This window comes from Pteronotus mesoamericanus, unplaced genomic scaffold, assembly GCF_021234165.1.
Source record: "Pteronotus mesoamericanus isolate MK-2021 breed Mesoamerican mustached bat unplaced genomic scaffold, CSHL_Meso_final contig_94, whole genome shotgun sequence".
Classification (NCBI taxonomy): domain Eukaryota; kingdom Metazoa; phylum Chordata; class Mammalia; order Chiroptera; family Mormoopidae; genus Pteronotus; species Pteronotus mesoamericanus.
Genome location: NW_026555285.1, coordinates 36982 through 109070, shown reverse-complemented (window position 1 = coordinate 109070; position 72089 = coordinate 36982). Strand labels below are relative to the sequence as shown.

Sequence of the window (72089 nt, the reverse complement as noted above, 5' to 3'; positions counted from 1 at the left end):
ATGTAAGTCTTCTCACCTTCCTCCATCTTTTCTTGTCTCTGCCTATCCCTATGTGTGACCCACTCAGAAAACCACACCCTTGCCTGAGATTTTTCAAAACACTCTCTAGAACTGTCTAGAACTGCTTGGTCTTTCTGTGTCTTTATCATAATAGGATGGTTCTATTAAAATATCATATGATCTTTCTTTTTACTTTCTATTTGCCTATCTACACATGTACCCATACTAACACACATATGTGTACATATAAAAATAATATATAAACAATATTATATATTCAATATTAAATAATATATACCATATGTAATATATTATTTTTACATATAAATTGTTTCCCTTTGTTTTGCTCAATTACAAGCTTCTTGGGGTCAGGAAGTAGGTGTAATTTACCTATATTTTGACTAACGGTGGCATATAGTAGGTATTTAATAAATACTTATTAAGTAAGTATTAAATTGAAGCCTCAAATCTGTACTCATGAAAATCTTTAAATACCTTTGGGCATTTAAAATCAATCCAATGTTAACAAAGATATCAACCATCAACTGTTTATCCTTGCAATCTTTGCAGAAGGGTTTTGAGTCAGAGGAAAACACCATGACCACTGCTTATGCCCAGAAGCTAGCAATGTCCTCTCAGTGTGTGACAAAGGAAACTGAGGCATGGGACAATCAGTGATCTGCTGCTGAGTTATAATCACATGCTATAATTTTTCTTAGTTTGATGAATTTTGGGTCAGTGAGACATGGGACAGCACTTGGTCTTTGGTGTTTAGCCATTCCTGAAGCCAGTGGCACAGCTAATCACTTGGGAACCCTGAGCATGTAGCTTACAGAGCAGCTCCTTCACCTCAGCTAATTATAAAATGCCTTTCTCCTGAGTGTTTAAATCAGGGGAATTTCTCTGCCTCTGGAAAGAACAAGAAAGGCAAACTGAAAGCCTGGCCCCACATAATTTGTCCAGAGTATGTTGTTTGCCTTTTGTATTTGCTTCTCACACACCAGGATGCAGGGATTCTCCATAGACATACCTTTTACACATTTGAAGACATAGTTGTAAGGGTCAAGAACGATAAACGATACTCAAGTTCTCCAACATTCAGGAACTAGCACTGTTAACTTGTCCAGAAGGTAGGGACTAACATTGGCTGGTAGTACCCAGATCTTCTGGGGGCTACTTGAATAGTAGCTGGGACACCCCTGAAAAACATAGTGTTCAAAAGAAGCAATTTTTTTAAGTCCAAAAATGTTAAGGTTTACCTAAATCTTTCTGTTATAAAAATGACTTTGTACATTCCATACCCAGTTTTACTTACTATATCTGCCATCTGGCTGAGAGATGTTATACAGCTTCAGTGAATCCAGAATAGGGTGTGACTTAGAAGAAACAACTTGGGCTCTGGAGCTAGACAGATTTCTGTCTCTGTGCCTTATAGCTGTGTAGCTTTGGGTAAATTACCTAATCTCCCTGAGCCCAGCTGGCTCAATAGCTAAGCTGTAAATAATAGTGGTTATTATTTTGGAGGACAGTTGCTGGAGTTACTGAGTAGTGGTTCTGCATTCAGAGTACAGATTGATTGACAATCCCACATCTCACCAGCTGTTTGACCCTGGCCTTTCACCAAATCTCATTTATCTTCAGGTGTTTCATCTGGAAAGTGGGGATGAGAATAGTTCCTTCCTCACAAGATGCAATGAAATAATAGGTGTGAGGCACTTGGCACATAACAAATACTTAGGAAATAAATATTCTCAGGTAATATGCATTTTGAGCAAGAGTGACTCAACAAATGGATGCTGAGGGGAAGTCAGGACAGACGATGCTAAGAGCGGCTTACCATGTTGCTGCAGCAGCTGTCTTCAGGCCCAGGAAATCCTTGAGGAGCACTGAGCTCTGGAATGTCCTGTTGTTGTTGAAATCCTAGCATCTCCAGAAGCCTGTCTTGTAAAGGTTCAGGTGGTCCACAGGGACATCAGGAGCTTATTGCTGGGCTTAATGCAAGGAGTTAACTGTTGAGCCCTTCATTGCCAAGGGAATAAAAAATAAGGCTGCCCCATGGGTGAGTGTATGGGACCTGCTGCCAGGTCCCTTAGGAATATGCAGAGTTAATGCTAAACCCTGGGGGAAAGGGAGCTCAGTCTGAAACCTGATCTCCCTGGGGTGCCAACACAACAACAACAGCACCATTCTGCCAGCATGGAGCCCCCTGGGCCTGAAGTCCACAGAGGTCTGCAGAGCACTGGGGGAAGCAGCCCTCTCCAGTTTGCTGCCTCTTGTGGGAGAAGGCTTGGAGGATAAGCACATCCTGATCATGCTGGACCCTGTGGCTTATGATCACTTCCCTCTAAATCTTGCTGCAAATTCAGAAACTCTTTGCTTCCTCTTCCAAAAAATCCTACTTAGAGAGGCTGGAGTCTGAGGTTCCATGAGGCATTCTTTCCTAGACTGGCTTAAGGTGGGAGGCCAGGATTCTGGAAACCTGGTAGGCTTTTGCAAAGTCATTTATACTTTCTTTTGACATTTCATTGTTGGTAATCTACCTGTTTGATAGCACCATGATGAGCATGGGGGAGAGTAGAGGCTGAGGGTATCAGCTATGCTCCCAGGTGGCCAGTGTGGGGCTCCTCGCCCAGTACACTCCTAGAACCCTAAACTTGTCTTTGAGGATGCCTCTGCAATCCTGATGGAAGACTGCCTAGTAAATAAGATTGCCTACTGAGAGGTCTTTTTAGTTCTTTAATTACATTTCCTTGGATATGATCCAAGAATGGTCTGCCTTGACCAGAACTTTATATTGTGAAATTCCCTGTGCCTTAAAGCCTCACCTTTCTCCCTATCACAACTCCACTCCAGATGTAGGTAGGTTATTTGCTAGAGGTATATATCTGGAACAATGAGATCAGAAGCGAGAAACGCAGATGCCAGATCCAACAAATATTGCCTATAGCGATTCCAATAGATGTGCCAGCTTTAGTGTGACAACAAGAGTGAAAATAGAGGAAAAAGATGGCGGAGGAGTGAATGGGAGTCACGCTGACCTCCTCCCCCCAAGACCAAACTGAAATTGCAACTAAATAGTGGAGTAATCACCTGGAAAACAATGGAACGATAGTGGGAGAGGAGCCTTGGAGCCGCGGACAGACAGTGGATTCAACTCTCACACATCCCAACAAGTGAGAAGTGCGGTGGAGGCTCGAGAGGTGCCCATGAGCACTAGCACCAGAGGGACATTGAAATGGCCAGTTAGCTTCCCCCGAGAATAATGGGGTCTGAATCATAAACAGGGACGCCTAAACTACAGCAGCTAAAACCAAGAAAATACAAAACGCAACCCCGAAAAGCTTAGGGGCACTCTCTGCCAGAGACAGGTGGCTGGGGATGCAAAGAGACATTTAAAGGGCCAATGCAAAAATTGCAGTGGTAGCCACCCTCCTTGATCTCTGAGTAGAGGTGGCAGCAGGGTGGGCTGGTGAAAAGGCTGGTGAGGAAAACTTTGTGAAGAGAACTGACAGGGCGGCCGGTGGAGCCCAGGTGATGGCGCGCCTCCCACTCTGCAGATACCATCTCGCTCAGGCATAAGGGAATCAATCAACCTGCCTTTTGTGAGCTCCGCACACAGCTTGTACGCATGTGAGCTGTGGGGCTGAGTGCAGACTGGCTGGGAGAGCCTTGAGGAGAGACTGGAGATGGAGGAGTTGGGAAAAGAACTGGAGGAGGAACTGGGGTGTCCCGACTCCCTCCCCGTTCTGTAGTCTCCATTGTAGGCTGGAAAGGCACGCCCCCAAAGAGGCAGAAGCGGGGCATGCATGAACCAGACTGCTCGCAATTGAAACACAGTCCACACAGGGGGTGGATCCTTGGCCGAAAGGGTCACAGAACTGCCCAGAGACCCCTGAGGAGAGACTGGAAACAGAGGCATTGGGGAAAGAACGGGAGGAGGAACCGGGGAGTCCCGACTCCTTCTCCTTTCTGTAGTCTCTATTGTGTGGGAAGAGGCCACACCCCCAAAGAACCAAAAGCCAAAAAGCACACATAGACACCCCAAAACCACCCCGTGCAGGCGCACACACTTGTGCCCAGCGGCCAGCGAGGGTTGGCGAGTGTGTGTGTGGACAGCGTGGGATGGAGAGGGCTCACATGGGCTGGCAAGGCTTCCCACAGATTGGCACCGATATGGCCTATAAGGGAGTGTGCAGAGAGGCAAGGGCAGGTGTAAATTGACCCGCATGGCCCACGATTGTGGAGCGGCTCACAGAATTAGTAGATCACCAGCCAAAGGGGTCACGGAGCTGCCCAGAGTCCCTAGAGGAGAGACTGGAGACAGGATTAACCGGGGAGTCCTGGAGTTGACTTCCTCCCATTTCCGTAGTCTCCATTTGGCAAGGGCAAGCAATGCACCCAAAAAGCAAAAAGCAGGGAAAGCACACAATAGAAGACCATAAACTGACCAGTTCCCGGGTGTCCATCGGACAGGGGGGCCAGATAAGTATGCGAGGACACAATAAAGCCCCTGGTCTGGGGCAAGCATGTGCAAGCCCAGGCGGGCGGATGATCCTGCTGCGCAGGGGAGCACGCTCAAGGAGCCTGCGTGACAGTGCAGAGCGATCTAGAAAAATAGTCCATCTCTGACCAAAGGATTCACAGAGCTGCCTCAAGCAGGAGTCAGACACAGACAGTAGACTCCTGGAAGGCTCAAACAAGTGACCCAAGGCCATATAGGGTCAACAACTGACATCATCAGAGGCAGGCCCAGAAAGAAAAGTAAAGGGATAGATAAATAAATAAATAAATAAATAAATAAATAAATAAATAAATAAATAAAAAGACCCACCTACTACCATAAAAGTTTAATCCACAAAGTCAGGAAATCTAGACAGCCCACTTGAAGCAGAAGCAAAAATAAATAAGTAAATTACTTAACAGACTCTCACAAAAATGGGAAGAAAAAGAAGATCCCCCCAAATGAGTGGAAAAGGGGACTCCCCACAGAGAGAGCTAAATGAAATAGAGGGAAGAGAACTATTAGATATTGAATTCGAAACAATGGTTCTAAGGAAGCTTGATGAGCTCAGCCAGCTCAAAGATAACTATGAGAAACTGCATAGAAACTATGAGGATCTTACAACAAACTATAGAAACCTGGAAAAGGACATAGAAACTATCAAGAAGACACAAGAGGATATGAAGAATACCATTTCTGAATTGAAGAACACAGTAGAAGGAATCCAAAGCAGGCTGGATGAAGCCGAGGAACGAATAAGTGAGATGGAGTATAAGGCAGAAAAAAGCTCCCAGAAAGAACAAGAAATGGAAAAAAGACTCACAAAGAATGAAGAGGCATTAAGGGAAATGCAGGACAACCTGAAACGCAGTAATATCCGTATAATAGGGATACCAGAAGGAGAAGAAGAGGAGCAAGGGATAGAGAACATCCTCGAAAAAGTAATGATGGAAAATTTCCCTAATTTGAGGAGAGAAAGGGTCTCATAGATCCAGGAGGCACAGAGGACCCCACTCAAGAGGGACTCAAGGAAGTCCACTCCAAGACACATCATCATTAAAATGGCAACTATCAAAGACAAAGAGAGAATCCTCAAGGCAGCAAGGGAGAAGGAGAAAGTAACATACAAGGGGGCCCCGATATGCCTAGGAGCTGACTTCTCAACAGAAACACTACAAGCCAGAAGGCAATGGCAACAAGTATTCCAAGTAATGAAAAGCAAGGGCCTATAGCCAAGGTTGCTCTACCCAGCAAGGCTCTCAATTAAAATAGAAGGGGAAATACAGAGTTTCCCAGACAAGAGAAGTCTAAAAGAATACATCTCTACCAAACCAGCACTCCAAGATATGCTAAGGGGACTGGTTTAAGAAGATAAAGGAAAAGAATGAAGGAGAGAGGAACACAGGTACAAAGAGAAAAGATGAGTAAGTTTCTATCAGTAATATCTCTCAACATGAATGGACTAAATGCCCCAGTCAAAAGACACAGGGTAGCTGAATGGATAAGAAAACATGACCCACACAAATGCTGCCTACAAGAGAGCCACCTCAGAGCAAAAGACCTACACAGATTGAAAGTAAAGGGATGGAAAACAATATTCCAAGCAAATGGGCAAGAGAAAAAGGCTGGCATTTCCATACTTGTATCAGACAAAGTAGATTTCAAAACAAAGGCCATAAAAAGAGACCCAGAAGGGGCACTTTGTAATACTTAAAGGAAAAAGCTATCAAGAAGAAATAAACATTGTAAACTTATATGCTCCCAATATAGGAGCCCCCAAGTACATAAGGAAATTGTTGAATGACTTCAAAAAAGATATAGACAGCAACACACTGATAGTAGGGTATTTTAACACCCTAATGTCAAAAATGGACAGATCTTCCAAACAAAACATTAATAAACATATTGTGGCGCTGAATGACACACTGAATCAAAGAGACTTAACTGACATATAAAAAACCTTACATCCCAAAGAAGAAAAATACACATTCTTTTCAAATGCCCATGGAAGTTTTTCAAAGATAGACCACATGATAGGACACAAAGCAAGCCTCAGCAAATTCAGGAAAATTGAAATAATGCCAAACTTTTTCTCAGACCACAAGGGCTTGAAACTGGAAATCAGCCTCAAAAAGAAACTTCAAAAAACACGCAAACTCATGGAGACTGAACAGTAGACTATGAAACAATGAATGGGTCAATAATGAGATAGGAGAAGAAATAAAAACATTCCTGGAATCAAATGAAAATGAACAGACAACAGTCCAAAACCTATGGGACACAGCAAAGGTGGTCCTGAGAGGGAAGTTCATAGCAATACAGGCTTACCTAAAAGAGATAGAAACATTTCAAATAAAAGACCTAACACTACAACTTCAAGAACTGGAGAAACAACAACAAATAAATCCCAGAGCAAGGAGAAGGAAGGAAATAGTCAAGATTAGAGCAGAACTGAATGACATAGAGACGGAAAGAACAATTCAGAGGATCAACCAATCCAGAAGCTGGTTCTTTGAAAATATAATAAAATTGACAAGCCTTTAAACAGACTCATCAAGAAAAAAGGGAGAACACCCAAATTAATATTATGAGAAACAAAAGAGGAGTAATAACAACTGATACCACAGAAATACAAAGGATTGTCAGAAACTACTATGAACAATTATATGCCAAGAAATTTGAAAACCTTGATGAAATGGGCAAATTCCTAGAAAAGTATAATCTTCCAAAACTGAAGGAGGAAGAAACAGAAAGCTTGAACAGACTGATAACAGCTGGGGAAATTGAAGCAGTCATCAAGAAACTCCCGGCACACAAAAGCCCAGGGCTGGACGGTTTCACAGGAAATTTTACAAAACATTTCAGGAAGAGCTAACCCCTGTCCTTCTCAGACTATTTCAAAACATCCAAAAGGAGGGAAGACTCCCAGACTCTTTCTATGAGGCCAGCATCACCCTAATCCCCAAAACAGATAAAGACCCTACAAAGAAAGAAAACTACAGGCCAATTTCGCTGATGAACATAGATGCTAAAATCCTCAACAAAATATTGGCAAACCATATCCAGCAATATATTCAAAAGTTTATCCACCACGATCAAGTGGGATTCATCCTAGGCATGCAGGGATGGTTCAATATATGCAATTCAATAAACATGATACATCACATAAATAAAAGAAAAGACAAAAACCACATGATTATCTCGGTAGACGTAGAAAAAGCATTCGATAAGATACAGCCCCCATTTATGACCAAAACACTCAGCAAAATGGGAATAAATGGGACATTCCTCAATGTAATAAAGGCCATATGTGAAAAACCTACAGCCAACATCATACTCGACTGGCAAAAACTGAAAGCTTTCCTAGTAAGATTGGGAACACGACAAGGATGTTCTCTATCACTGCTTCTTTTCAATATCGGATTGGAAGTCCTAGCCACAGCGGTCAGACAAGAAAAACAAATAAAAGCATCCAAATAGGAAAGGAGGAAATAAAGCAATCATTGTTTGCAGATGACATGATAGTGTACAAAAAACCTGTAGACTCTACAAAAAAACTCCTCAACCTAATAAGTGAATTTGGCAAAACAGGAGGATACAAAGTAATATTCAGAAATCAAAGGCATTTTTGTACACCAGCAATGAAATAGAAGAAGAAATCAGGAAAAAAAATACCATTCGATATAGCAACAAGATAAATAAAGTACCTTGGAATAAATTTAACCAAAGAGGTAAAAGACCTGTATGCAGAAAACTATACAACATTGAAGAAAGAAATTAAGGAAGACAGAAATAAATGGAAGCATATACCATGCTCATGGATTGGAAGAATTAATATCATCAAAATGTCCATACTACCCAAAGCAATTTATAGATTCAATGCAATCCTTATTAAGATTTCACAGAAATGGAACAGACATTTCAAAACTTTATATGGAACCAGAAATGACATATTTCACAGAAATGGAACAGACATTTCAAAACTTTATATGGAACCAGAAACGACCCCGAATAGCTGCAGCAATTTTGAGAAAGAAACATAAAGTAGGAGGGATCGCAATACCGGACATCAAACTCTACTACAAAGCCACTATACTCAAAACAATCTGGTACTGGCACAAGAACAGACTCATAGACCAGTGGAACAGAATAGAAACCCCAGAAATAAGCCCAGGTCTCTATGGGAATCTAGTATTTGACAAAGGGGGCAGAAGCATAAAATGGAACAATAATAGCCTCTTCAACAGATGGTGTTGGGAGAGCTGGACGGCTACATGCAAAAAATTGAAATTGGATCATCAACTGACAGCATACACAAAAATAAACTCAGGATGGATAAAAGACTTAAATATAAGTTGCAACACCATAAAAGTCCTTGAGGAGAACATTGGCAGGAAACTCTCAGATATCCCACGCAGCAATTTTTTCACTGATATGTCTCCTAAAGCAAGGGACATAAAGGAAAGAATAAACAAGTGGGACCTCATCAAAATAAGAAGCTTCTGCACGGCTAAAGAAAACATCAGCAAAATGAAAAGGGAGCCAACCGTATAGGAAAATATATTTGCTAATGATCCATCAGATAGAGGTTTGATCTCCAAGATATATAAAGAACTCACTGACTCCACTCCAAGAAGACAAATGATCCAATCAGAAAATGGGCAAAGACCTGGGCAGACGCTTTTCCAAGGAGGAGATACAGAGAGCCCAGAGACATATGAAAGGATGCTCAGCATCACTAGCCATCACAGAATTGCAGAACAAAACCACCATGGGGTACCACCTCACACCAGTCAGAATGGCCATCATAAACAGATCAACAAACAACAGGTGCTGGTGAGGCTGTGGAGAAAAGGGAACTGGTGCAGCCATTGTGGAAAGCAGTGTGGAATTTCCTCAAAAAGCTGAAAATGGAACTGCCTTTTGATCTAGTGATTCTTCTGCTGGGACTATACCCTAAGAATCCCAAAACACCAATACAAAAGAACCTATGCCCCCCAATGTTCATAGCAGCACAATTTACAATAGCCAAGTGTTGGAAGCAACCTAAATGCCCATCAGTAGATGATTGGATCAAAAAGTTATGGTACATATACACAGTGGAATACTACGCAGCAGAAAGATAAAAAGAACTACTAAACTTCGCAACAGCATGGATGGAACTGGAGAGAATTATGCTAAGAGATATAAGCCAGGGAGGAAGAGGCAAATACCATATGATCTCACCTCTAAGTGTAACCTAACCAACAATACAAAGATGCAAGGAAAATAAGACCAGCAACACTGAAAGGAAAAGAAATCAACAGAGACAAGAGGGAAGGAGGGCGGGGCGGGGGGGGAAGGAAGCGAAGGGGAAAGTCAAGGAACATATAGCAAGGATTCATGGACAAAACCAAAGGGGAAGAGCTGAGGCAGGGAAAGAGGGAGGGGGCAAGGGAAAGTGGTGGGGGGTAGGCAGAGATAAGTGTATTTGAAAAAAAAAAGGCGAAAGGTTAAAGATAAAGAGAAGCTCATAAAAGTAAGAGAAAGGAAGTAACCAGAAGGTTGCCACATTGGGTTGGGGGGGGGGCAGGGGAGAATGGGTGAAGAGGTGGAGGGATTAAGAAGTACAAATAGGTAGTTACAGAAGAGCCGTGGGGATGTAAAGTACAGTATAGGAAATGGAGTAGCTAAAGAACTTTTATGCATGTCCATGGACATGAACAAAGGTGGGGTGATTGCCTGAGGCAGTAAGGGGCACTGTGTGGAGGGGGAAAAGGATGAGGGGAATCTGGACAACTGTAACAGTGTAATCAATAAAATATAATAAAAAAAGAACTTTCCAAGACTATGTAAAATAAATAAATAAATAACCAAAAAAAAAAAAAGTGAAGATAAATAACTACAATAAAATCAAGGAGTTGGGTAAGCCCTTTAGATTCAGTGCTCTGCAGAGATATTAGTCAACCCTATGGACGTAATTCATGGGCAAAGCAGCATCTCAGGAACCCAATAATGCCAAAGCCTGAGGCAGCCCCCCTGAAATTAATGCCATCCTTAAACTATAAAGCATCTTTACCTTTAAATCCCAACATATTCAGTGAAATTCCAAACAATTAGTTAAAAAACTTCTCCTTCCCCAATGGACACTCCTGCACTGCTACCCCCCTATTCAGATCCTTCTCCACACTTGCCTCCATCTCTTTCTGCATCCCCCACCCCTTAGAAAGCTCTCTTTGCCTCTCCCTCCATTAAGTTTTATTGGCTTTTTTGTCTGTTCCCTGCTGAATTACTTGCACCACCCTCTCCATTGAGACACTTAATAGTTGGAGAGGCTGGTTATGCCTGGAGTCTTCCTTTCTGAAATTAAGGATTTGCACATTCTCAAAAGTTGGCCTTTCTACATGCTGTTCCTATGTGGAAAGAACATGTCATCAGAAGGGGAAAAAAGGCTCTGGGATAGGTGATTTCCATAATCATGCTTCCCAACACTCTGCCACCATTCAGCTGACAGTCTTCTTTCTCCCCTGCCAAGTGGGCTTGTTTTGGCTCTTTAATATGAACCCCCATCCACTCAGATCCCAACCCTGCTATTTCAAACACATCATCACTCTCGCATTTCACAGTAAGTAAATGGTTAAAAAAAATCTCCATTTTCTTTCTCATGCAGCAGATGGCAGGTCTCAGGATCTTGGTGGAAATTAGGCTTTCTGATTTTCTAATAAACTTCAGCATCTCACACAAAAAGCACGAGCTTATTTTGATTCTGATGTAGTACCATAGGGGATATAACTTGTGGGCCATGGCAGTGTCATCCTCAGGGTAACAAGGAAGGGGGATAAAAATATTTTATATGGTAGTGGAGTAATTATCCTTCTTTTATGGTATACATTTATTTTTGCTGCCTGTTCCCTTAATTACAACTGCCACCCAAAGGACTACTTTTTGTAAGTACTCTGTAAACACTTTAAAAGACAGAGGCAGTGCATGCATGAATAAAAGTGTCCCTGGATATTAAAACTGCATAGAAAACTGGCTGATGTTTTATGTTTGTCAATTGCATAGACAGCCTAGTGAGGAATTTGCAGAGTATGGAAAAACCCTTCTCTCTTCCATGACACAAGGCCTTCCTTCCTACCTGGTATCACTGTTCTGAGGGGCATTTCAATTTTCAGTGCACAGTTCCATGCACTTTGACAAGTATCTACACCTGTATAACTCACACCCTAATAGAGAGGTAGAACATGTCCATCACCACAGAAAGTTTTCTGGTACCCTTTCTCAGTCAGCTCATCACCCTCAACCTCCACTTGTTGTCTCCTTAGATTACTTTTGCTTGCTCTTGAACTTCACATAAATTGAATCATTCAGTATGTTCTCATTTTTAACCAAAGTTTGGTGCAGAGTTCAAACATCATTCCCCAAATTAGGCACATTTCTGTAAACACACAATCTCATTCAATATATATCTTTATGATACCTAATGAGATCCGAAAGGCACCTCTCATCTACTGTCATCTAGGTCTGGTGTACAGTGAGAAAAACAAGCATTTTACTTTTCAGATGACAAGGGAACAGTGGGGAGATACCATAGGGAGGTTACTAGAGTAAGTCTCTGTGGTTTGAGGAGAGAAATGAGGGTGAGCGCAAGGAAAGAGTATCAGGGAAGAAAATTTTCTCTGATAAAATATAACCACCACATAATTTTTGTTTGTTTATTTTTACATCTTTATGACTATAGCTGCCTTACTCTTTGTGGGGACTTCTAGTCAATTTGTTGTTCCCAGTCTGCCTCAGGCTTTTTAGCTTCAGAGATGCTACTGACTTCCTACCAGGGCCTAAACCAGATGGACCTCAAGGTAGAATATAGCCAAATTGTTGGGCTCCCAGAGGCCCTTCTGATCAAAAATATCCTCCACCCTGGCCTGTCAGGTGTTTGAAATTCCCATTGATTTTGGTTACAACTTTGAAAACTTGTAATAAAATAAAAATACTATGCATTCTTCTGGCTAATGAGATTAGTATTCACCTGGCTTGCTAAGACGGACTGGGACCTAGAAGAGATAAACTTTGATTTGCATGCATGTGGGAGACTGAGAGAGATAAGTTGCAATATCAGTCCAAGGTGTAAAGTGTTTTCAGAGAGGCAAGTTATGCAAGAGACAACAGGGGCTGGGGATGGTGGGGGTGCCGGGAGGTCTTGAAGAGTGGTGAAAGGGGACGAAAGTGAGTTCAACATTATTCACATCACAGGAGGTACTGGTTGGCCTTGATTTTCTCCTTTGATGGGACTACTGTCTCATTGATAGATGGCTTGACATAGGGATGACTCGGCTCAAGGTAGACTATGATATAGAGCCAGACTTCTTTCAGGCGTATTTTTATACTTATTTTTATACTTATACTGTTAGAATTTTAGCACACTGAAACAAGAGTCACCTATTGTTAAGGATCTTCAGAAAAAAAAGTTTCAGAATGCAGTTTATTTTCTAAATGTTCATAGTAAATGCTTAGTGTATGCATGCTGTGATTAACAGCTCACTTCTACCGAGCCTCACTAATATACCAGGTACAAAGTTCTGCAGGATGAACAATATCAAACTGCCTCTCTTCTAGGTCAAAGACCATTAAATATTGGCAATTTCATTTGTTTCAACTTAACATTAATTGAACCTTACCATAATACTATATATTAGGTCCTATTTTCATTAATCCTCTCTAAAGATGACAACATTGACATCAGAGAAGTTAAGTTAAACTTCCTTAAGGCTCCAAAACTAGTTAGTGTCAGAGCTGGTATTCAAACATAGGCCCATGTGCTATATAACCTCCAATGAAAGAATGAAAATGGTGGGTAGCGACCCTTCTCTTTTTCTCTGGAAGAAGCTGAGGCTTCTCTTGGAGTCAAGTGGTATCTTCAGAAAAATCTTTTTCCATGAAGATCAAAACCCTACCTTAAGTGGGCCACGTTTCTTTCATCTGCCACACTGGAAGGTGATGTTTAACTTTATACATGGAGTTGCTACAATGCTGTGGGAAATGCCTGAAAATTGGTATCTGAATGTGGAAGTTTGGGTCCTTTGATTTCAAGCCTTACCCTTAAGGCTGCTGAAATCAGCAAGAGCTGAGGCTTTTCCTCAGTTGTGGAACTCAGCTTGCTTCCACTATCCCTCACAGCCCCTGGTACCTGTGTAATTCCAAGCAAGGGCACATCTCTGTCCTTTTCATTTAAATTTCAAACCTTCAGTGATACTAAGGAGAACCAGAGGAATATCTAGGCAAGAAGTGCCACTGTGTGGCCAAATCATCACATAGCAACAGGATAATTCTCCATGAGAAGGGAGGCCGGGTATGTGGCTTTGATCAGCTCACAAATTCTGACCAAGTGGATAACAGAGCACACGACACAGGCCTGAGTCTTCAGCCTCAGAACCGTACCTGAGGTCAGGATTAGTCATGACAAGTCATTTGTCTTCCCTGAGCGGTAGTTCCTCTTAGTGTAAAATGGGGTTGTGATCTTTAGGAGAGGTAGGGCAGCAGTCCAGAAGCTGCAAAATGAATACACATTTGCCTCTACAATGTTACATACAAAACTGAGGAGTCAAACAGTGGCTGTGGCACTACTGTAGGACCCAATTAAGACCTCATTCAGCAACCTTTAAATCTAACCTAACCTATACACCCATTTAATTTTTGGAAAAGCTGCAAATGAATCATGTGATCTGAGGACAATGTACAAGAGGCATGATGATAAAAGATTGTCACATAGTAATCATATGATCATAACTCATTCTTCTGGAATCCATAATAATATTGATTTCAATATGTACTATGTGCTTGATGTGTGCCAGACACTGTGCTGAGTACAATCATCATCATATTAGGTGCTCACAACACCCATAAAATAGACACTGATGCTGTGCCATTTTACAGTTGGGACACTATAGCTGAGCCTGGTTAACTATCATGTCCAAGGCCATTCGGTAGTGGTTGGAGAAGTTGAATTTTGAGCCAAACCCCCAATAGCGGAGCCTACTCTTACTTAACCTTATATCGGTTCAGTGTTAACTTCTTCCAAACAGTTTTTTTTCAGGAGGAGATACATTTTCCAGTTATATCTAAAACATTTCAGGATTTCTTTTTTATAGCTTTTTTTTTATTTTTCCAAGTAGTGGCAAATCATCATCCTTTCATATTACAATGGTTAACACAACGGACCAAGCACTTAAACAGGTATAAATCATTTAACCCTCACCTGAATAACACTGTGAGTTAGGAATTATTATTATCATGCCTAATTCTTATTTGAGAAACATGTGGCATAGATAGCCTCAGTCACCTGCCCAGGGTATGCACAGGGCCACTAGGTGAAATTGAGTTGTTTGCTCATTGGATGAGGAGGCATGAGGAATCTAAACACCTCTCCCACCCCACCACCACTTGGTATAGGCCAGAGGTCACTCAGGGTGCTTAATTTCCTGTGGCTTCCAGCAGGGTCCCCCATGGTCTAGTCAGCTGTCTTTCAGCAAGGCTTGATGTTTAAAAACAGCCAAAAATGATCTGGAGCTGGGTCTTATGGGCAGGGTCAGTGAGCATTCTAGACATACACAATATCATTTTGAATCAAAATCAAGACTGTGTTTTTTAGCTGGCTTTGGTAAGAATGTCCTGTATGCCCTAAACCACCTCTTTCCACCACCTGTGTTCCGTCCCCCTAACCTCAGAGATGTTTATCACCTTTATTATCCTGCTGTTCCTCACACCACCCATGCTTCTTCTGTTCCTAGCCTCTGGATGTCAGGGTAGTTAGGCTTACCCTCCTTCTCACTGCCCTCTTAGGTCTGCACACAGTACTTAGTGACTGCTTCTTCCCATGGCTTCAGATTCCATCCCTACATTAGCAGTTCCCAGTTTTATAACTCTAGACCCAACCTCAGTTCTACATACAGGTGTCTCATTTGGAAGTCTACAGAAAAATATAAGTAAAATATCCAAAATAGAATTTTCAATGTTTCTCCTCACCACCATACCCTCAAAAAACCACCACCACCACCACCACCAACAACAACAACAAAAGCCCCCTGCTAACCAACCCCTCTCTTTCTTTAAAAAAAAAAAAAAATCCTTACCGAAGGATATGTTTATTGATTTTACAGAGAGAGGAAGAAAGAAATAGAGAGAGAAATATTGATGTGAAAGAGAAACATGGATCAGTTGTCTCCAATATGTGCCCCAACTGGAGACTGAAACTGCAGCCTAAGTATGTGCCCTTGCCAGGGATTGAACCTGGAACCTTTTGGTGTACCAAAAGAATACTCCAACCAACTGAGCCACCTGGCCAGGGTTAGGCAGTCCCATTCTTACTCACTTTATTAAACCATACCTCCAGTCACTAATTCCTCAGGCTAAAACCCCATCTCTCCATATCTAATTCACAGCAAACCTAAATACCTCAAGCAAGTTCCCCATGACACAACCAGCATCCCTCATAGCACTTAAATTACTTCTTTCTATTGGTATAATTTGATTAACATCTTTCTCTCCCACCAGACTGAAAACTCTGTGAGAGACTCTATATTATATCCCCAGACATAGGGTGGAACATAATACTGTAACACAGTGAAATGCTTGCAGCCTCTCTGACTCAATCTTGTTCAACCCTTCTTTGTTCCCAAGGCTTTCAGACTAATACCTTCTGCTTAGTCTTGTATATCGACATTTTAATCATTAGAGGGATTCTGTTTGCAGCATGAGTTTACAAAAACATCCCCTCACTAGAAGGTGCCTACCCTGAGGAGATAAAGGAAGTACATACAAAAAAATATGATCATTTATCAAAGATTTGCAGAAACCTCATCCAAAATCTTCCTTGGACCCCTGCTATCTCCCAGATATCTGCAGTCATCAGTCACTTCTTGCCCCTCCCATTTTCCCTTCCCTTGACATAAAAAATTCTAAATTCTGAATTCTTATGGTAGATTTGAGTAATCACTAGGTCTCCCATCTCAGTTGGTACATTCTTGATCAATAAACTTTCATTACTCCAAACTCTGACATTTTGAGTTTTGGCCTGTTGAAGCATTGGGTACGTGAACTTTGGAGTGGTAACAGTATGTGCTCAACATTCTTGGTCAAATTACAAATACATGAATAAAATAATGCGGAGAGTTCCATGTCCCTGGGGCTTTGGCACCTTCTGTGGCCTGTGTGGTCAACTGAAATGGCCATACAAATTGATTTACAAAATGTGTTTGCCAAAATCCTCTCCTTGCCCCCACCACAGACCTCCTCGACCCTTTCAAGAATTGCTGCTTAGACCCAGGGTATTGATAAAGAACTGGGATGGTTGGGAAATCCCATGTTTGTTTTCTCCAGCTTAAGACCAGTAATACTTAATTGTTGATCCCCACCTGATCAACTCTATACTTCTTTTTTGACTTCCCCCAAAGTGTACAATCTAGCTTTCCATCACTGCTCAATAGAAACCCTACCTGTCAGTCAGGAGTATCCCTTTATCCACTACCCCTTCTGTGACTGTCCTGATGACTGTCTTTTTTCATGACATTTTCCCTCCTAGAATAGCAGTCTTCAGCAATCCTCTGCTCAAGTCTAAATCTATCTTTCAAAGCTCCCCTTCTGCCATGAATTCCTTTCCTGACACCTTGAGCTAAAGAAGTGAAATCTCTCCCTTCACAGTACCTTTTGTAGGTAAACAGAGGTGCTCAGCACTGTCTTATCTATGTTCATCTTATTTTCCCCCTTTTGGATTGTCAATTGCCAAAGGGGAAAGATATGTCTAATACTATTTTGTTTGGCACATAGCAGTTGCTTAATGAAGACTTGATGGTTTGATTGAAGGAAAACATCACTCTGGGCCAGTAGCAATGTATATGTAGAACTGCTGTCCATTTCTTATCCTTACAGGGTTGAAGTGCTCTATTTGCCATTTGGGAATTCTGAATAATTGAAAAGTCTTTCTGAAATAGAGCCTGTCAAACAAGATAGAATTTAACTTTAATAAAATTACAAGGTAGGAGGTAGAAGCAAAGGAAGTTGGAAATGACAGCTAAATCAGGATATTGGGCTTTTACTATCAAGCTTAAAAGGCAGTTGATAAGAAGGATTAGAACACCTTTTGATATTACATGTAGTAGGTGGATAATGTCCTGCCAAAAACACCCAAACTCTAATCTCCAGGATCTGTGAATGTCCCTTATATGGCAAGAAGGACTTCGTAGATTTATTAATTAAAGATATTGAAATTAGATGATTATCCTGGATTATCCAAATGTGGCTGATGTAATCACAAATGTCCTTATAATAGGTAGGCAGGAGATCAGAGTGAGTTGTTGAAGATGTGACAACAGGAGCAAAAAGTTTGGGGTGATGCAAGGAAGGAGTCACAAGCCAAGGAATGGAGGCAGTCTCTGGAAGCTGGAAAAGGCAGGTAAATGGATTCTCTACTCAAAGTCCCCAGAAGCAGCTGACTCTTCCCATACCTTGACTTAGCCTAGTGAGTTGTGACTAATTTTGGTTCTTCTGACCTCTAGACTGTGAAAGTGTAAGTTTGTGTTATTTTAAGCTCCTAAATTTGTGATAATTTGTTACAGCAGCAACAGGAAACTAATCCATCACATAAAGACCATCAATGATAAAGGGAATTCAGTCTCATGTTAGAATCAATCTGGGATCTGTGTCTAAGAGTAGGCACCATGTTGTTCTCTGTTGCCGAGGAATCAGGAAAAGGGCTGAGAATACAAAGATATACTTCAAACAAAAGGCCTCTTATGTTATCTCCATGAAGAATACATTTTGTGGTGAAAGCTAGAAACCAAGGGCTAAAAACAAACCAGATACCAAGTACCCACATCCTCTTTTTGGATGTTCTGTCTAGATTTTCATATATCAAAACTGAGACAGTCCTGGAAATTAGAGCCACTAACATAGTTACCCAAGAAGCAGCTGATCAAATAACTGGTAATTTCAAAAGAGAAAACAAATCAATCAAATCATCTGTTGTACTGAATTGACTCATTTATCTCAAAACTCCAGCAGAGACCATCTCATGATTCCCCAGATGGAACCTAAATCATCTCAATGACAAGCCAGCCTTATGTTTTTGAATCATGGAATTTTTCAGACAATCTCTGTATAGCCTGATTGAAGACAAAAATATACAAAACATGAAGGACAAGAAAAAAATATAGCTTCATGTCCCATAGCAATAAATACTTTAAAAAATCAAGACTCCGAACAGTCTCTCTGTCATGTTTAATTTTTTTATCTGTAAAAGCAAAATGTATACAGTGTCTTCCTCATATAATATCCATCTATGATAGGGTCCATCTATGATAAACTGCAGTCTGATAAGAGATAAAGAGACCTTCATTCTAAGTTTACCCTCAGCAGTGAACTTTCATTTACAGGGCTTCCAAACAAAGCTACATTTGAGGAAAGAAAGATACATGGTGATGTTAAATTGCTGTGCTTTAATGTAGTTTGTAAAACAAATCTCCCAAACATTTATTTTTCAATAGAGCTTCTGGCTGTAGTGAGCTTTGTATAAGAAACAAAATGAATGAAGCCTCCCAAACATTGACATTGGCACTCAAAAAATAATAACTACAGGTAGTAAAAGATTTCAAGTATATTTTCATTCTGAAAATACATTGATATACAGTTTCTAAGAATGCCACATAATTATTAGGATTTTTTTTTCCTATAGAAGTTATACATACTTAGATTCAGGTGATCAGGTTCACATAAATAAAGGATTCTTTCTTAAAATATTAAACAGCAATATGTGCCCAACAGAAAAAAAGTAACCTTACCCTAGAGTATAGTTGACTTGATTTGGTTTACTGGTTTTTTTCTAGTCTGTCTACCTCCCTTATGCCCACTAGCACTCTTGCATTCATGGGCATACACTCCCCTCTCAGGTGACTTCTTTTTAAAATAATATACGGGGGTTACCTTGGTTAATAAAATTATACAGGTTTCAAGAGTAAAATTCTATAATTCATCATTTGTATATTGTATTGTGTTCACCACTCAAAGTCCAGTCTCCTTCTGTCACCATATATTTCCCCTTTACCCTCTTCTACCTGCTTCCATTTCCTTTATCTCTGGTAATTATCATACCAATGTCTGGGTCTATGAGATTTTTTTGTTTGTTTGTCTGCTTTGCTTAATACCTTCACCCACTTCATCCAGGCCCTTCAACCTCCTCACCCTGACTGCTCTATGACTCTGTTTCTATTTCATTTGTTTGCTTATTTTGTTTATTAGATTCTGCATATAAGTGAAATCATATGGTGCTTGTCTTTCTCTAATTTCACTTAGCATAATACGCTACAGATCCACCCATGCTGTTGTAAAGTTGTAAAATTATTGTAAAAGTTCCATCTTTGTTATGGCCAAGTAGTATTCCATGTGACTTCCTTTTTTAAAAAATAAGAAAATGTCAGGATGATTTTTTTTTCTTTTTTTACTGAGAAAGGTCCAGGATAGTGGCAGATTAGGTAAATGTTCCACCCACTTCCTCCTGGGACAGAACTGGAATTGTAACAAAAATAAAGAACAGTCAATCTGAATAACCAACTGAAGACTAGCTGAGTAGAATCTTATAACCAAAGATTTATGGAAGAAGCCACATTGAGACTAGTAGGAAGGGCAGAGATGCAAAAAAGGACTCGCTCTGCTCCCAAAGGCAGTGGCTGAGATTTTAGAGGGATATCTCGGTTGCAAAGATTCTCACCCCTAAGCTGGGCTCCCCAGCCCAGAGCACCAGAGCTAGGGAGAGGTATCCACATATGTGGCTGTGAAAATCAGTGGGAACTATGACTGCCAGGGAGAAACAGAAGTCTGCTAGTGACACAGAAGTCCTCTTGAAGGGCCAGTGCAGAAAATCTGGCTCTCAGCTATTCACCATGGGCTTCAGTAGATAAAGGGCTGAGCAGACTAGAGTCATGCAAAAAGAGACTGGGGGTTTTGGCTCTGGAGAGAGAGCTCAGGGCAGAGCTGCTGGGACCCCTGTGTTGAGTTACTCCCCTACACCACAGACACAATTTTTCTTGGGAAGAGCACTCCCCTTCTTATGGCATCAGTCTAGGGAAATTCAATAGGGCCACCCTCTGGACTCCTTATTGCCACACCCAGTGAATCTCATGCCCTGATGAGGTGTCAGCTTCTTGGGCTGAGGTCTATATGGGGTGTCAGTGGCTTTAGGGTAGGGACTATTTCCCTGACTTTCCTGAGAACGTAGCTAGTGCCTCCCCATCATGAGAGATCCTTTAGCCTTACCCAGGGTTCCAGGTGACCCCACACTCTTAACTCCTGGTGGCCTGGCAAGCACTGGGTAGAATGAGGGACAGACTGAGTGGTATGGCTCTTGGGGCAGGGGCCACTCTTCTCACTTTCCTCTAAGCCTGATTGGCACCTCCCCATCATGGGAGATCCACTGGCTATACTTTTCCAACTTCCAGGGGCCCCTCCTTGTTGAGCTATGACTCTTGGAAAAATCTTGGACGGACTGAGTTGTGTTACTCTAGAATGGGGATCATTTTTTGTTTGCATGCGCTAGAAGTGCAGAGTTCTCCCTTCACATGGCGTTGTTCTGCTTGGGCCTGATAAAATCTGCCAGCCTCACTCTGCTGACTCCCTGAGAGCCTACCCCAAAACAAACGTTTGCAGGCACCTGGTGGGAGGCAGATAGATTTGGTATATACTCTGGAACATTTGCCGAGTGGCCTCAGACCCAGCCCTGACACTGAGTTTGAACCTGTATCAATCTAGTGAACACCACTCACCCCTACCTGGTAACTCACAGAAAACTTATCTCATGCAACCGAGTACTGCTAGAAGCTCTTTCAGTGACTAAGACTATCAAGTACCTGGCTGGTGGAGGCAAGCAGAGGCTGATCTCAGGGTTACTTGGGACTTTCGCTGATCTGTCCCTGAGCTTGATATTGGTAAAAATGGGCCTTGATGTACAGCTTGGTCTTTCCCATTAATACCCAATGCCAGCAGAGGCAGCCAGACCCTCCCAAACACTTTAAAACCAACACACTCAGTGGCCAGCTTCAGACAATGTCAGAGCAGGATCCAGTTAGCTGTACAAGTGGCATATCCAAAGGGAGATTTTGACAGGCACCCTATTGAAATGAATTTCACTTTATGTGGTCAACACCTAAACACTCATGCATTATAGGTGGGGTTGATCCTCATAGACAGCCATTGTGTTGGTTGACCTCACACATGAATGGGCCAATAGCAATTAAGACTCAATTATAACCAAGAGGCCCACATAACCCACACAAAGGGTATTCCTGTAGCAACCCGCTCAGATGATCAAGGAGATTGTGCCACTGGGTCCCATAGGAAACCTACTACATAAGGCCACTGCACCAAGACTGGAAGTCATAGAAGATCTATTTAATACATACAAAACAAATATGAAGAGGCAACCAAAATAGACAAAGAAATATGCCCCCAGAAAAGAACATAAAAATCTCCAGAAAAAGAACTAAATATAATGGAGGCCAACATTTTACCATATATAGAATTTAAAAAAAAAGTTATAAGAATGCTTAAGGGAGAACTTTAATAGAGATAGCAAGCATTAAAAAAGGACATAGAAAAGAAACAGTCAAAAATGAAGAATACAATATCTGAAATGAAAAATATACTAGAAGGAATAAACTAGGCTGAATGAAGCAGAGGAATGAATCAGTGATTTGGGAGACAAAGTAGCAGAAAATACCCAATCAGAGGAGGAAAATTAAAAAAAAAATTTTAATGAAAATAATTTAAGGGACCTCTGAGAAAAAATAAAATGTAATAACATCTGCATCATAAGGGTACTAGAAGGAGAGGAGAGAGAGCAAGGAGCAAGAACCTATGTAAGAAATAATGACTAAAAACTTTCTTAACCTGATGAAAGAAAGATACCCAAGTTCAGGAAGTATAGAGAGTACCAGAGAAGATGGATCCAAAAAGGCCCACACCAAGACATTGTAATAAAAATGGACAAAGTTAAAGACAAAGAGAACATCTCCAAATCATTATAAAAATGATAGTTACTTAAAAGGGAACTCCCATAAAATTGTCACTGATTTCTCAACAGAAATGTTTTAGGCCATAATGGATTGGCATAAAATATCCAAAGTGATAAAAAGCAAGGACCTACAATGAAGACTAATTTACCCAGCAAATCTATCATTTAAATTTTAAGGAGAGAGAATGTATTTTCCAGGCAAGAAAATGCTAAAGTAGTTTGTTACCACCAAACCAGTATTATACAATATTTTAAGAAGAAGAAAAAAAGAGGAACATAGTAATAAAGAATAAAATGGCAACAAATATGTACCCCTCAATTTCACTTTAAATGTAAAATGCTTGGATGCTTCAATCAAAAGACATAGGGTAGCTGAATGAATAAGAAAGCAAGAGCCAAATATGTGCTGTCTACAAGAGACCCACCTGAGAATAAAAAATACACAGAGGCTAAAAGTAAAGGAATGGCAAAAGATATTTCATGTAAAAGGAAATTTTTAAAAAGCTGAGGTGGCAATACTTATATCTGAAAAGTAGACTTTTAAACAAAGGTTATAATAACAGACAAAGAAGGACACTATATAATGATGCAAGGAGCAATTGTTTATGCACTTAACATAGGAACATCTAAATATATAAAGCAATTCTTTATGGACAAAAGGAAGTGATATGCAGTAAAACAGTCATAGTAGGGGAATTTAACACCCAATTGACATCAATGTATAGATCTTCCAGACAGAAAATCAACAAGGAAACAGATGGCTTCAAAGACACACTACATCAGATGGATTTGATATCTTCATAGTATTTCACCCCAAAGCAGCAGAATATACATTATTTTCAATTGTAATGGAACATTTATTTAAACAGACCACGTGTTAAGATACAAAACAAGTCTCAATAAATTTAAGAAGGTAACCAAAGCGAGCATCTTCACTGACTACAAATCATTCATGTGCACAAAAATGCTGAAAAATAGTAAGAGACATTAAAGCTAAAAAAAACAAGGTACTAAACAATGAATAGGTTAACAATGAAACTGAGAAAAAAATCAAAAGAAATAATCAAAAGATACCTTGAAACAAATGAAAATGTGAACACAACAATCTCAAACCTATGGGACACAGCAAAAGCAGTCCTAGGAGGGAAATTCATAGCATTACAGGCATACCTCAAGAAACAGGAAAAATCTCAAATAAGCAATATAAATTTACATATAAAGGAATTAGAAATAGAACAACAAGCCAAGCACCAAGTGAGTAGAAGAAAGGAAATAATAATGATTGCAGCAGAACTGAATGAAATAGAATCTAAAAAAACACACCAAAAAAACAATGAAACCAGGGCTATGCCTATTAAAAGATAAACAAGATTCACAAACCTTTAACCAGACTGATCAAGACAAAAAGACAGAGGACCCAGATAAATAAAATAATAAATAAAAAGGAGGAGTAACAACCGATACCAAAAAGTAAAAGGGACCATAAAAAAAATATTACAAACAACTGCATGGCAACTAATTGGACAAACTAAAAAAAATGGATAAATATCTAGAATCATAAAATCTTTCTCTTTTTTTAAAGACACATTTATTCAGCATCAGGATCAGACTATTACATTTAGCAATCAAGAGCATGGGTGCAAAAAAAAAAAAAAAAGACAAAAGAAAAACTACATTAAAAACCCTGTGTTGGAATGCTTTACACTTTCCACAGAACAGAAACTAAAATAACCTGTTATACAATTAGTCGAAAATACAGTCCTAGAGTTTTTTGCCCATTCACATGAGTATTGTCTAAAATATGTCTTCTTTGTAGTAGCTAGGCCCTGCCACCACTGTGCTTGGCTGAGTTCACAAATCTGTTGTAACCTGTAGCTTTCCTGTCACTTCCCTGGCTCTCTTCTCCTGCTAAGCTTTGTTTCCTGGCAGCAATTAAGCTTCTGCCGCTGCCATAGTTACTGCTGCTGCTGGAACTGCCATAGCCACCTTGATTTCGTGGTTTGGCAAAGTATTGACCTCCACAACCATAGGGGCCATAGCTTCTGCCTCCAAAGTTTCCTCCTTTCATGGGTCCAAAATTTGAAGATTGATTGTTGTAATTTCCAAAATCATTGTAGCTTCCACCACCTCCCAAATTGCTTCTATCATTACCAACTCCATTATAGCCATCCCCACTGCCACCATAATCCACCACCACCATGGTTCCCACCAAAGCCACCTTGACTGCTGAAGTTTCCTCAATGACCAAAGTTGTCATTCCAACAAAAACCACTCCACGACCACCTCCAAAATGTCCAGAACCACTTCGACCTCTTTGGCTGGATGAAGCACTAGTCATTTCTTGCTTAGATAGGGCTTTCCCTACTTCACAGTTGTGGCCATTTACAGTATGGTATTTCTGAATGGCAATCTTGTCTACAGAGTCATGGTCATCAAAGGTTACAAAAGTGAAGCCTCTCTTTTTGCCACTGCCTTGATCAGTCATGATTTCAATCACTTCAATTTTCCCATACTATTCAAAATAATCTCTTAGGTGATGTTCTTCAGTGTCTTGTTTAATACCACTGACAAAAATCTATTTCACAATTAAGTGGGCACCTGGTCTTTGAGAATCTTCTCTCAAGAGAGCCCTCTGTGGTTCCACAACTCTTCCATCCACCTTGTGTGGCCTTGCATTCATGGCTGCAACCACCTCAATCACAGTGGCATATGTGATAAACCCAAAGCCTCTGGAGCGTTTGGTGCTTGGATCTCTTACCACCACACAGTCTGTGAGCATTCCCTGTTGCTCAAAATGGCTCCTCAGACTCTCATCTGTTGTTTCAAAGCTCAAACCTCCGAAAAAGAGCTTCTGTAGCTGTTCTGGCTCTTTGGGGGACTCTGACTTAGACATGACTACTGCAGGAGAGGAGGCTTCAACGATGCTTACTCAGAGGCATCCACTGGCAGAAAGGCTAGAATGATACAATATTTCAAATCAGGAAGAACCAGGAAGAATCATAAAATCTAAATAGACTGAATACAATTAATGAAGTTGCAACAGTAATAAAAAAAAACAAAACAACTACCAACAAACAAAAGTTTTGGACTGGATGGTTTCACAGGCAAATTTTACCAAATATTCAAAAAAGAAATAATACCTATCCTTCTCAGACTATTCCAAAAAATTCAAGAGGAAGACTCCAAAGCTCTTTTAATGAGGCCAGCATTATCCTAATTCTAAAACCAGGTAAGGACACTGCGAAGAAAACTAAAGTACAGGCTAATACCACTGATGAACATAGTTGCTAAAATCCTCAACAAATTATTAACAAACCAGATCCAGCAATACATTATAAAAATCATAAACTATAATCAAGTGGGCTTTATTCTGTGGATGCAAGGTTGGTGCAATATTCACAAATCAATACAAGTGATACATCACATAAATAAAATTAAGGATAAAAATCACATGATTATATTGATAGATGTCAAAGTAGCATTTGATAAAATCTAGCAGCCATTTATGATAGGAACTCTCAACAAAGAGGGAATACAGGAAACATACCTCAACATAATAAAGGCCATGTATGCAAACACACAGCCAACATCATTCTCAACAGGCAAAAACTAAGAGTATCTCCCTTAAGATCAGGAACAAGACAAGGATATCTACTTTCACCACTTTTATTCAATGTAGTACTGAAAGTCCAAGCCACAGCAAGCAGACAAGAAGGAGAAATAAAAGGCATTTGGATTGGAAAGGACAAAGTAAAACTGTCATTATTTGCAGATGACATGATACTGTATATAGAGAATTCCAAAGATTCCCCAAAAAACTACTAGAATGGGTTAATGAATTCAATAAAGTAGCAAGAAACAAAATAAATATCCAGAAATCAGTTGCATTTTTTTCTACAACAATAATGCATTTTCAAAAGGGAAAAATAAAAAAACATCCCATTTATAATTACATTAAAAAAACTGAGGAATATTTATCCAAGGATATAAAAACCTGAACTTGGAAAATTATGACACTGAAGAAAGTAAATGAAGAAGATACAAATAAGTGGAAGCATATACCATATTCATGGACAGGAAAAATTAACATTAATATGTCCGCATTACCCAAAGCAATCTGTAGATTCAATGCAATTCCTACCAAAATACCAATGTCATACTTCACAGAACTATAACAAATACTCCAAAAATTTATATGAAACCAAAAATACCCTGAAGATCCTCAAAAAATGTGAAAGAATAACAAACCTGGAGATATCACAACTCCTGATATCAAACTATACTATAAGGCCACTGTAATAAAAATACTCTGATACTGGCACATGAACAGACATGGAGATCAACAGAACAGAACAGAAAGCCCAGGAATAAACCCAAACCTATATAAGCAATTCATATTTGACAAAGGTGGCAAGATCATACTATGGAACAAAGACATAATTCAATAAATGGTGTCAGGAAAACTGAACTGGTACATGTCAAAAAAAAGAAAAAAGAAAAAAAGAAAGAAAGAAACTAGACCACCAACTTACACCATACACAAAAATAAACTCAAAATGAATAAAAGGCTTAAGTATAAGTTGCAAAACCATAAAGACCCTATAAGAAAACATAGGGAGTAAAATCTCAGATATTCAATGTAGAAATATTTTTGATGATAGATCTCCTAAGACACTGGAAATAAATCAGAAAATAAAATGAGACTACATCAAATTAAAAAGCTTTTGTACACCTAATGAAACCATCAACAAGATTAATAGGAACCCACTGTATGGGGAAACACTTTCACCAATGATACATCTGACGAGTGTTTAATCTCCAAAATATACAAAGAGTTAATATATCTCAACACCAGGAAAACAAACAACCCAAATAAGAAATGGGCAAAAGACCTAAATAGAAACTTCTCCAAAGAGGACATACAGATGGCCAATAGACATATGAAAAGATGTCGAGTATCATTATTCATCAGAGAAATGCAAATTAAACCTTAAAGAGATATGACCTCATACCTGTTAGAATGGCTATCATCAACAAATCAACAGACAGCAAGTGTTGGAGAGGATGGGGAGAAAATGGAACCCTATTGTACCGTTGGTGGGAATGCAAATAGTTCAGCCACTGTGGAAAACAATATGGAGTATAGTTAAAAAAATAAAGTTGGAACTCCCTTTTGACTCAATGATTCTTCTTCTGGGAATATACTCCAAGGATCCTGAAACACCAATACAAAAATATATATAGGCACCCCTGTGTTTATAGCAGCACTATTTACAGTAGCTAAGATTTGGATACAGCCTAAATGCCCATCAGTGAATGAGTGGATAAAAAAACTGTGGTACATTTACACAATGGTATACTATGCAGCAGTGAAAAAGAAGAAACTCTTACATTTTGCAGCATGGATGGACCTGGAGAAAATTATGCTAAGTGAATTAGTAAGTCTGTAAAAGAAAAATACCACATGATCTCACTTTTATATGCAAACTGATGAACACAATAAACTAATGAACAAGATAGTAACAGGAGCTTGAATATGTAGAACAGATTGACAGCTGCTGGAAAGGGGGCAAAGGGCTGGATAAAAGATGATGAAGGGATTAACCAAAGAACATATGCCCATTAACATATGATTATATGGAGACCCATATAATTTTATTAACCAATGTTACCCCAATAGATTCAATAAAAATTTTTTTAAAAACTGAAAAATCAGGTGAGGATGGACAAAGTGAATTGGGTTCTCCAAACCAGCAGTTCTCAAACTTGGGCAGGCATAAGTATATGCAAAAAATGCAAAAACTATATGAGGAATGCCTAGATTGTAGATTCAGTCTTCTGTCAGGGTGCATATGAGAGTCAACCAATTAATTTTCCTCTCTTGTGTCAATGTTGCTCTGCCTCACCTCCCTTCCCCTCTCTCTAAAAAAAATCAATAAGCATGTTCTCAGGTGAGGTAAAAAAAAAAGTGTAATTCTGATTCAGATAGTTGCGGATATATAGAAATGTTTTTTAGTCCAAAAACACTTAATGATTCTGGTTGCCTTTTTAATTGGGGAAAGGAGAGACATAATCTGTCCATAACCTGGTTGCATGGATATCTGTAAGGATTTTCTGGGTGACAATTAGGAAAAAAAAGCCTCACTTTATCTTTCTCCTTCCCCAGACAAATGCCTGTAAGAAGTGAAGCTGAGTTTTGAGTCTGGGGGAGATAGCATGGCTCTAAGAAAGTGCTCGACACATTCCTTGTCTCATTCCACTGTCAGAACATTGAACTCATCTTTAACCTAACCCAGTAGAAGTTTCCAGAACATTGTGAAAAGTGTTAGGGTGAAAGGAGCTGCTTTTGAACAGCACTCTGCACCAAAAAAGGTAGCCTAAGTACATAGAGACCCATAGAGAGAGGAACTTTGTCTTTGAAAACTTTGGCCCAGAAATTGCTAGGTACGCTTGTTTCTCATGTAGAAAGCATGATGCTAGCAGCCACCTGCACAGATGTGTGGAGAGCTGGAAACAGGCCAGGGAAGACTAAGGGGTGAGCCTGGGCACTCCCACTCAAAACCTTCCATTCCTTCTGCTACCAGCCAGGCTATTACTACCTGCTAACCTGCTTATGTGGGGAAAGCCCAGATCCCAAAGTCACTAAAATTAAGTTCTCTAGGAGGCTGCAGGTATGATTGGCACTAACTGGGAACCCGCAGTATACTCATGGACTTGACTTTGTTACGGTTTCCATTTTTAACTCTACCAATCACCCCATTCTGCACTGAAGGCAAACACCTTCTCAGGAACCCAGCCTGAGCCAAGCTTGGCTGAGTGAGTCAGGGCACTGTCTGCTCCCAGAGTTGTTCTTGAAGCAGCCACTGCCCTTTGGGGTTTTCTGTCTCCAAGTAGTCCTCCCCTGGTGATGCCAGTGTCTCCAAAGCAAAGATCTCTGCATCCCATTCCATGTCTTCTCCAGAGAAGTTGAAGAGGATCCGTCTGGAGCTCCCTAGGCTGGAAGGGAAGAAGGCAGCAGAGAGGGTAAGTTCAGTTTGGCCAGCCACACAGAAAACATATACTCTGATTTACCACTCCAGTAGAGACTAGTGCTGGGTGTTGTAGAGGAGGAAACAGTGTTATCATGGGGGCTGTGGATGGACCTCAGCTGGACCTCAAGTTGGGCTCAAAGTAGAAAGGAGGGTGATGAAGGCTGGATCCTAGTTCATTATTATGGGAGGAAAATGTTATTTAGAAAACCCGTGAATCCATCAGAGTTGAAGGCTTTTGTAGAAACAGGGAGAAACAGGTGGATAAGGATAAATGGGCCTTTCTGTTTAGAACAGTGAAGCTTCCCTAGTTATGGCCTGAATTGGCCAGAACAAGAGAGCACTTACTGTTCTGAATGAGTAGGTTGCAGAAATTTTGGGCTAGGGATAGTCACTAGTCTTGGGAGAGAAAGATATGGAGAGAGAGAGAGGCCAAAAAAAAAAAAAAAATGGTGGCAATGTGGCAAGAGGTGTCCAGCCAGCAAGAAGTTCTCCACTTGAGCCTATCCAATATCTTCTTAAGTCATGGGCATTTAATTGGTTTGATGTTGGTTCCCACTTGGTGCTATGTGCTCTTCAACCATGAACTCTCATTAAAAATTCATCATACAATGTGTGTCTGTGACATTTAGGAGAAATAAGGAAAGAAGATAACAAAGTATGAGGACTAAGTGGGCCAGAAGGGAAGAGGGGGCAGATCCAGAGTGGAAGCAATAGTCAGGAGTGGTGAAAGCAGAGAACCAGGTTAGTGTATATAATATGAAAAAAAAGTTTTTTGTAAACTAAGATCTTCATCCCCCAAAATATACAAGAATAATTTTTGGTGTGGAGGAATGAGGCTCAAGTCACCTTAAAAAACATGCCAAGAATCTGGAGGACTTGAAAACATCTTGGTTATACTATGTAGTTCAAGCACTTACTCATTTTTGCAGACTTTTGGCTTAAATTTCAAGGTGTTGAATGCTCCTTCCACAGCCTTGGGCAAGTAAATGGGGTGCCTCTCAAGTCTCCTCTGAGTGCCAGTGGTTCTGCACTCCATGCTTCTTCGAAACTGGCCATCCATCATGTGTACGGAGTGCACAGGCATGTCCTCAGAGTGCCGGCGTGGCACCCGCAGGATCCAGTTGGAGTGCAAGCTATGCTCTTGGGAGCTGGTGGCCACTGAAAGATAGAAGCAGGGCCCCCAGAAAGGAGTGCTCACCATTGGAAGGAGCAGAATGCAATGGAGAGGGTGAACAGAGCTGAGAACTTACAACAAATGCATACATACTGCAGCAAATTCCTAGAAAGGACTGGAGAATCAAAGGGGTTGATTTGACTCTGCATTTATAGTGTAAGAATACAATGGAAAATTGTGTAATTAAAAATAAAAACAGGTCTAAATGTACTAACTTGGAAATATGCCCAAGGTGAAAGGAGCAGATGACAAAAAAGAGATGTTATTTTTGTTTAAAAAAAATAAATTGAGTCTGGGTATTTGTGTTTTAAACCTTTTTAAAAAGACATACTCCAAAATGTTACCAGTGCTTACTGCCTCTGGGTGGTAGTAGCACAGATCGTATTCTTTATTTTCTTCTTTATATTTTGGTGTGTTTTTTGATTCAATTGATTTACAATGGACACATGTTAGTGTGGATATCAGAGAAAAACCATAAAGTCATTATCAAAAAATTGTAACTATGAAGATGACATGCATCCTCAGTGGATTTTGTTGTCCTTTCACCTATGTTCTGGATTCTGAGGCTCAGCTCCTGTGGAAAGAGGTATTTTTTTGTCAGGGATTGAGGGGTTTGTTGAGAGAGGAGGGAAGGCAGCCTCCCTGCAGGGTACAATGAGCTACAGGAGCAGTAGCCTGCGAAATTCTGCAGAACCCAGGGAAAACAGAAATCTCACAGATTAAGGGCAATCAAGGCCAGAACTACAACAACAAGAATATAAATCTTTCAATCATTGAATAACACACTCAAGAACTATTTAATATTGGTACCAAAAGTTGTTACCTCAGTAAGCCCTGAATAAAAACCATCAATTACACCATGGGGAGCAAGTCAAAGATTTAAAAAACTGACATTTGAGTAATAGAATTTAAAAGTGGGCTCAATTCATGAATATGTTGAATTCTTTGCTCTCCATCAGAGTCGTGACATACCTAGATGAGGAGAAAAGTATTGCCCTCAACCCTTACCTCACTCCCTCTCCAGCTATCCATCCTGGGCCTGGGCAAGCACCCTGGCCCTTACTTGCCTTACATATCCTTTCATATTGATGACTTATGACACAGAGGGAATGCTGGAGGGAGGGGTGCAGAGGGACAGCAAGGTGGGTGAAGGGTTAGAGTTGTGTCCAACAGCTGGTACCTGCCCTGAGCCAAGCTACCTCTGGTAGGTTCAGAAGCTAAACCTTAAAATATAGTTTGTTCTCTTTTCTTTTTTTAAATTATGTTAAAATACAAATGACATAAATTTACTACCTTAACCATATTTTAGTGTATAATTTAGTAATGATGAGTATATGTACCTTGTTAAGTGACAGATCTCCAGAATTTTCATCTTGCAAAACTGAAATTATCTCTATATCCATTTAGCAACAACTCCCTATCTAATGTCTTTGTTTAATCATTTTTCTGTTGCTTTTGCCTTATGGAGTCTTACAAAAGTTTTGCTCTGTCTCAGCTGTGGTAATAGACCACAGGGAAGGAGTTTTTCCCCAAATATGGCCTCATGTGTTGAAGAGGTAGGCTAAAGCAGTAGTAACAGAGACAACTAAAGTAAGGGACCCTCAAGAGAAGAGCAAGCTCAGGGTCAGGCTCTGGCTTGCATATGTGAGTTTCCCTGTAATCAGGAGGTGGGATTCCTGATAGTGCATCATATAAGTCCACTTCAGAGATGGCAACCCATCCACCTTCTGCCCCCAGGATTGGAACTCACCATCGAAGTCCACATCCTCATTCAAAGGGTTTGCCTCAGCAGCCCGTGGCCGTTTCTCTGTGTCCAGCTCTGCAATGATGGAGTCAAAGAAGGCGATGGCCTCTGCCACGTCTGCACTAAACTGTGAGTATTTCTTAGGGGTTTCTTTCTGTTACAGGTAAAGGGGAGGAAAGAGAGTTGTCTGAGCCACCCTCATAGACAACTGCCAAAAAGAATTAATTGCTGCTGAAATTAAGTGTATGTGAATTTATAAATCTGCAGGATTTAAAAGGTGAATTTGATGAGTGCCCTGTGGAAGGTAGGTAGGTACTCCACATCTACATTGCTGTAGGTCAATAGATTTCCTATTATTTCAAGGAGGGAGAGAGAAACAATGAAAAGATCTGCTTCTCTCTCGGTTAGGAATGGTTATTGACAATTATGCAAAATACTTAGTCTATCTTTGGTCTTCCTTTTTCCCTAACAATAAACACCCAATCAGGTAATTGTACAGTTCCTTAGGTAGATGATGAGATGCTCACAGCATGAAAGAGAGGACAAGATATGTTGGAAACACTCACTAAAAATCATCAATGCCTGAAGTGAACAAATATGGGCTCAATTCATGGAATAAATTGAAGAGAAATTAGCATAATTGTTTGAAAGGTATACAAAATAACAAATTATATATTTAATAAAAATCTGAGTGCTTAACTAGATTCTGGGCTCTGTCCTGTTTCCTTCTTTTTCAGGATTTTATTCATCATCATCATCTTCACAAAAGTCCATCAAGGTTCAAAAGTGACTGATATTATACTTTTTGACTGATATTATACAAGGTTCAAGCATCACGGTGGACTTTGATGGAGAACTCACCATGAAACGCACAGAATCAATGCATGAATTAATGAAAAGTTCTCTGAGGAATTTAATAAGTAGAGAACACAAAAGGGAAAATATGTGTTACCCGGGCCTATTTTGACTATGTGTAGAGATGTATAGTTCTTTTATTTTATGTGGGCATTTTGAAAGTACAATGTTATTAGAAATAAATATGAATTAAATACAGGCTAGCATGTTGGGAAATGCATGTACAAGATTTTAGTGAAATGTATGCATTTTGTACTATTAGAAAACACTTTTAAACCAAAAGTTTTCTTTCTTACAGAAAATATTAAACAACCACAACATACATCTGAATCTTTTTTGTTAAAAGTAGAAAACTATCCAATGCCATTATCCTCCCCCTTCAAAGAGCCTACTAAACTGAAAGCAAGGAAGGGAGAAAAATAGAACAGAAAATAAATGGTGAGAACAAGAGAGAGGCCATCAGTGAAAGACATAATTCCAAGAGCTTCCAACAATTGGAAAGCAATAGAAAAAGGGTAATTAATGTAACAGCAGAGGAACTGGCCTTCCAGAGCTTCAATGGTGGGGAAAGCAGCAAAAGAGAGAGACATTTTGAACTTTGGGAGCTGAAAACACTCTAGACTTGACAACACCAAATATATCCAGTATGGGATAGGATGCAAGACTGAGAAAGAACAGGCTGAAAGACTATATGAGCACAGCAGGCCGGGCCACCAGGCATCTTCCCTGTAGTCAAATGACAGTAGGGCTCATCAATATAGGAAAGTCAATATTCTTTTTCCCTCCTTTTGTTTTTTCTTGCTGGTCTCTCAGCCTTGGATGTCTCATCTGTCTCACTCCTATTCATCTATCAAGATTTGGCTGATATGACCTAGTGGTTTCACTTCTGGGTATATATCCAAAAAAACTCAAATCACTAATTTGAAAGAATATGTACACCCCAGGGTTCATTACAGCATTATTTACAGTAGCCAAGATATGGAAACAACCCAAGTGCCCAATAGGCAAGTAAATAAAAAGGCTGTGGTACATATATACAATAGAATATTATTTGGCCATAAAAAGAATAAAACCTTACCACTTGTGGCAGCATGGATGGACCTAAAGGGTATTATGCTAAGTGAAATAAGTCAGCCAAAAAAAGACAAATACCATACGATTTTACATATATGTGCAATCTAAAGAACAGTATAAATGAACAAACAAAACAGAAACAGACTGATAGATACAAAAAACAGACTGATGATTGCCAGAGCAGTGGGTGATTAGGGGACTCCATAAAAAAGGTGAAGGGATGAAGAAGTACAAAATAGTCATGAGGATATGAAGTATAGCATAGGGATTATAGTTAATAATATTGTGTGTATAATAATAACTATGTATGGTGCTAGCTGGGTACTAGAAATATCAATGGGAACACTTGGTAAAGTATATGACTGTCTAATCACTATGCTGTAAACCTGAAACTAATAAAAATGATATTGAATGTAAAAAAAAAGGACTTGGCTGGCACAACTTTTTCTCCATGATGACTACCCTCTCTTAATTCTACTATTACACATATCATTTTTGAGATTTTATTTTTGTGAAGTGAAAGAGAGAAAGAATAGAGAAAGACAGGCAATCTGATCTGAAACCCACACAAAGGATGAATATTATTTAAGAGGAATGCCAGGTCCCTAAGTTTTTGCATCTCAAAATCCATCTCCACATGGAAACAATGTCTGCAAGTCTCCAGCAGCAATTACCATCATTGTTTGGTTTAATACAATGTGAGTCTTAGTCTTGCATGTAGGCATTGTGTTTTTCTCATCTGGGTAACCTTATAATTGATGTAAGGTGTTTATTCCTCAATGTCCCCAGGAAGTAGACTTTGGCAATCAGCTAAGAGCAGCCCAAAGCAGTTGCATTCATTTAGAAAGGTTTAGAAGATAGTTAGCGTGTCCTAATCAGCAAAGGCCTAGAAGAAAAGGAGTGTACTACCATTAGTTAATTAAATATGAGCTCTTTACTGTGGCCTCCTATGAATCTCCTGTACCTCCTCAAGTATTATCCTTCAAGAATAACATTTACAAATTAAAAAAAATAAACCACTAGCATATACATCACCATGTTAGCCACTCAACTCTCTGTCCATCAAAACTGGTGGACAAAGATGCTTTCAGCTTCACATTTGTTAGTTATTCCAAATATTCGAACATGTTATTGTTTCCAAAACTTCAAGCTTTAAGATTCAAAACTCAGGTATCCCTCCCATAGCTTGCCCTTTCTATTATACTTAGCAGAGATTGCTTTACTCCGCATACCCTGAGACACTAGCAAGCACCTTAGACAACACTAAAGAGTCTCATTTTCTAGATCCCACATCTGAGGTCTCTGTTGAGTCAGTCAATAAATTATCATTATAAAACTTGTCTCTGTTAAGAGCTTTTGGATCCTGGTGTGGCTGGAGAGTGCAACATTGGGGCACCAGGGAACACTGGTGGCATTATTTGTGGCTGACCAATACGTACCTGTGTGAGCAAGTCTCATCATAAAAGAAGGCTTTCCCTTACTTCCTTACAATAGTTACCTTCACCAGTTCCCTCCAAACCCTTCATGGAATGAGATAGGGGCATAAATAAATGAAAATGAATAAATAATTGCTTTCCTTTCTTACTTAACCCAGTTTCCTTCTCTGTAAATGAAAGCAACAGCCCTTGACCAAGTCTAAGAATCTGGCCTCAGAGGCAGTGAGGGGATGCCTCTCCCTCAGCCCTGCATGGTAACTCTATGACAGTCCAGGCAGATCCCAGCTAAGCATCAGAATCTTCTGGGGTGCTCTTAAAGAATATATTTGGTCTTTTACCAGACCAATTACTTAAGACAATCAAATTATTCTAATGCACAACAGCTGAAAACCACCATTCTGTAGAAACCCCGCCATGGGGGAGGGACTCATGGCTAAGTCTTTTTCAGTCTTCCTTCAGCTTCCATGGACTTTTCTCCCCTCTACAAGGACATTCTCTTGGTCAACACTTGCAGAGAACACTATCACAAAAGATGCATCAACTGAGGCTTAAGTTTTGGGGCTCAGGGTAATATCATAGGAAATTCTAATTTACAAAGAGGTGGTGGTATAAAATGTAACACCATCAACACTTGCAAGTGAGATCTATAGTAGTCCTCCCTCTCTAAACTCAGAACTCCAGGTGAAAATGGATTGCTTCCCTCCCAACCTTGATTTTTTTCCTAGCCCACAATGCTCTAGTGACTCCTTTGGAAAGTCTGCATGTAATGCAGCCTGCAATCCTGTCACACCTGGTCAGACCTGAGTTTCACAGGGCTTGTGTTCCTTCATCAGCCCTACAGCATCCCCAAGAAGAAGCAACTTACTATGAAAATATCTGTATTACATTGCCAACTCCACCCCAATTTGCCTTTCATATTCACCTTCAGTGGCCTTAAGGTTACCATTTTCCAAGTCTCCTTGTCCCCAGGTGTGGGTCTCAGATTACTTTACCCAGATGGAAACCTTTACATATATTTAAACCAAACTCCACTGTAATTCTCATTTCAATATCTGAGTCCACTAACATGTTGGTTTCACCTGTCTTCTGGGTACCTGACTTTCTCCAATCTGCTTGTTTCTTTATGGGATCTGTCAGTATTTCTTTGCAAGAGGTTTGGATTCTACAAAATAAACTTCCAGTTGTAAACAGGATTTTTTTTCAGAGGTTAGGTTAGGGGGACATTCTAAACCCACCCAAAGCCAAGAGGACCACCGCTAAGCATCTAGCCTTCTTCTCACCTCTCTTATTTGGCAATCCTTTTCACTTCTTCAGAGGGCCAGTTTATTCATTGCAGCAAACAGTCCTGGGCACCTCTACTCTATGTTCACATCCTGCCTTATGTGAATAGTCTACCACAGCACATGGTATTATACCCTCATAGATCCCAGCAGACCAGTGGTCCTTAACCTCTTCTTTGAGATAGCTTTGGCAAATAACACTCACAGAAAAGACTTTCTGTGGATAAATACTCACTGCCAGCCTATGCATGCATGAGACAGGTTGTACAATATACACAATCCCAATTTTCTTGGTCATAATTCTACCTCTTTCTCTTCCAAGGAATCTCAACACATCAGTGTGGTTCAGGCAGTGACACTGAGAATTGTACCTTCAGATAGTGGTATAAGCTGCATAAAGACAGATGAATTATCTTTTTGTCTATGGATGTCAAGCACCTATTTTGGAGGCTGGTATGAAGTAAGAAATATTTGTTGAATGAATGAATGAATGTGTGCTATACACATGCCATTACCTAATGTTTATATTCTCCAACCAGTTTATATGTTGCCAATATACACTTTTGGATTTAACTTGACAGTTTTTGAGAACTCTGTACTCCTGTCTTCACAGAGTACTGATATTGCTTTCTTGAGCTATTAATACATGGAAATCTGAATGTTAATATAATTGAGATAAAATTTCCAGTATCAAATATGGAGTTAGTTTGGATTGGAGAAATCATTTTCACTTGAATCATTCAGCTGGGTGAACTTAAATGCAAAGCACTTCAAATATATCCACAAGTAATTTAATATCATTAAAAAGAGCTTTGAAGGATAAACCTTAAGAGCTCTGACTAATTCATCCACTTTACCTGCTGCCATCCTTGTGATAGATATTCAAGGCCAAGTACAAATAGATATTTACCTTATTCTCTTTATGTTAGAGCATTTAAGGAAACATGTACCCATAATCAAACAGGAGTTTGTGAAAAAAAGAATAGGAGTTTATGAAACAAGAATTGTAGATAGGAGACATAACTTGAAAAAAGATATAATTACTGAAATTTAAATACATACATACACATACCCACATACAAATTTTAAATAGATAAGCTAAACGGCAGGCTAGCCAGAACTGAAGAGAAAAATAATTAAAAACCAGTGAAGTAGATTGTGGAGATGAAAAAATCAGCTCAAAAAAGATAAAAAGAAGGAGGAAATTTGTCACAAACTCTAGTGTAACTAAGCCTTGGTGTTACCTGTCATAGCTAAACATTACAGTCATTTTGGGAGCATAGCTTGCACATCTCCAGTCTTTGGTGTTAGAGTTCTAGACTCACAGGTTGATAGACCTAGACTTTTTATCCCAGCTTTATAATCTTAAGGTTATTATTACTATTATTATTATCATTATCATTATTCTTATTTGCTAAGACCTGGTAGCTCTCCATCTTAAATGTCATCTAAAGGGTCATTTCACTTTAACAAAACACTGAGTGAAAAATTATTTATCACATTTATCAAAGTGTTAGAAGCCCAACTGACAGAATAGAATGAATATCCTTGAAACATAGTATAAAATTTTCAGATCCAGTAAGTGAAACATCACAGTCCAATGAGAGAAGGGATGGATTTGTCAATAAAGGTGTTGGAAAACTTTGCTATTTGGGAAAAATGCAATGTGAATTCTCACTTTTCACTGCATATCAAAATAAATTCCTGATAGACAAAAGAATAATTTTTTCATGGAACTATTAAAAATAGACAAAAATGGCCCTAGGTGGTGTGGCTCAGAGGATTGAGCGCCAACCTGTGAAACAAAGGGTTGCCAGTTCAATTCCCAGTATATGGCATATACCTGGGTTGCAGGCCAGGTCCCCAGCAGTGGGGCATTGAGGTGCAACCACACATTGATGTTTCTCTCCCTTTCTTTCTCCTTCCCTTCTCCTCTCTAAAAACAAACAAATAAATAAATAAATAAATCTTTAAAAATAGACAAAAATGGCAAGTTCTAAGAAAGAAAGTAATGGAAGAACTATCAAAGACAAAAATTGACATACCTGATTACATAAAAATCAGTAGTATTTGTGCATCAGATAATGTCAAATAAAGTTAAAGATACATAATAATTTAGAGAAAATATCTTACTCACATGGCAGATAATGTATTCATATCTTTAATATAAGAAATTTCATGTAAATAAATGATAAATGTTTAATAGAGCCAAAAGAAAATTTATAAAGACATAAATAGACAATCTATTAAATAAGAAATACACATTGGTTTGACAAAATAAAAGGGTCATTCCTTGCTCCAGCAGTAATCAAAGAAACGTACATAAAATACTGCAGTTTATCTGTTACATCAGTAAACTTTTTAAAAAGTTACTAACAATACTGGGTGTTGATAAAGAGCAATAAGAAAGGGTTTCTCAGTTGTGACAAATGGATGAATCTTGAGAATATCATGTTAAATAAAATAAATGGAAAAAGTCAAGAACAAAAACTTATAGACACAAGGGGAGGGGAGGTGGGGAGGGTCAAAAAAATATAAAGGGGGTCAAATATATATTAATAGAAGAAGTTTGACTTTACGTGGTGACCAACAGTATAATATACAGATGATGTATCTAGAATTGAATACTTGAAATCTATATAATTTAATTAACTAATGTCACCCCAATAAATATAATTTTTAAAAATTAAAAAAGAAGGGTTTTCTAAGTCACTATTGATGAAAGTATAAATTATAAAATGGTTCTGAAAGCAATATGAAGAAGAGTATTTAAAAATGCATGACATTTAATTCTTGACCCGTTACTTGCACTTCTACATATCACTGCTAAAAATGCCTTATAGACATACAGTAAGATGTATGAATATAAGTTTAACAAAATCAAAGACTGTAAATTGTTATATTTTTTGCAGTTAAAATTTGAGCTTTCAAAAACTAGTTAATGAGATGGGAAAAAATTGGCAATATATATATAATATTAACGAAAAAAGAGATCATAAAAAGTATATGGTATGAACCAAATTTAGTCAATTTAGACCTATACATACATTAGGTTTGTCAAATTGAGCAAATAAAAATAATGAATGGCAATTAAATTTCAATTTCATGTAAATAGTAATTTTTTAGTATAAATATGACAAGGTCTGTCTGGAAAAAATCCAGCCACTGTTAATATAATGAGAATGGTTTATGCAACGTTAATGTAACCTGTCAGCCAAGGAGAGTGGACTGGAATGTGCATGGGCGAACAATGATAACTTCACTATACTAGTCAATGGGGGTAGTAGATGCTGCTGAGTGAGCATTTGTACTGTGTGGCCATTGCATTCAAAATGATTGAGCGAGTAGAGCAATGAATATGCATCAAATTTGGCATTAAGCTTGAACATTCTTCCACAGGAACTATTTGGATGATTCAGAAGGCTGCAGCTACCTGCAACTGGTGATTGGCAGCTTCATCACAACAACACTCCTGCTCGTTCATTACAACTCATGCAGAGATTTTTAGTGAAACATCAAATCACCAAGATCACTCAGCCCCCAACAGCCCAGATTTGGCACCCTGTGACTTCTGGCTTTTCCCCAAACTAATATCACCTTTGAAAGGGAAAAGATTTCAGACTGCTGATGTTCAGGAAAATACTACGGGGCAGCTGACAGTGATTAGAACTGTGTGAGATCTCAAGGTGCTTACTTTGAAGGGGACTGAAGTACCATTGTCCAATGTATGATGTTTCTTGTATCTTGTATCTTCTTAAATAAATGTCTCTTTTTTTCATTGTGCATGGCTGGATATTTTCTGTACAAACCTGTAGTATATACCAAATACTGCATGGACATAATTAAACCAAAAAATCTATTGTTTATCTGAAATTCAAATTTAAATAGTCATCCTTTATTTTATCTGGCAAGTCTAATATATGTACATGCAAAAATACAGGAAATAAATGATTGAAAGGAAATATACCTATTCATTTTGTAACAACTATCTCTGGATGATAGGGGTCTAATTTATTTTTATTTTCTTCTGTATACATTTCTGTTTTTTACAAATCTCATATAATGAGAAAATACAACTTATTATCAGAAAAAAATGTTTACCTAAAAAAGTGTCCTTTTGATGATGAACTCTGATTCATTACACACTGGATGTTTAAATTATTAGGGTCTGATTTCATATGAATATATTCAAACTGTATTCTACTCCACTAGAAACAAAATATAATTTTCCACTGATTGAAAACCACAGACCTCTTACTTTTCCATATCTTCCATCAAACTTTGTAAGTTTGCTTCTTAAATTACAGTTGGAGCTTATTAGATTATTGGCTTATTGAACATCTACTTTGTGTCTGGAGACTTGCTAGAGGTTGGAGATAAAAAAATAAATAAGACATGGTGCCCGCACTCAATGTAGTGATAGCCAGTAGCTGAAATAGCAAATGAACAGACAATTATAGTGCTGTGTGCTAAGTAAGTACTGAGGGCTGAGGTGGAGGTCAGGCATAGGGAGGAGGAAAGTCCACTCTATTATTGTAGATTGTGGATATAAGAAATGGCTTCTGGGGAAGTTATTTCTCTGCTACATAAAAAAAAGATATTAGCCAGGTAACCAGAATGTGATTAGGAAGAAAAAGGGAGGAGGAAGTATTGCTTCCAGTACATGCCTGGAATAGATTGGAAAATACAATTACCCATCTAGCAGTTTGAGAGGGGCTACAGAAATTAAATGCTTTGATATCAATCATTATAATAATATCTGTCATTTTATGGAGTGCTCTGCCAAGAAAATGGAATATTCTATGCAGCTCATATTGAATTTTACTGCCTTTCAGTTCTGCAAACCAGATATCGGCCATGGGATGGGGACCCGGATCCCCACCCCTACCTTCATCCCATGACTAATGCTCACAGAAAACTTGCATTTAAGTATCACTATGTTTGCAGGAAATCTACCCAATGGATCTAAAAAACACTTCCCAGACATGTAAAACAGATTCAGAACCTACTTCCCTTCCCATATGTGATTTATATGTTGATAAATTGGAATCATTTTAGATGGCTAGAATTTAGACCCTTCTGCCATAGAAGAGAAAGAATCTTCTATGTGTTGCTGACATGGTCTTAGTTCACGAAACAGGATTGAGTGGCCATTATAGAAAATTGATTCTGAAAGCTAACTATTGTCAGAATAAAACTACTATCAATCACTTTTGGCAAGCATTCTCCAGAATTTCATTCGTTCTTTTTAAATCATTCTTGTAGCAGGTGAGTTTCTTTTGTTGGGGCAGAGGGTGGGGTGGGGTGGGGTGGTGGTACAGGGAGAGGTATACATTTTGTAGCTACTTCATGAAGGCAGACAAATCAGGAAACCAAGCTGCTCAGAACCAGATGACCCACAGGAGAATTAATGAAGTTTCTTCTGGCTATGGTAGGTGACTGGTAACTCTGGCCCCCAAAAATGCCCAGGTCAAACCATCTGGGTAATGTTTCATGGGGCACTGTAGCCAACCCAAACTGCCTCACTAGACTAACCCTGGTTCTATGGCTAACTTCCCTAAGGCTCATTTCTTATACAGCCCAGTTCTCATAGTATGATGCTAGCTAGCTGTTTACCAGTTCACCAAGCCTTAAAGTATGAGGAACTATCCTCAGTGAGGATCCCAAATGCCAATGAGCATTTGGTCTGAGTCAGAGCATAATCTGAAATGTTTCCTCTTCACTTTTCATAAATACCCAAAATGATCAGCCACACAAAGGAAGTCTGACACATGCTACAACATGGATGAACCTTGAAAATATTACGCTAGATGATAAAAAGCCAATATTATAAGGACAGATACAGTATGATTCCATTTATATGAGGTTCCTAGAATAGGCAAATTCATAGGGACAGAAAAGAGAATAGAGGTTACCAGGGATAGGGGCAGGGAAAGTGGGGAGTTATTGTTTAATAGATACAAATTTTCTGTTTGGGATAATGAAAAAGTTCTGGAAATAGTTTGTGGTGGGCTACATCACATTGTGTATGTACTTAATGCCACTGAAGCGTACACTTTGAAATAATTTAAATGATAAATATAAAAATAAATTTTATGTTCTACTTAAAAAGATTATTTTATATTTAAAAAAATTAAAAATTGTCAAACCTTTTATGAAAACATTCTCCTAATTTCTAAATGAAGTATTTTTAGGGTTTTCATGACCTCTTAAGAAGTTCATTTTCTAGTTTACTATTAATATATTAAAGTTCTAAAAATATATTAATTACGGTTTGCTAGTCTTTTGAATGAATTATTTTGGGTTTATATAAGTGGTTATTTTGGAAAAATTCATAGAAGTGTAGTATGAAGAACTCTGGTTATTGTTTGACAATAAATAATTTGAAAAGGTAAACATTTTTCTTTAAAAGAAATTTATATAAAATCATTCAAATAAAAACAATTTCTTAAGAATTCATGAACTGTGATGAACTTAATTACCCATAATCTGGGGACAATAAGCAGCATTCATTTAAGGAACTATGAAGTGTTATGTTTAAAATGGTAAACTTAAATTATTTTTATTTTACCACAACAAAAAAAAAAGTAAGCTACAATGGGTGAAAATTTCTGGAATTATATAGTGGTGATGGTTGCACAACTCTGAATATACTAAAACTCACTCAGTTATACACTTTAAAGAGTAAGTTTTGTGACATGTGAATTAAGGCTGTTATTTAAAAAAGTAAAGAAAGCCTAGCTTAGAGACTTGATGCTCATGAGAAAGAGTAAAAAGAGAAAAGTGAGATAGCCCACAGCCTCTCCCAGTAGCATGAAGAAATTACCATGGGAACAAGAAGGTGAGGGAGAAATATACCGAGGCCAAGACCAGTTAAGTCCCAGTTATATCTTTTTGAGATGCTGGGATGGGGTGGGGAGGAAATGCAAGAAATAAAAAAGGACACATTTTTACTTTTTACAAGCATATTTCTCTTATAGGATGAGCTACATAATCAGAGGATTTTGACAAAAACCTTGGAAGGGTGTATGGTCCATTCATGCCTCTGACATCTGAATTCTCTGCTGGGTTCAGAAGGCACCCACAGAAGCTACTACATATCATTCCCTGGGCACTCACTAAGACCCAGTGTAATGCTGCACCCTTGGTTATCACAGCAGGACCTCTGAGACAATGCCACCAGAAATCTGTGTTCTGGTGTACTGCCTTGCTCTCCCACAAGAATGATCACCAATGAGGGCAAGGACTTCGAGTTGCTTATCATTATCTGGTATCATCCCTGACACATAGTATTACTCAATAAATGTGTTGGTGAATGAAGAATGAATTAATGATGTATTGCTACTAAAATATTATTGAGGAAATGATCAGCCACATTATGCATGGGTCCTTGTATCAAGGTCCATATGAGAAAATTTGAAATTTAAAACTGGGAAAAATATCACTTTCCCCAAGCAATGGGTATGGCTCTTTCTCTCAGATAGTCAAAATGTTGAAACAAGTCCAGCTCTATTTTGTTGTAGCTTCAAGAAAGTACAGAGCCAAATCTAAACTCATCTATAGCATCTTCAGCTGCTATATTATTTATTTATTTATATTATTTTTATTTTCTCTTGATGGTTTTTTCTCTTGTTTTTCCAACTTTTGTTGCTACATTTTTCTGCTAGTGTGTGACTCACTCAGGTACCCTGTAAAATGAATTGGGAAGTATAAAACGTATTTCTGTTGAAATAATTTGAGGACACAATACCCACCCATTATCAAGTTCTTATTGCAACAGTGCTCACACCATTCCCTAACTTTCTTCCTAGTGCAAAAGTAGATAGTAGAAACTAAGTATTTCAATGCTAAGGAGACCAAGAGTAAAAGTGGAATCAGAGTTAGCTATGTGGAGAGAAGGTGTCAAGATAGAGGGAATTTTTACTCAAGAATTGAGGAGAGGAAAGAGTCTTCCTTCCAGTCATGCTTCTGGTCCAGGTTTGTTTTGGACAAGGAAAGCCCAAGCCATGTAGCCTCATGTGGGACCTTCATCCAAGCACAGAATCCATGCAGGGTAGGATGACTCTCCCTGGCCCAGATGTGCAGTATAAAGCAGGCTGCTTATCTCATCCTGAGTTGCAAACTACCACAACTGATATATTATACAAGCTCAGAATATATTTTCCAATTGAATAGCACCATGAATACATTAACAAGAGTGTGAGTTCTGGTATCATAGAGACTAGCTTTTTCTTCATCAAGTGCACAGCCTTACATAAATTACTTAATATCTTTGAGCCCCAGTTGTTTTTTGGTTTTTTTTTTTATCTGTAGTGTGGGGCTAATACTCAACACCTGGGCTTGGAGAATGATTAGTAGTCAGGAATCTGTTGATTGTTTTTCCAACTTTTGTTGCTACATTTTTCTGCTAGTGTGTGACTCAGGTACCCTGTAAAATGAATTAGGATGGGTAAAAAACGTATCCCATCTTGAAGCTCAAGTTGTGCTTGAGCTTCAGCACAGGCGCAGGAGGAGGTGGATGTGAAGGAGACCCCACTGTTCTTTTTTTATGGCAGACACACCCCAGGTGTCCAGAGCAAGAGAGTTGGGTGGCTTTGCCCTGTAGGTTCAGAAACTTTATGTTTCAGGACAGGACGATTTCAAATATACCATCCTTCTACCACATGAATTTTGTACTGTGTTGGAGATTCTAACATTTGGTCATCCAAACAATGAGTTCGAAATTGCAGCTCATGTCCAACACTGACAAACACACACACACACACACACACACACACACACACACACCCCTCCTCAAATATGAAATTTTTGTTAGTTTTGATTTTAAAATGTTAAAAAAAGTATTTTTCATTCATTTTTATAATTACCTCTTATGCTGATGGAGGAGTACATTGTCACAGGGCCTGGCCAGGACCCCACCATACAGGAGCCCAGGGGTCTTCCATACCCACACTCACTTCCTCTTTCCATCATCCCATCTAGCATCTCTGGAGCACTAGGATAACAGACCATTTGTCATCCTAGTGTATTATGCTTTAGATACATTTTAGCATTTCATTGGGACCTATTAGAATGCCTTAATCCAGGCTATAAGAAACTATGGGTCTTGTCCCTGTAGTGGTTTGTGAAATCAATTTAGGGTGTCATGGCCAATATTTAAAAAAAAATACAGAATATTTTTTAAAAAATATTAGAGTACCAAAGAGAACTTTTGTTTCGGTTGTGTGTTTTGGTGAACTGGGTTAACATCTAAAATCTATTTCTTACTGAGAGTTTTAAACAAAAGTTTATTTTTAATTTAACTTATTTTTATTGAATTTATTGGGATGACATTGGTTAATAAAATTATATAGGTTTCAGGTATACATCCTCTGTATATTATATTGAGTGTTTACCACCCCAAGTCTTCCTCCATCACCATTTATCTTCCCTTTACCATTTTCTACCCACCCCCCACCACCACTTTTAAACAAAACAGTTTAAAAGTCATTACCTTTCCTCAAAGAGAGACAGACAGGGAAACTAGGTTCTGTGGCTGGTATTTGTGGGGAGGGGGAAAGGGCTTGCCATGGTGTCCAGAATGACAGGGAACATTGCTCACTACTTACATGGAGACCAGCTCTCCCATGCTCTACAAGACACACACACACACACACACACACACACACACACACACAAACCCAGCAGACTTTTACATCTATAAAGCATCTATAAGTGACCATAGTCATTGTTATGCTCTGGGGATCAGAAAATGATAAAGATACTGTTTCAGCTTCATCAAGCTCACCAAGCTCACAGCAGTCCACCAAGGGAGGTACACATGCTAACAACCACAATAGGATGTGATAAGTGGTAGAACAGAGATGTGTTTAGACTAATGTTTGAGAAGAAAAAAGGCTGATTCTAGAGAGGGGTAGAAGGCTATTCATTTCCTAGGGCTGCTATTACAAAGTTCCACAAACTGGGCAGCTTAGACCAACAGAACTTTATTCTGTCACTGTTCTAGAGATCAGAAGTCAAATTAGGGTGCCATCAGGGCCATACTGTCTTTGAAAGTGCTAGGGAAGGATATTTCAGGCCCCTCTCCCAGTTTCTGATATTTCCTTAGTTTATGGCAGCATAAATAGAATCTTCACATGGCATTCTCCCTTGTGTGCCTGCATGGGTCCCAATGTTCCCTTTTATAAGGGCACCAGTGATGTTGGATTAGGGGCCCACACTAATAACTTGCAATCACCCTAACTAACTAATTACATCTTTAACCACCCCTCTTCCAAATAAGGTCACCTTCTGCAGTAGTGGGTGTTAGGACTAAAACATTTGATTTTGGGGAGACACAATTCAGCATATAAAAGGAGGTCAAGAAAAAAAATGTTGTTAGCCCTAAACCTTGAACATCATTTTCTACCAATGCAGAAAGGTGATGACATTCCAGAAGGAAGAAACTCTCCTGGTTCCCTGTCCCTTCTGTGCTCAGAGAACCAGGCAGACACAAGCCTTGCTAGCCTGTCCTTGTGAGGACATAGAGCCTGCACCCAGTATTTCTCAGATTACGACCAGCATACAGTGCTTTCTTTAGAAGTGATGAAGGAGAACCTCTTGTCTAAAGGCTGCACCTTACATTTCAGAGTCAGTAAACACTGGACTACCTAGTATGTACCCGGTCCTATCACAAGCAGGATCTTGCTTCCTTCTCACAAGCTAGATTCTTATTTCCATTTGTACACTACTGAAATAAAAGCCCAGAGAGGTAAACTTAATTTGATAAAGGCACACAGCTTTTGTTTGTAAATAGTTAAAATTCAGACCTTGTTCTGACTGACTTCGAAATCCTTTTGAAACTCTTTTCCAGTTACACCATGATGAGAGGCATCACTGAGGAAATCCATACACTACATTGTGCCTGTAATCCTTCTCACGGCCATTCCTACTCAGCCAGATCTCTTTGTTCTGACTGTTAACCTATCTCTGTCTTCAGACAGCTGCACTAGAAAGGGAGCAGAGAGGAAAGAAGCTCAGTTCTACAAAAGAGAGGACTCCATTTTTCAGGAAAATGTAGTGCCTAGAGAGACTCTAACCAGAGCCTGGAACCCTAGAATACTCAAGCTGGAAGGGAGTCCAGAAGCCACTGCTGCCCCCTCTGTCATCAAAAGTGGCCCCAAAAGAGGGGTGACTGGTCCACAAATCTACAGCTAGTGGGCCTAGGGTGAGTACTGGGACCTAAGAGTAGGACCCTTTGTATAGGCCCCAATATGAAACACTTTTGGAGTTAAATTGATTACTTAAACTGCCCCCACCTGGGATAAAATTCAGACAGTTGAAACCAGCTGGATTAGGCCAAGCCCTGGAGGTTTGATAGTAGGTCAGTTAGTCATTCAATGTTAAATGGGTTTGCATGGCCTAAGGAACACTCTGGGGAGATAGCCGGGATGTAGGACAGTTAGATCTGCTCTGAACAATTTAGAGTCCCATCATCAGGAAAACAATTGATGGAAAATAAAACATAACAACCCCAAACCTCAGGCATTAAAATATATTGAGGAAAAACCGGAATGAGTAACTGACTGAATTAGGGGTCCTGTCAGAACTGGGTCACTGGACCTCAATTTACTCTGTGATACAGATGGAGCCACTCCCCATTTCTCTTACGACATCATTAAAATGCTCAAAGAATGGTACTTTATAAAAACACTGTGATGGGTAAAAGTGATCAGATAAATTCAAATTATTCCTTTCACTACGTTCCTGTTTAGTCTCTCTTGGCTTGAAGTCTTCGGTGCCAGCAAAGCTGTTATGCAATCTCTTTCAAGACACAGACTCTCTGTGGCTGTGCCCAAGTCCCCAAAATATCTGGGTCCAGGGTCCTGATGGAGCAAAGCCTCCAGTTATTTGATTCACATGGGGCTAAGCAGCTAGGTATTTGAAAACATCTTGTTCATATGAAAATTTCACTTTTCACTGGTATTTTTAGATGTGATTGAAATAATAAAAAATAACAGCAATATGTTGAGAAATGATTTGCTGTCACCCAAACATCAAACAAGCATGATCTCATCCATGAAGTGGGCAGTAAATTAAATGACAGATATACAATACAACAAGAGTGCAGCCTGAGCCCTCCCACCAAGCTGCTCTGGGACCCTGAATGGTGCCTTCCCACTGTCTCAACCTGGCTAATCAGCATGGGACTAATCACTATTCCCAGGCTGAGACATGACAATGGACAGTGAGGACAACTGAGCCATTGCTTAGAATGCTCACATTCACTAAGCTGTGGAGTGATGAGCCAGGTTTCAAACAGGCATCAAAGGCTCCTGGAACAGCTGTTATCTCAATTGCACTTACCTTTATTTCTTTGGAGGTAGGCTGGCCAACAGCCTTTTTTTCTCCCTTTGAGGATTTGGAGGAGGTGATTGAGAAGCCCTGGGTGTGCTTGGGCTTCAGGTCATTGAGGCTGCTGAGGTACTTTTTCCGCAGGGCCAGAAGCTCCTGTAGGTACTGCAGACAGTCCTGGGTGCGTGAGAACAACCACACCCGGTCTCCCTCCTGCTGCAGGTAGTACACGCTGGTGTCCATGCTGCTGGTGCTTTTGAGTTTATTTAAGGACTCACTGAATTTCTTCCCGTAGTCCCCGACCACGTACATGGAGCTGCTGCCAATCAGCTGCACTGTGGGGCCCGCTCCACTGTAGTAGGAACTCTCAGCTACCTCCGCCTTCCTTTGTTGGCTGGAGTTAAAGATGGAGTGGAGCTTTCTAAACATGGTGCTCAATTTCTCTCCGAGGGTACCTTCCAGCTGCCAGCGCTGTGCTACTTGATCTAGCTGGGAGTGGAGGAGCCAACATGCAGGCCTCCTGCCATCTGCCTTCCAGGAGCCCTCTGATCTCTGGAATCCCAGTAGCGAGTGTGGGCTCAGTCAGGCAGAAAACCAGGGCATCTCTTATGTGTATGTGTGGAGGAGGGGTACATTTACAACCAATAAACAAGATGCTGTAAACTACCTGAGGAGAAGAGGCAGTGAGTGCCCTGTGGGCTTAAAAGCAAGCACCTTGGCTAGTTCTAAGCACGATTTGGTGCAAATATGTCTGTGCTACTCTTTTGAAGGCCCCAACTGGATGGGGAAAGTGAGATAATTTTTATCCTGCTCAACTATTTCCTTTCCTTTTCATTTTCCATTTCTGGATATGGTTTCAGCTTTTTCTGATCTCGGTGTGAATTTTTACCTTTCTACTTCAGCTGAGATAGCCCCGGTTCTTAACTCCAGTATCCAAATGAAATCCTACTTTCCAACGACACCACTCAGCCAAAAACAGTGTGTTACTTGAGGTAAAATCCAGTCACCTGAGCTGGGCCTGCATGCACACAGCCAGGGCCATTGGCAGTTGGATCACAGATCCTGGTTAAACTGGGTTCTGAGCAGGCATCTGAGTGCCCTGAAGGTGCCTCACCTATGGTAATGAGACCTCACAGCTGTCACCAGATAGCAGCCCATTGTGGAGATGGGAGGATTCGGGTATCTGGACCATCACTTTCTACATAAAAGTATCAGTGAGCTGAGGATGACCACATAATGGGGCCTCTTCTTTTTAGTTGGAGCACATTTTCATTTAAATAGACTAGTTGTGACCACACACAATATTTTTTTCAAGAGCATCATTTGACAAATGCTAAACATCATTATTACACTCATTTTTCTACACAGTCTATTTCTTTGCTCAGAAAGGTGAAACCTGTAAATCTCTAGCATAGGCATTTTCTTAAGTTGAGGTGGATATTAAAGGAGATATGAGCCACCAGAAATTGCTTGTGAAATGTTATTGGATGTATATATTAGCATGGTTTATTTTTGTTCTTTTTTTTTTTTGAGAGAGAGAGTTCACGGTTTTATCAGAAATTCAGAGGTCTGTGATTAAAAAATTAAATTAAAAAATGCTTATGTGCGATTGCAGAACACTAACCTTGCTTTTAAAATATAGCTATGAAAGGACATTATTAATGCATCTGTATTGAGAACATTCTCTGCATGTGGCATTCTCCTAGGCACTGTGGTGAGATGGCCCTAAATATGTAGAAGCATTTACATATTACATTTGCAGAGTGTCCCTTAGGGGTGATGAACTTCCCCATGTAAATTAATTTATTGAATCATTATGGCTTTCTTAGAAGAGAAGCATTATTTTCATTGCCATCATTACTAATGCTGAAGAAGGTGGGCCTGGAGAAGTTAGGAGACTTACCTAAGGTCTAAACTGGTGAGTGAGAAACTAGTCCTCAGACAAATGCTCCAGCATCAAAGGAAGCTGGTCCTACTGCTACCTTGATGCCTTGGACATGTAAAGTCATGCGCTCTAAGATCTCCTGAGGGTCTCTATCCAGCCAATTTCTTTGTCTCCACATGTGCACAATATCTAAGCACCCAGAATTTCTAAGCTGACAAAAAATTCTTCTTAGAGGAATCCAGGAACTATGACCACACAGTCTTTCTCCATAGTTTTGCCAGTGGGCTTAAAGTGATATTTACTCTACATAGATTTAGAAAAAGTTTAAGAAGATAAAAAATGAAGTCTAACTTAAACCATATCCAGAATGTCACAAGAACCTAATCTCTTGATCTCAAAGAGAATAAAACTATCCTCTCATGTATTTTCCACTGTACCACTACTTCCCTGCTGGAGTCTTCCAGAGAGCCAGACTTACAAAGACAATTGTAGTGACATCACTTGCACAGCATTTCATGAATACTAAGCCAGCTTGCTTCCTTTTTCACCTGCTGTACCTGCCTAGCCCCCAAAATCCACCCTTTTCTCTGGAGCTCTTACTGAGGGACTTGAAGGTAGAGAACACTTTCTCTCTATAAAATTACTAGTCACCTCTGCTCAAGAAAATTTATTCCTAGTGGCAACTGCCTTTATACCTTATTTAGATTTTTGCATGGCCTCACTAGAAGAAATGGGTGGGAAGTCAACTTGTGGTCTTAAAAAATGGATTTCAAGGACACTACCCAAATCACTTCCCAAATTGGCACCCAGGCTAGCCCCTTTCCTTACTTCATAGAGAATGCTGTCCAAGCACCCAGGTGGGGAAAGGAGAAGACCCACCATCCTCACCCCTAGCGCAGCTCTCCAACATCAGCCCTGCTGTGTACTGAAAGAAAGCCAGTTATGAAGGGCTTCTCACTCACACAGACCAAGCCTGTTGTTTGTATAGTATCAAGAGCCCTAAGGCTTGAGCAGGACCCCAGAGAATCAGGATAACAAATCTTGCTTTATTCCAGAATTTCTCAAATTCAAAGGGCAGAGGCAGAGCAGTGCAGGGAATTTTCTCTGTAATGATGCCAAGCACTGACAGCTGTGAGCAGTAGGGGTGGAGCAGGGTGATCACACTTCTCTCTGCTCTTAGGTGGGTCTGATCTGTTTTCCTGGAGCTGCAGTGATGCTCAGGGTCTGGTGGGCAGGGCAGAGTGACATGTCTGCCACCTATCAGCTTAGGAAAGTTATTTAAATTCTGAACTTTTGTGTTCTCATCTTCAAAAATAAATATTAGCTATTTCATAGAGTTGTAATGATTAAATGAAGTAATAGCACTTAACATCAGATTTGCTTAATCAAATGTACCTATTATTATTTTTATAACAATATAAAATACTATTACTACTACTTCTATTTTGTAGCTCCCAGCATATGGTGGCCAAAATATTGTCCCAGGCAAATGTTTTGTATCCAAGCCTCTCATCTTTCAATATTTGTAGGTCAGCTTAGAAATGGCTATTTTAGCCCACTGCCCTGCAAGATACTGAGTTTCTCTGTACTGGCTGTATTGAATAGCCCACCTACTGAGCAGGCATACAGCCAGGCATTTCAATTCCTTCCAGCAAAAAATCAGGTGAGAACCTAATTACTTCCCTTCACCACAATGGGATGTTGATTATTACTGTGGTATAACCTGGGATAGTCTCAGGGGGACATCCATTTCAAGGTAGTTCTGCCTTCAGTCCCACTAGGCTACACATGCACTTTCTTTAAAGAATCCAGAGTCAAAGAAAACAATCTGCACTCTCATCTGTTGTGCCTAGAAACCCTGTTGGCTGTGTCCCTGACAGGAAAGCAACTCTTGAGTTGTCACATCCAAGAAGGCAGGTAAGATGTAGAGGAGGCATGATGGAGGAAGGAATACAGAGAAAGAAGGGGGAAGCGAGAAAAGGAAGAGATCAAATGATCTGTGTTGAATATTTAATGAAGAATAAGATTACAAAGTTCGACAACGTGTATCCCATGTCACGTTGGTCCATTTGCACAGCGTATTGGAACATTTTGCTTTCTGGTTGTGCTATGAATTGTGCTAGGAAAATAATTTCCCCTGGAGACCATTTTCTCTGGCTCAGACACAGTGTCCTATGTCTTTGTGTCCTGGTCCAATAAAGCACAGCCTCCCTGAGGCAGAGTAACTCACATACCATGGGCTTTACTGTCCACATCTGGAGACTGAAAATAGAATAATGGATGGTTTAGCCCCTGCCTTCCTACTATAACACCCTTGGAAATCCACCTCCTCACAAATGTATCTATAATAAAATGTCAGATCCTCTGAGATTTACAAGAGTAAAAATGTCCTGGTGCCTGAGTACACAGAACGTTGGTGGCTCCATTAACATCCTTCCTACAAAGGCACAGCCCCAATTTAAGAACTGCTGCAGATTGGAAGGAAGAATGAGTACTTATGAGGGTAGGAAAGAGTAACACCACTAGGCCAAGAGTGGAGATGATTAATGAGAGACTGGGTTGGGGAAAGTTGGAGGGAGAGCAAAGGTGGCATGAGGCAGTTAGTTAAAGGGGGCTTGGAGGACAGGTCAACAACTTTGGATGTGATTGAACTGAATACTTTTTGTCACAGTTCTGGGAGCCAATTAGGCATGTTTATACAATTTATAAAAAGTGTCCCCTTGAGACAAAGGACAGGTAAGCAGTCCACATTGACTGCCTTGGTAGGTGCTCTGGTACAGTGCACAACCCATATAACTATACATGACAACCCTGACTGGTTAATAATTTAGAGAAGAGGGTGGTGTGGTGAATAGGATAAGAAGAAAATTCCACTCAGGTACCTTAAATAAGAACTCTGTAAGATTTAAGAAAAGTTAATGCTTTATCTATTACTATGTACAAACCATCTTAAGACTTAGTGGTTTAAAAAAACAGTCATTTTGTTTACTCACAATTCTGCAATTTAGCTGGGCTTCTGTTGGGCATATAGGGGACAGTCCTGTGCCTGCATTGAACTGGTGAGTAGGCAAGGCTGGCTCAGCTGGGGAGTGGGGGTAGCAGGGCCTCTCTCTCTCCAACACGGTCCTTCTGGCTGGAGGTAGCCAGAATTCTCACATGGCTGTTTAGGGTTTTCAACAGTACAAAGATGGAAACTACTAAGACTTAAGGCTTAAATTGACAATGACCACCATGTTATTCTGCTCCATTCTATTGATTAAGTCAAATTACAAGACCAGATTAAGGGGAGGGAACTGCAGAGGGTATGAGTACTAGGAGGTATGGCTCACGGAGGCCACCAGTGTAAGAGGGCCACGGTCTGTTAAAAAGATATGGTGGCCAGCAAGGTGGAGTGGTGAAGAGGTCACTGGAGGGCAGCCAGTGAATAGATTTTTCTTTTTAGGGATCATCTCCAAATTATTTACCTTTGACTTTGGATATATTATATGCCAAATCAGTTATCTTTCTAAATACATTCAGCTAAGATTGATGGCAAAATAGAGTACATTACCCCAAAACGAGTGTTATAAATCACTATAAGAATAGGCCATGTTTTTTCTCCAAAATATAAGAGGAATGTGGATAATTAAGAGTGAATTATATAATGCTTGGAAAGATCATTTTAGGGACACCAACATTCTGAATTATTTTCATAATGACATACTGCAGCATGTATCAGAATTCTCAGAAAAAAAAAGATAGTCTTGACACACAATATTATATTATTTTAAGGTGTACAGCACAGTGATTTGACATTTATATACCTTATGAAGAGATCACCATGAGAAGTCTAGTATCCATCTGCCACCCTACAAAGTTATTGTGATATTGACTGTATTCCTTATTTACATTACATCCATATATGGCTTATTTGTGTTATAACTGTATGTTTGTACCTTTTAATCTCCTTCACCTGTTTTGCCTACATCCTCACTGCTCAATCCTCTGGCAACTATCAGTTTGTACTCTGTATCTATGAGTCTGGTTTGTTTGTTCATTTGTTTAATTTTATTAAGATATCACATGTAAGTGAAATGTTATAATATTTGTCTCTCTCTGACTTATTTCACTTAGTATAATATCCCCTAGATCAGGGTACCCCAACCTCCCTCCTCTCCATCCATGGACACTGTCACATTACCCACCGAGCTCTGCCTCCTGTCTCTCAACTCCATTCCTGTCTGTGGAAAAATTGCCTTCCCCCAAACTAGTCACTGGTACCAAGTAGATTGGAGACCACTGCTCTACATCCATCCCTATTGTCACAAATGGGTAGACTGTCCATTCTTTTTCATGTCAGAGTAATATTTTATTGCATACATACACACATATACATACATACTCACATCTTCATTATTCCTTTCATCTAAAGGCATGGGTTTATTTCTAGGCTGTCTATACTGTTCCATCAATCTATGTGTCTGTTTTTATGCAACCACCATGCTATTTTAATTACTATGGCCATTTACTATAGTTTGATATTAGGTAGAGTTATCCCTTCAGCTTTGTTCTTCTCTCTCAGGATCACAGTTGCTATGTGGGACCTTTTGTAGTTCCATATACATTTTTGAAATATTCATTCTGGTTCTGTGAAATACATCATTGGAATCTTGATAAGAATTGTGTTGAATAGATAGATAGCTTTGGGTGGTATGGACATTTTAATTATGTTAATTCTTCCTATCCATGAACACGATATATGCTTCCACTTATTTGTATCTTCTTCATTTTTTTTCTTCAGTGTCTTATAATTTTCCAAGTATAGGTTTTTACATCCTTGGTTACATTTATTCCTAGGTATTTTATTCTTTTTGAAACAATTGTGAATGGGATTCTTTTTTAAATTTCCCTTTCTGTCAGTTCATTATTGGCATATAAACACCCAACTGATTTCTGGATATTAATTTTGTATTGTGCTCCTTTGCTGTGTTCATTTTTCAGTCCTAGTTGTTTATTGTTGGAATCTTTGGGGCTCTCTATGTACAGTAGCATGTCATCTGCAAATAAAGACAGTTTTACTTCTTCCTTTCCAATTTGGATACCTTTTATTTCTCCTTATTGCCTGATTGCTGAGGGTAGGACTTCCAGTACTGTGTTGAATGAGAAAGATGAAAGCAGACATCCTGCTTTGCTCCTGATCTTAAGGGGAATGCTTGTAGTTTTTGCCCATTGAGTTTGATGCTGGCAGTGGATTTTTAATATATGGCCTTTATTATGTTTAGGTATGTTTGCTCTATTTCCACTTTGTTGAGAGCTTTTATCACAAATTGGTGTTATATTTTATCAAACACTTTTTTCTGCATGCATTGATATGATCATGTCATTTATATCCTTCATTTTGTTTATGTAGTGAATCACATTTATTGATTTGTGAATGTTGTACCAAACTTGCATTTCTGGAATAAATCCCACTTGGTCATGATGTATGATCTTTCTGATGCATTGCTATATTTGATTTGCTAATATTTTGTTGAGCATTTTAGTATCTATGTTCATCAGGGATATTGGCCTGTAATTTTCTTTTCTTGTAGTGCCTTTATCTGGTTTTGGAATTAAGATAATGCTGCCCTCATAAAATGAACTTGGAATCCTTCCCTCCTCTTAAATTTTTTTAGTTTGAGAAGGAAAGATATTAGTTCTTAGAACGTTAGGTAAAATTCATCCGTGAAGGTGAAGGGCTTTTGTTTGTTGGGATTTTTTTTTTATTACTGCTTCAATTTCACCAGGTGTAATCTGTCTATTCAGATTCTCTGATTTATGATGATTTAATTTTGAAAAATTGTGTGTTTCTAGGAATTTATCCATTCTTTCCAGGCTGTCCAGTTTGTTGGCATATAGTTGTTCAAACCACTTTCTTATAATCTTTTGTGTAACACTGATGTCAGTTGGTATATCTCCTCTTTCATTTCTGATTTTATTTATTTGGGTCCTCTATTTTTTTTTTTATTTTTCTGCAATTACAGCTGTCCCCATTTTCAACCCATTACTTTCCACTCTGCTACCTTCCCCCACCTGCCATATTCTATCCTCCCCCACCGTTGTCTTTCTCCATGGGTCCTTTATACATGTTTCTTGATGACCCTTCCCTTCTTTCCCCTGCTATCCACCCCTCCCCAACATTTCTCTGGTTATTGTCAGTTTGTTCTCTGGTTATATTTCTCTTGATTGTTTATTTTGTTTATTAGGTTTCACCAATAAGTGAGATCATATGGTATTTTTTTTTTTCGCCACCTGGTTTATTTTACTTAGCTTAATGATCTCCACTTCCAGCCATGCTGTTGCAAAAGGTAGGAGTTCTTACTTTCTTTCTGTTGTGTAGTATTCCATTGTGTAAATGTACCACACTTTTTGATCCATTCATTTACTGATGGGCATCTAGGCTGTTTTTCCAGCACTTAGTTATTGTAAATTGTGCTGCTATGAACATTGGGATGCATAGGTTCTTTTGAACTGGTGTTTCAGAATTCTTAGGGTATAATCCAAACAATGGAATTGCAGTGTCAAAGACAGTTTCATTTTTAGTTTTCTGAGGAAATCCCATACTGTTTTCCACTCTGGCTGCACCAGTCTGCATTCCCACCAGCAGTCTACTAGGATTCCCCTTTCTCCACAACTTTGCTAACACCCTTTGTTTGTTGATTTGTTCATGATATCTACTCTGACCACTGTGAAGTGGTATCTCATTGTGATTTTAATTTACATCTCTCTGATGGCTAGTGATGCAGAGCATCCTTTCATACGTTTCTGGGCCCTGTTTATGTCCTTCTGGAGAAGTGTCAGTTTAGGTAGTTTGTCCATTTTTTAATTGGATTGTTTGTCTTCCTGGATGGAGTTGTGTGAGTTCTTTATATATTTTGGAGATCAAACACTTGTCCAAACTATCATTGGCAAATAAATTTTCTCATACATTTGGCTTCCTTTTAATTTTGTTGATGTTTTCTTTAGTTGTGCAGAATAGTTTTAATTTTATGAAGTCGCATTTGTTTATTCTTTCCTTTATATCTCTTGCTATAAGGGATATATCAGTGAAAATATTGCTATGTGGACTATTAGAGATTTTCCTGCCTATGTTCTCTTCTAGGACTTTTATGGCATCACAATTTATATTTAAGTCTTTATCTATCTTGAGTTTATTTTTGTGTATAGTGTAAGCTGCTGGCCGAGTTTCATTCTTTTGCATGTAGCTGTCCAGATCTCCCAACACCATTTATTGAAGGGGATATTTCTACTCCATTTTATGCTTCTCACCCTTGGTCAAATATTAATGGACCATAGAGACATGGGTTTATTTCTGGGCTCTCTATTCTGCTCCATTGATCTATGTGTCTGTTCTTATGCCAGTACCAGATTGTTTTGATGACAATTGCTTTGTAATATAGCTTGACTCAGGTATTGTGCTCTCTCCTACTTTGCTCTCTTTTCTCAAAATTGCTGAGGTTATTAAGAGGTGTTTGTGGTTCCATATGGAATTTTGAAATGTTTGTTCTGTATCTGTGAAATATGTTATTGGCATTTTAATAGGAATTGTGTTGAACCTATAAATTGCTTTGGGTAGTATGGACATTTTGATGATGTTAATCCGTGAATACAATATATACTTCCATTTATTTGTGTCTTCCTTAATTTCTTTCTTCAGTGTTGTGTAGTTTTCTGAGTACAGGTCTTTTTCCTATTGGTAAGGTTTATTCCTAGGTACCTTATTTTTCTTGTTGCTGTGGCAAATGCAAAATTTTCTACTGATTTCTGTTTCTGATATTTTGTTGTTGGTGAACAAAAATCTCTTTGATTTATGAATATAACTTTGTATCCTGCTGTGTTTCCAAATTCACTTATTAGGTCAAGTAGTTTTTTGGTGGAGTATATAGAGTTTTCTGTGTACACTATCATGTAATCTGCAAACAATGACAGTTTCACTTCCTCTTTTCCAATTTGGATGACTTTTATTTCTTTTTCTTCTCTGATCACTGTGGTCAGGTTATCTAATAGAATGTTGAATAGAAGTGGTGAAAGTGGACATCCTTCTCTTGTTCCTGACCTTAGGAACAATCATTTTGAGAACATGAACTATGAGGCAAGCAACCTAATAAGAGTAAGGAGTAAAGCCCAGGTTAAGAGAGATTAAAAAAGAAGATGGGGTGGGGGAGGAGAAAACAATAAAATACATTTCTTCCATCAACTGATCAGGGGCGCTGGGAAGGTGAAATGGTGTAAGATAGCAGGAGAATATTCTGTCAAATTTAAAGTACAAACAAATAATGAACAAATATGAGTTCCTTTGAAGAAGCACAGCAATAACCATGTTAGTTCACTCAAATAGCCAATGTTTATAAAAGGTGGAAAAGAAATAGGACTTTTACTAGAGGGCAAAAAGAATGTGAGCTGACTTAAGAAAGAAGAGTGCTTATGTGAGGTTAGATGAAGGAGAAAAGGTGAGAGTAAGGGATAGAAACTTGGCATAGTGTGAGAGAAAATAAAATTTACACAGTAATACAGCTAGGAAGATGGTGAAATGATTTAAGACCAGGGAAGGGTGCTGTGTGAGATATGGAATAACAATAGTATGATAAGAAATATATAATCTTAATAAAAAGTAAAACACCAAGAGTAGTGAGTTTTTTGGAATATAAGTGAAGTAAAAGAAGAAAAATTAAAATGCAATATGAAAGGGAGAATAAAAAAACAAACAATAAAAAGAAACAAAAAACAAACAGAAAGAAAAAAGAAGTAAAAAAAAAAAGGAAGTTCTACTGAAGAGCAAAGTGAAATTTGTCTCAGCTATTGGAGTTCTCTTTGACTTCTTTCTGGATCTGTCTCTGGTTTTACCTCAACTCCAGATCTTACTGCTTTACTCTTGACAAAAAAAAAAAAAAAAAAACAACCCTGCCCAGCCAGTTTTGCAGATCTTCCCGGTTCTTGCAGATCTTCCCAGTTCTTGCAGGCAGAGAGGGGCTGGGTTTCATTTTTTCCTTTCCTGTGGTTCTACAATGATAGGGGCACACACTGGGCTACAATAACCACAGGTTCCCGGTTTACAGCCCATGCTTTTAGAGCACTGCATGGCCCGCACTTTCCACTCTACACATTTCCACCTGGCCAATGCAATAAGCCACCTCACTTTGCACCCCGTTGGTCAGTCTGTGAGGTGCATTGAGTGGGAGCAAATCATGTCCCCAGTGCTCCCTCTTTGTTGGCAGGGCCACTAGGTGCACGAGGACCCTGCATGGTGCATCTAGTTCCCCTTTTGAAAAAAGTCTATGAGCCACTGACATGCTGGGCTGCCGCCTGGCTTTCTACACAGACCAACCCTCTGGCAAGTCCAGAGTCTATCTGGATCATGGCTAGTCATAGCCTACCTCCTCTCCCAGCTCCAGTTGTCACCAGGATCCCCCAAATTCTCTGGAAATGTCCCGGCCAGCATCTGCCACCCCAGCTGCAGTACTCCACTGGCTGTTTATCACTTGCCGCTTACCCCCCCTGCCACCCCTGCCACCAGTGACTTCATGCATCCAGTCTCTCCTGGCATGGCTCTGGGACTTCTCCATCCTAGGAAGGGAGGGAGCTGCTAGACTGCTATCACTGACTCTGCTGTCCTCCAATGTACCCGTAGCAGCCACGGTCTCTGTTGCCAGGCCAGCGGACCTTCCCTATAAAACCTCCTTACCGCCTGTTTCAAAGCATCCTCTGCACACTTTGGCTTCTGGACTTCATATCTACTGAGATTCTGTTGGCCATTCACTTGTTTTTCAGAAGATTGGCTGAGTGTCTGTGTTGAGTGCAGGAGCAAGTGGGCTCAGCTCCCACCTACATAGCCTCTGTCTTCGACTCTCTCTTTCTTTCTTGGTAAGCCTGGTTAAAGGTTTGTCAATCTTGTTTATCTTTTTAAAGAACAAGCTCTTAGAGACATTAATCTTTTGTATCATATTTTTTAGACACTATTTCATTTATTTGTGCTCTGATCTTTATTACTACCTTCCTTCTGCTCACTTTCAGTTTTGGTTGTTTTTCTTTTCAGGCTCCTTTAAGGGTAAAGTTAGATTGTTTATTTGAGTTTTTCTTGTTTCTTTGGTTTTTGTTTTTTGAGATAGGCCTGTAATGTTACGAATTTCCCTCTTAAGATTGCTTTCCCAGTGTCCTACATATTTTGGACTGTTGTGTTCTCATTTTCATTTGTTTCAAGGTATCTTTTGATTTCTTCCCTGACCTCCTTGCTGACCCATTCATTGTTTAATAACATGTTATTTAGCTTTCATGTCTTTGTGTTTTTTTCAGTGCTCTTCTTGTGACTGATTTCTAGTTTCCTCACATTGTGGTCAGAGAATATGCTGGATATGATTTCAATCTTCTTAAATATATTGAGACTTGTTTTGTGCACTAATGTATTGTCTATCTTAGAAAACCCATGTGCACTTAGAAATTCCATGTGCACTTGAAAAGTATGTATCTTCTGTTGCTTTGGAGTGAAGTGCTCTGAAGATATTAAGTAAATCCATTTGATCTCATGCGTCATTCAAGGCCGCTGTCTCCTCATTGATTTTCTGCCTGAAAGATCTATCCATTGAAAACAAAGAGGTGTTAAAATCCCCTGCTATGACTGGTTTTCTGTTTGTCTCTCTTGTTATGTCCATCAAGATTTGCTTTACTTATTTAGGTGCTCCTATGTTGCATGAGTAAATATTTACTCAGGTTTTATTCTCTTCTTGAATTGTTTCCTGTTCCCTTTAACATGAGGTAGTGTCCTTCTTTGTCTTTTACTATTATAGTCTTGACTTTAAAGACTATTTTGTTGGGTATAGGTATTGCTACCCCACCTTTTTTTTCTTTTCCATTTGCATGCAATATCTTTTTCCAACCCTTTACTTTTAGTCTGTGTGTATCATTCAATCTTAGGTGAGTCTCCTGAAGGCAGTATATATGGGTCTTGTTTTCTTATCCATTCCACTACCCTGTCTTTTGTTTGGCGCATTTCAGCCATTACCATTTAAGGTGATTATTGATAGATATGTTTTTAGTGCCATTTCATTTTTTAGACTTTTTTCCTCCTCCTCCTCCTTCTCTTTCTCTTCCTCCTTCCCCTCTCCCTCTTCCTCTCCCTCCTTCTTCTTCTCCTCTCCCTCCTCCTTCTTCTTAAAGGAAGCCCTTTAACATTTTTTGCAGTACTGGTTTGGTGTTAACAAATGCCTTTAGGTTTTGCTTGTCTAGGAAGCTCTTTATTTCTCCTTCAATTTTAAGTGACATCATTGCTGGGTACAGTAGTTTTGGTTGTAGATCCTTGTTTTTAATCACCTTGAGTATTTCATGCCACTCCCTTCTGGCCTAAAATATTTCTGAGGAGTAATCAGATGACAGTCTAATAGGTGCTTCCTTTTAGACAACCACATGCTTTTTTTCTTGCAGCTTTTAGGATTCTCTCCTTGTCCTTAAGCCTTCACATTTTCATTATGATGTGTCTTGGTGTAGGCCTCTTTCTGCCCAGCTTGTTTGGGACTCCCTGAGCTTCCTGGACTTGTGTGTCTTCTTCCTTCACCAGATTAGGGAAGTTTTCAGTTATTATTTCTTCAAATAGGTTCTTGACCTTTTGCTCACCCTCTTCTCCTTCTGGTATTCCCATGATGCAGATGTTGTTACACTGCATGTTGCCCAAAATGTTTCTTAAACTGGGCTCATATTTTTAAACATTCTTTTTTCTTTTTGTTGCTCTGCCTGCTGCTTTTTTTTCTACCTTGTCTTCCAAGTCACTGACTCAATCCTCTGCTACATCTAACCTACTGTTTATACCTTCCAGTGTATTATTTATTTCAGATATTGCATTCTTTATTTCTGACTGGTCCTTTTTTATGGTTTCTATGTTTTGTTTTGTTTTTTTCATGCTGTCAAATTATCTCATAATCATTACTCTAAACTCTCTTCCTAATAAATTGCTTGCCTCCATTTCATCAGGTTCTTTTGGAGAATACTCTTGTTCTTCATTTGGGATTGTTTCTTTTTCTTCCCATTTTGGCTGCTTCTTTGTATTTGTTTCTGTGTATTAGGTAGATCTGAAAGACTCTAGGGCACACCTAAGTGAAACCTTGCCTGTGACTGGCCCTGGGCAATCTACTTGGAGCTATCAGTGATCCACAGTGTGTGGCTCCCTCTGCTGGGTCTAGTGGAATGAAGAAAGAATCAAGCTGTGCACCAAGGCCAGGTTTTACCAGCACCAAGCCCAGGGGTTTATTAGATGAATCTTCAGAGCTCCCAGTGATCCACCTCTGCCTGCAGGCTCTCTGTAGGGTTAAAGAGTGAAAGTCTTCCAGCTATACTCCTCAGCAGCAGGGCTTAAGTACCACAGGGTAAAGCAGAGTAATTCCTGTGGGTGGGGCTATTGCTTCCCTGGGAGCTGATGCCACTAGGTGGGGTTTTCTCTGCCTGAGAAATATGTCTTCTGCAGTATGAGAATGGCTGAGCACAGGAGTCCTGATGGATGTTCCTTCAGCTTTCTCCCCAGAGGTACCAGCCCCAGCTCTCCTCAAGTGGCTCTGTCCTACTCTGGCCTTCTTCTGCTTGAGCACAGGGTAAGGGGCTGCCAAAAGAATTTTTTCTGTTCGCCCTTTAAGAGGCTCTCTGTGTCTCTAACCATCTCTCCCTGGAAGCCAGAAACCCCACTGACTTTCACAGCTGTGTGTTATTTGTGTTTCTTTCCTTTTTTGGTGCTATAGAATGGGGAGAGCAGATTGGGGTTCAGACTCCACACTTCTCAGGGGGAACCCCCTGGTTGCTGAAATGTCCCTCCAGGACTTCAGATGCCACCCATGGGAGCCCTGCCAAAACTCTTGTGCCTCCACCACACTCCCCACCAGCCACATTGTGGTGATGTGACTTCTTCCATCTATGCATGGTTATAAGGCTTCTCTCCAGTTAGTGTTCAGTTGGTTATTCGGGGTGATTTTTCTATAATTTAATTGTAATTCCAGCTTGATCCTGAAAAGAGGTTAATGTAGCTTCCACTTAATTCCTCCATGATCTTTGGTCTTTACCATTGGATTTTGTTTGTTCTTCTTTTTCTAGTTCCTTTAGGTATAAGGTTAGATTATTTGAGGTTTATTTTGTTTCTTCAGGTAGGTCTGTATTGCTATAAGCTTCCCCGGTAAAATGGTTTTTGCTGCACCATATAGATTTTGTAACATTGTTTCCATTTCCATTTGTCTCAAGGTACGTTTTAATTTCCTCATTGACCAATGGGTTGTTTAGTAGCATGTTATTCAGTCTCCATGTGTATATTTTCCAATTTTTCTCTTATAATAGATTTCTAGTTCATACAATTGTGATTGAAAAAGATATTTGATATGATTTCAATCTTCCTAAATTTATTGAAATTTGTTTGTGGCATAACATGTGTTCTATCCTGGAGAATGTTCATGTGCCTTTGAAAACAATGTGTATTCTACTGTTTTTGGATGGAATATTCAGTGTATATCTATTAAGTCCATTAGTATTATATATCACTGAAGTCCAATATCTTCTTGTTGATTTTGTCTGTGTGATCAACCCATTAATGTAAAATGGGGTGTTTAAGTCCTCTACTATTATTCTATTACTGTCAATCTCCCCCTTTATGTCAGTGTTTGCTGTATGTATTTAAGTGTTACAATGGTGGGTGCCCTTGCTAGATTGATCACTTTATCATTATGCCAACCCCTGTCTCTTGCTACAGTCATTGTTTAAAAGTCTATTTTGTCTAAATATTGCTGTCCTAGGTTTCTTTCCACTTTCATTTGCATGGAATATCTTTTTATATTCCTTTGCTCTCAGTCTGTGTGTTTTTTGAGCTGAAGTGAGTCTTTTATCGGTAGCAATGTGTAGGTCTTGTTTTTTTAATCCATTCAGCCACCCTATGTGTTTTGAATGGAGCATTTAATCCATTTTAATTTAAAGTGACTATTGATAGATACGTGCTTCTTGTCATTTTTTTTATTGCTGCTGAAGTACAGTTGTCTCCATTTCTCCCCCACCACTCCCCCTGCCCTATGTATCCTCACCTCCCACCTTGACCTTACTCCCATTGGCTTTGTCCATGTGTCCTTTATACATGTTCCTTGATGGCTCTTCCTCTATTTTCCCCTAAAGATCCCTCTTCACCCTCTGCTCTGGTTACTGTCAGTTTGTTCTTTATTTCAATGTCTCTGGTTATATTTTGCTTTCTTGTTTGTTTTGTTGATTAGTTCCATTTATAGATGAGATCATATGGTATTTGTCTTTCACTGCTTGGCTCATTTCACTTAGCATAATGCTCTCCAGTTCCATCCATGCTGTTGCAAGGGGTAGTAGCTCCTTCTTTCTTTCTGCTGCATAGTATTGTATTTTAACTAGCTTTATGAGTGGTTGGTCTACTACCTTTATTATATATTTGCCTGTATTAGTGAAATTTTTTCTTTCATATATTTTTATATTTCTAGTTTTAGCTTTTTCTTTTCCACTTAATTTTCTTTAAAAATTCTTGTAATGATGTGAAGAACTTCTTTAGCTTTTGCTTGTGTGAGAAACTATCTCCTTTAATTCTGAATAAACTTGCTGGGTTAGAGCATTCTTGGTTGTAGGTTCTTCCCTTTCATCACTTTGAATATATTGTTACTCACAGCTAGGAGTATCTTATGGGGTTTCCCTTGTATATATAACTAGTTGTTTTTCTCTTGCTGCTTTTTAGATCTTCTCTTTAACTTTTGACATTTTAATTAGGATGTGTCTTGATGTGTGTCTGTTTGGGTTAATCTTATTTGGGACTCTGTGCTTTCTGGACTTAGAAGTTTGTTTCCTCCATTGGATTAGGAAAGTTTACAACCATTATTTCTTCAAATAGGTTTTCTGTCCCTTTCTCTCTCTCTTCTCTTTCTGGAACCTCTATAATGCAAATGTTAGTATGCTTCATATTATCCCAGAGGTCTCATATGTTATTATTCTTTTTTAATCAACTAATTTATTTTTGCTCTTCCAATTGGGTGATTTCTATTATTTTGTATTCTTAATAACTGATCTATTCTTCTGCATCATTTGATCTGTTTTTGGTCCCCTCTAGTGTACTTTTATTCATTTCAGTTGTTACATTATCTTAAGTTCTAATAGGTTTTTTAATACTTTTTATCTTTTTGTTGAAGTTCTTATTAAGTTGACCTACTTCTCTTTAGAGCTTGATGAACATCTTTATTACTATCACTTTGAACACTTTATCTAGTAGGCAGCTTACCTCCATTCAGTTTACTTCTTTTTCTGAAGTTGTGTTTTGTTGTTTGGTTTAGAGCATCATCTCTTGTCTTCTCATTTTGCCTGTTTCCATGTATTAGGTATATCTCCTGTATTAGGAGATCAGCTATATTAGGTATCAGCTATATCTCCTGGTGTTTATAATGTGGCCTTACATAGATAGTGTCTTATGGAGCCCAGTGGTGCAATTTAACTGGTCACCAGAGCCAAATTCTCCAGAGGTGCTCTCTGTGTGGACTAGTCTAGCCTCCTGTTGTGGATGAGCCACAACTGCCTTACATGCACTGGTGGGGTAATGGAGCTTGTTGCCAGTCCATCTGTCTATGAGGCATGTTCACAACAGTTTAAGGCATGCTGGTGTACAGGAAAGCTATCAGTGCAGCTGGCTGATGACTTTGACTACAACTATTGCTGACACACTGGTGTGCAGAAAAGGCTTACAGTGTGGCTGACTGTGAGGCCCAGCCTCAACTGTTGCAGACACACTGCTCTGCACTGGTGCCAACTGAGGCTGCCCACTGGGTGTGGTGGGGCAGGAGCTGCTTTGAGGGGGGACACCAGTGCCAGCTGAGACTATCCAATAAGTATGGCAGGACAGGAACCAATTTGGAGGGTGAGAGCCATGCAGGTCCTCAGGGAAACTACAGAATTGGGTGAACGGTGTTTGCAAGGTTAATGGAGAGTATCATAAATGATGCCTGACAGTGTCAGATCAGATAGGTGCAAGAAGAGTAAAGAAAGGCGAAAAATGTCATCCACCAACACTGTCCCTAGAGTAAGCTCAAACATATCCCTCCCACTCTAACACACATCCTAAAATTAATAAATGTATCATCTTCATGTGTGACCCAGGTGTTTTTCAAAGTGATACCTCTGCTCTGAGACTGGAAAAGAGCACAAACTTGGTTTCCTACATCTCTTTGTTTCTTCCAGATGTAAGTACCACTGGTTTTAAAAATCAGATGTTATGGGGGCTTCTCTCTAGAGTGCAGGTCCTCCAGACTGGGCTTGGACCTCTTTCCCTTTACGGGGTGACCTCCACAGTTTTGATATACTTCCCTGACTAGATTAAGTTCTGCCCTGTCTACCCATATCAGTATGGCTTTATTTATATCCTTAGTTGTAGAAAATCTGTTCTAATAGTCTTCAGGTCATCTCAGAGATAACTGTTCTATATGTAGTTGTAACTTTGACATCAATAAGAGGTAAGTTCAAGATCTTCCTACTCAGCCATCTTGAACTTAAAGGCAGGAGCTTTGCTCTTGAATGACACTCTAGCTTGTTTGTGCAAAGTCATTTCTTGTAGTTGGTGCATTGTCTCTGAAACAATCATGTCTTTGGATAACCATGGCATTGCCCCCACAACTATGCATGAATCTCACAACTGTTATTCTCACTTCATGTGACCATGACCCTCAGCACATATGTTTCTTTATCAAACATTTACATGACTATAAATAGAAAAATTGGGTGTGATTTTTCCAAAGCCCCAGGGGAATGCTAGGTCTGACAATGATTTGGGGTTTGGAATAAGATGACTTATCTGACTCTAATTTTTTTCATCTTCTACTGCACCTCCTTTTCTTCCACCTTCATCCTCTCCCCTACCGTTTATTCTTCTTTCCCTTTCTCTCCAATTGGAGGATATTGTGTTAGTTAGAGTACCCATTTGGCATCAATGATAAAAATTGTGCACCTATTTCTCTTGTGTATTACTTTGTAGGAAGATAATCTGAGCTCAATGGGAGCATCAAGGAGCCCAGGCCCCTCTCTCTCTCTCTCTCTCTTTTTTTTTTTTTTTTGCTTATTTTCAGGTGTTGTTTCTCTTTTTTGCATCAGTAAATGTGGCTTAAGGTAAGGTAAACTTGTTTTAGCCAACAAACATGTAGGAAAGAAGAGGGTGTGCAACTCCTTTCACTTTTATTTATGTCCATTGACCAGAATCTACTCACATGGCTACCATAGCTGCACAGGAAGCTGAGAAATGTAGTTTTTCACTCGGTGAACTTGTGTCCAGCTCCAGCTTCTGTTGCTATAGCAGCTTTGCAGGACAACCAGCAATCTTTATGTGAATGACTTGGTTTCTTTATGGCATTAGGAAAGAAGAAGAGAAAACAAAATGAAGATAATTTCTTCTTCTGGCACTCAAGTAGAGAGGTCAAAGGGAAAATTACTTTCTATGTTTTTGCAAAAAGATGAAAATGTTTCTGATATTTACTGCCCAGACAAGGAACTGCTTCTGGGTAGTGAGAGGTACACATAAAATGGTTAAATGTTAAATATTATGTTGATCTATTTTATTTTTTTGGTTATTAAAAAGTGTAGATTCCTGCCTGGTTGGTGTGGCTCAGTTGATTGGAGCATTGTCCCATAAACCAAAAGATAATGGGTTCAGTTTCTGGTCAGGGCAAATGCCTAGGCTGTGGGTTTAGCCACTAGTCAGGGCACATGTGAGAGGCAACCAATCAGTGTTTCTCTCTCACATCAATGCTTCCCACCTTCTTGCTCCCTTGACCTCTCTAAAATTAATAAGTATGTTTTTATGTGAGGATTTGTGGGTATTTTTTCATTTTATTTTTATTGTCTACGCTGTTAAAGTTCTTTCCACTTTTTCTCCCTCTCCCCAGTTCTACCCAGCTTCACCCTGGCTCTTCCCAAAGCCCATCCCGACATTGTTGTCCATTTCCATGGGTTGTGCATAAATGTTCTTTGGTTAATCCCTTCACCATCTTTCATCTCATTCCCTCCCCAAGCCCTAGCCTTTCTGGCATCTGTCATTCTGTTTTATGTATCTAAGCTTCTATTACTGTCTAATTTATTGGTTTATTGTGTTCATTAGATTCCACATATAAGTGAGATTATGTGGTATTTTTCCTTCTTTGACTGGCTTAATTATTTTAGCATAATTTTCTCCAGGTCCATCTATGCTATTTCAAAATGTAAGAGTTTATTCTCTCTAACTGCTGCATAGTATTCCATTGTGTAAATGTACCACAGCTTTTTTTATCCAAACATCTACTGACAGGCATTTAGGCTGTTTCCAAATCTTGACTATTATAAATAATGTTGCTATAAACATAGGGGTGTATATATTTTTTTGTATTGGTTGTTAAGGATCCTTAGGGTATATTCCCAGAAGTGGAATCACTGGGTCAGAAAGAGTTCTATTTTTAAATTTTTAAGGATACTCCATTTTGTCTTCCACAGTGACTACACTGACTGTATTTCCACAAAGAGTACACTAGGGTTCCCTTTCCTCGACAACCTCACCAACACTTGTTTATTGATTTACTGATGGCAGCCAATCTGGCAGTTGTAAGGTGATATCTCATTGAGACTTTAATTTACACTTTTCTGATGATTAGTGATATTATTTTCATATACCTACAGGCCCTCTTTATGTCCTCTTTGGAAAAGTGCCTATGAAGGTCTTTTCCCCATTTCTTGATTAGGTTTTTTTGTCTTCCTGGTGTTGAGTTTTGTTAGCTCTTTGTATATTTTGGAGATTTAACCCTTTCAGATGTATCATTGGCAAAAATGTTCTCCTTTACAGTGAGTTCCATATTCATTTTGCTGATCATTTCTTTAGCTGTACAGAAGCTTTTTTAGTTGATGTAGTCCTATTTGTTTATTGATTATCTCCTTTGTTTCCAGTGCTTTTGGAGATATATTATCAAAAATATTTAATGTTGAATATCTGAGATTTTACTCCCCATGTTTTCTTCTAGGTTTGTTATGGTTTTGCAATTTACATTTAAGTGTTTTATGCATATTAAGTTTATTTTTATGCATGGTGTAAGTTGATGGTCTAGTTTCCTTTTTTTTCTATGTACTTGTCCAGTTTTCTCAACCCTATTTATTGAAGAGACTGTTTTTGATCAATTGCATGCTCTTGTCACCTTTGTCAAATACGAATAGCTCTAAGAGTTTTGAGTTTATTCCTGGAATCTCTGTTCTGTTCCATTGATCTATACATCTATTCTTGTGCCAGTACCAGGCTGACTTTTTATAGTAGCCTTATAATATAGTTTGATACCAGAAGTTGTGATACCTCAAGGTTTGTTCTTCTTTCACACAATCGTTGAGGATTTTCAGGGTCTTTTTTGGTTCCATATAAATTTCTGGAGTATTTGCCCTAGTTCTGTGAAGTATGACATTGGTATCTTGATAGGAATTGCATTTGATGTATAAATTGCTTTTGGTAGAATAGCAATTTTCATGATGTTATTTCTTCTAATCAATGAATATGGTATATGCTTCCACTTATTTGTATCTTCCTCAGTTTCTTTCTTCATTGACCTATAGTTTTTAGAGTACAGGTCTTTTACCTCCTTGGTTAAATTTATTCCTAGTACCTTAAATTTTTTTGTTGCAATAGAGAGTGGAACTGTTTTTTTTTGTTTTGTTTTGTTTTATTTTTTTGTCTTTGTTTTAGTGTGTGGTTTTTTTTTTTTAGTTTCTCTTTCTAATAGCTTATTATTGATGTATAAAAATGCCATCAATTTCTGGGTAATAATTTTGTATCCTGCTACTTTTCCAAATTCACTTATTAGGTCTAGTAGTTTTCTACGTACACTATCATGTCACCTGTGAATAATGACAGCTTTACTTCCTCTTTTCTGTTTTGGATGTCTTTAATTTCTTCTTCTTGTCTGATTTCTGTGGCTAGGAGTTCCAGAAATATGTTGAATAAGAGTGGGAAAAGCAAGGTAAAGAGGCTTGGAAAGGTGAAGGCAGAGGTAACAGAAAGGAAAGGACATTTAAGGGACAGAGCTAAGGTGACAATGGAAATATACAGATCTAGAGGTGTTAATTTAAGATATGAGATCTAAATTGTCTGGCTTCCTTTTCAAAATGGAGTATTGAAATTATGTGTGAGAGACCCAAGATGGTGGAAGAGTGAGTAGAAGCTATACTAACCTCCTCCCAGGACTAATCTGTAATTATAACTGTGGAGAAATCATACAGAATAAACAATTATCACTAGCAGAGGAGAAGACTTACAACCACAGACAGACAGAAGAAACAGCTTTACCACAATGTGACTGGTACAGAGTGCAGAGGAGATGCAAGAGGGCTGGCTAGGCTCCCATAGGCAGCTGCTGAAGTGCTGGAGGAATATTTCAGTGGCCAGGGGGATCTCCCTGAGAAGTGTGGGGTCTGAACCTCAAGCTGGGATCCACAGCCTACAGCACTAAAGCCCAGAAACTGTGCATATAATACCCAGCTGCAAAAAGTGGCAGAGTTTCTCTCTGCCAGGGACAGAGAGCTGGAGACACAAAGAGCCTTTTAAAGGGTCAATGCATAAATTCTCATTCACAGCCATTTACCCTGGGCTCTGGCAAAGGGAGAGCAGAGGGGATGAGAGACACTTGAAGGGAAACTGGCTTCAGTGGTTTTGAGGAGAGTACTGAGAGAGCAGCCACCAGAATCCTCATGCTGAGTCATCACCCATATTGCAGGAGCCAT

The 72089-nt window shown here is 39.3% G+C and overlaps 1 protein-coding gene and 1 pseudogene across 1 annotated transcript; both read right to left on the bottom strand.

The window, feature by feature from the left end:
• Positions 1 to 24354: 24354 nt before the first annotated feature.
• Positions 24355 to 25428, bottom strand: LOC129081006 (heterogeneous nuclear ribonucleoprotein A1-like; annotated as a pseudogene).
• A 3928-nt stretch (positions 25429 to 29356) lies between these two features.
• On the bottom strand, positions 29357 to 49891 carry CUNH13orf42 (chromosome unknown C13orf42 homolog). Its single transcript, XM_054586606.1, has 4 exons — positions 49475 to 49891; positions 32491 to 32638; positions 30484 to 30724; positions 29357 to 29531 (listed from the first exon to the last, which is right to left on the bottom strand). Exons 1-4 carry the CDS (start codon positions 49889 to 49891, stop codon positions 29357 to 29359), a joined length of 981 nt encoding a protein of 326 aa, XP_054442581.1.
• Between the last annotated feature and the right edge of the window lie 22198 nt (positions 49892 to 72089).

Bases quoted from the DNA above. Each gene is read 5' to 3' on its own strand.
- CUNH13orf42 (XM_054586606.1), bottom strand. From the start codon at position 49,891: ATGTTTAGAAAGCTCCACTCCATCTTTAACTCCAGCCAACAAAGGAAG. The intron at 30,725-32,490 runs GTGAGTTCCAAT...TCTATCTTTCAG, and splicing joins TGAGGATGTGGACTTCGATG to TGGCCACCAGCTCCCAAGAG. The intron at 29,532-30,483 runs GTAAGTGCTTGA...CTTCCCTTCCAG, and splicing joins CCAAAAGTCTGCAAAAATGA to CCTAGGGAGCTCCAGACGGA.